This window comes from Betta splendens, chromosome 3 (genome assembly GCF_900634795.4).
Source record: "Betta splendens chromosome 3, fBetSpl5.4, whole genome shotgun sequence".
Classification (NCBI taxonomy): domain Eukaryota; kingdom Metazoa; phylum Chordata; class Actinopteri; order Anabantiformes; family Osphronemidae; genus Betta; species Betta splendens.
The window spans coordinates 17,924,105-17,996,193 of record NC_040883.2 but is presented as its reverse complement, the minus strand read 5'-3'; the positions used below and the strand labels follow the sequence as shown (position 1 = coordinate 17,996,193).

Genomic DNA, 72,089 nt, shown 5'->3' with positions numbered 1-72,089 from the left:
GAGTAATGATTAGACCAGAAACAGACAGGAAGTGATGTCACAGGGCCAACAAAGAACCCAAGGCACCTCCAGTCTGTCACAGCATCTTTTCTTGGTGCGTGTGCACCGCTTAATGCTGTAAGTAGGAGAAGCTCGACCTGCATGTGCTTTGATATGAGAATCAGTATTTTCTATAATGTGACAGCTCACTTCAACCAACATAAACATAAGTACAGACTTTAGCAGAAGTTGAGCCCAAAAATTAAACGCAGGCCTTTATGATGAATATGAGCATTCTTATTGCCATATCTTGTAAATCTGGCATCTAACAGTATCTATGATGTAAATTGTTTTTCTTTCATTGGTTTGAGAGAAGATTGTCTCCTTTATCTCCTCTTTATTACCACATTTTAATGCACTGATGCACTGCAGTGGTGCGTGTAGTGCTTTTAGTGGGGGAAGAGCAGCTGATTGAATTGGCTTTGGCTGATGACAGCCGCTACCACACCCAGCGATGTGAACTCAGGCGGGGCCGAATAGTGAGTAAAAGGCTGGTCCTGGAACCCCAGCACCTCCAGGTCCGTGTCTGTGTTACTTCCACAACCTCAGGTTGGGAGTAGACGCGCATAGTGTAATGAAGAGGTGTGGTGTGACCCGTGACCCTTGACCTCTTCATTTACCTGATCTCACTCTCAATAAAAGCAGGGCACTCGACAAAGTGGTTTCATTACAGATGCGTTTCCTCATCACATGCAGACGTGCCCTGAGTGGAGACACTGCATCTTAATTAATGCGCTGGCTGGGAGATCACACATTTGGCTTGTTTGTTTGTTTGTTTGGGCCAAGGTGAGAGCTTTCCCAGTGTACGAAACACATCAAGTGATTGTCCATATCGAAGGCATCATTCAAAATTCACAGCATAGGGTGGAATAAAAACGCGTGTAACTCCAGGCTAATTGCCTCAACTGAAGATAATTTATGCCAGGACTTAGTGGACCTGGGGTCCGATCAATGGATGTGTGGGGTGGCTGCACTTTGATTTAATAAAAACACTGGCGTTTTGTAAAAGCATCTGCTGATGTGATGCAGATCTAGAATTGTTGATTGGATTTTTTGGTTGGGTAGGATTACAAAGTGATCTAACTGACTCGTCAACCCTTCACATGTAGTGGACACGGATGTACAGAAAAACCCCAGAGGCTTCAGTTTTATTATGATGCTGGAAACTGCTGGTGTTTTCAGCTGTGACATTATTCATCATTGTACTTGGCAGAGACGGTTGTAAAAACCGCGTCTGACCTTGAAATTGTTTTCAGATAATACTATAAAAAAATATGATCTAATATAAACTAAATACACAATTTTTATTTAATACTGGGACATTTTAGGAACTTTTCCCAATAGACTTTAGTTTGATGCCAGTATGAGACAGCTTCTTTCTTCTTTATGTTATTGGTACTAATGTCAGAACAACACCATTTTCTTCCATTTTGGCGCTATTCTAAATCATTCTGGCACCTGAGAATTTGGAATTTCAACAAATACCTAAATACGGAGTCACACAACAAACCTGGTTGTTCGAGGCCTAATAAAATTAAAGGGAAAACCATAGTAAAAAAACACTCAAAAGATGTATTTTGAGTGTTTGTCACTTCTAAATCAATTAGTTATGTTCAATTTTAAATCATAGCAGGGATTTTCTTAAGCCATACTGTATCAGGCTTATTTTTGAAGTGATGATTCCTAACATATGGTTCTCCCAAAATACCCTGATACTCTGTACTGTAGGTAAACAATTTGCTAAGTGTTGTTTTAAAGGCTATTAAATTTGGGAGTGAAGTAGACGGCAACACAATAAAGTTCTGCCCAGCTGGCCCCAAAATGCAGTTTAAAGAGGAGAGCATTCGCAAGGACATTTAAAAAAACACAAAAAAAACCCTGAATGTTCCTCAGTAATGTTCAGTCTGAATTACAATAAGGCGGAATGATGGACATTAAAAAGCCAGTCAGCAAACCTCTGCATCTGTCTGTGAATATCTACAGGCGAAAAGAAGCTCTAAAATAAAATGTTAATTTAAAAACACAACACAGTATAAAGCATTCTTATCCGTCCCAGTGGGAGTGCCAGGGTTATGGGCAAGCGTACAGTCCTTCTCCTCCTCCTACCCACTCAAACTAATGAGAAGCTGTAAATGAAAAGGTTTGGATGGTGTTTATCTCTGTGGCTCTGAGGGGGCCAAGGTGCCCTCACACATCAGCAGCAGCGTGCAGAAAGGGTGACTGCTGGGCATAATGCTTCACACATCAGCTGCCTCTCACATATGGCGTGTCCTCGTCCGGCCCTGGCGCCGCCGTCCCACCTCGGCCCCAAAAGTTGGTTTCCGCCGGTCTATCGTTCCGTGCCCTGTTCTTCATTGTCACGGGCACATAGCAAATCAGCCTTTCCCCACTTAGAACGAGCCCAGTTACCCCCTCCCCCCTCCTGGACCACTGCCCTCCTCCTGCCAAGCTTGGCTTAGGGTCACATCTGGAATGGAGAGTTATTGCCGCCCCAGCCCGGCCCTCTCCTCCATCTATTCACAGATGGCCTGTTGATTTTAAGCCCTCTGCTGTACAGCCAACGCAGCCTGATGGTTAATGTGAGGGGATGCCTGTCAAGGGCAACAATGTTAAACTGCATTGGGGGGGGCGGGCGGTGGGGGATAAGGACACAAACATTATTAGTAAACATTTCACATTCATCATTCATACCCAAGCAACGTCGTGCTCAGGTGACCATGGAAATTGACCCGCTGCTTTGTAAAGCCTGACAGGACCAAACCAAATGTGAAGAACTGAGCTGGATCAGGTTAAAGGTCAGCTGGCTCCAATCAGGCTTATACTGGAAGAGGTTAAACATCACATATGTTCCCATCAGTACTTAGAGGGCAGTGGCAAATACTGCACATTCATCTACTGCCGTGCTGTTCAACCCTGGTCCTCGAGAGCTACGGACCTGCTGGTTTTCCAACTATTGCTGCCGATGGGTACTGATCACCGTGACCAGGTGAGTTCAGTCAATTAGCAGCTAACTGAGACACCTGATCAGGGTGATCAGCAGAGAGAGATGGAAAACCAGCAGGACATTAGCTCTCGAGAACCAGGGTTGAACACCTCTGATCTACTCTATCTAAGATGTGGGCTAAGTAGGAGGCAAATATAGTAGCTTACCATCCTGAATGAAACTTCATTCTTAATTTCCAATAACCTGAAGAAGATATACAACAATAAGGTTGAAAGGACGGGGGTGGTGTGAGCAGGGCTGCAGCCTTTGGAGACAGGCAGATAAACGGCAGATAACACTACAGTCATGCACGTGGCCCAATAAATGTCTGCCCTCTGATTTGACAGCACATGCAGAAGTTTACCTGTCTCACGGAATGACCTCCCTGTTAGCAGCGCCCTGAAGCCACGTTAGTCCACCCTGCTGCACATGCAAAGAAATGCTACACTAGTCTGCGAAATTGAAATTGTTCTTAAGTCAACACATTCAATCATCCACCTACCAGTCTATGGACCCAGAGCCTACATCACGATGCCGTCTGTCAGCTGTGCTGTGGTTTATATTCAGCCCTAATTGTGTATGAAGGTAGGGGCATAATGGTGGCCTGCAAGTGACAACACTATCTGTGCTGAAGCTTGAATTTCTTTTCCTTTTCATATTAAAAGAGCCTGGTGTTGGTGCTTCAAGCCAATTCTGGGCACGAGGGATGTGAAGGGCTGCCGCATGCTCTGAGGATGAATACAAACAGAAGCCAAGTGGTAGCCATGCACAGACGTCAAACTATTCATTCACTTTGAATCAAGGATTAAATCACAAATTAATGAAACCGTGTCTTCCAAGCGCATTGCATCCAGTGTTCCCCGCAACAGAGAAGAAGAAAAAATGAGCAGGGACCCTGTGATCAGGAATTGCCGATTTGCACAAATCTTTAAGGCATTAAGAAGTAATCTGCAGCAGTTTAGATATTCATCAGGCCACTGTTAGACACATTGTCCATTAGAGGAAACAAATTAGTCCTGGGCTGCTCTCCCTAGAGGTGGGCATCCAGCGACGATGACTCCAAGGCTCAGCGCTAAATGCTCAGCGAAGTATAAAAGCAGAAGAACGCTAAAGCTAAAGGCAGCTTTTTAACGCCTTTGTTTATGAGTCGACCATATGGAAACCACGGCGTACAGCAGCAGGGAGCGCGATGCTCCCTTACTGCACATCTAAGCCTGGTGCTGCTAAGTAATACTACTTCTCCTTGTAGACAGATTCAACTGAGGTTCGATTATACGCAGCAGTGTGTGCGGTGCCAAAAGGTCAGAGGAAATATAATGCAGATGAATTATGATGGTTTAGGGGCTATTTTACTGCCTCTGGGCCAGCACAGCTTGTCATCACCAAGGAGAAAATCACTTCCCAAGTTCAAGGGGTACCTTGCAGGATGATGTCACAGTGGCCGTCTGCCAGAGGAAGCTCAGTAGAAGCAGAACCATGAACCAGAACAAGTGGCCCAGAGATGAATGACCTCCAGAGAGCAGTTTCCATCAAACATCTGAAGGACGCGTCTGAGCTGAAGCAGTTCTGTCAGGAAGAACAGAACAAGGTCCTGTAGCCAACGGTGGTTTGGCAAGTTATTAAATCCAACGGTTCACATATGTTTTCATGCAATGCTGTGAATGTTAATGTGCTTTTAAAAATAGGATTACTTTGATTGGCAGTTCAATTCACCATTTGGTTTTGCTTGCGGACATGAGCATTACTATAAAAAAGAAAATGGTTTATTATGTTTATTAGATCATACTGCACCAATACTGTAGTATAACATACAGTATGTGACTTTATAAAATACGTTTCTTTGTTTTTGATGCCTGCTCTTCAGCGTTGCCCGTAAAATATGTCTGCAAATGGTAGAAATTCATTAAAAAACCAGGCAGCACCTGCAACATGTGCCCTGCATTTCCATCATCGCCCAGGAGTTTGGCAGATGCCTCCTGCCAACATCAACACAGCATCCAAAGCTGGAGAGGTGGTAGGTGATGACTTCCCAAAATTTGGCCGATCTCGCTATCACATGCTAATCTGCTTGGCCGGCAGAACGCGCTAAGATATCTCTATCTGAAAGGCCTGCAGCTCCTCATCAGCTGATGGACTCCAATTACACGTGCAACAGCATCGATGCAACACACAGGCCACTGCTACTACTGCCTTCTGGACGTGTACAGTGAATTTACATTGAAAATAATGTATATCCAGGTTACCTATTATTAATATAAATGGAATGAACATAAATGAAATCTATAGTCTATATAAATATTACTGCACTATGGTACTGGAGGACTGTAAATGTAATTTAAACATTTATTTATGTTGTAAAGAATCACATATTCAAAGATTTCCATGTTATCCCCAAACAACCTCTTTAATTATGTTGGACAACTTTACTGAACTGGCTTCAGCTACAAACTAATGAACTATAGTGGATCCTTGTGTTTGAGTATTGTGACACGTCCTGTGTGAGCTGAGGGGCTGTGGCACACGGGGGTACAGAACGCTACACTCCAAAACGCATGAAACACGTGGAACACAATATTGCAAAGAGGAGGAGGGCAATTCAGTGCTTCCACTAAGCCGCCACAATGTTGTTGTGTCTACAGCAGCTTTTTGTCACTTTAAACTAAAACATTTGGCCTGGGGAATTTGTGCCTGAAATCACATTTGGCAAGCTTCCCTTGAACACCTCCTTCCCCTGGTGGCTCCATGCTGCTGGATACTCAGCCCAGGTCTCTCTATATTAACGGGTGTGATATATTATTATATATATGTATAAGACCAAAATAACAGGATAATATTTTACCACTGGCCTGCACCTTGTTTTGACCTCAAACAGGCCTAGTGGGCTGCTGTGCAGCTAGAAACACAAGGAACAGTAGCTCAGAGGTTGACGACAACTGTTTCATTGTGACTCCCGTGCTCGACGTCATGCTACGTTGACTGTGTTTGATAAGAGAGGAAGTCCTCAGTCTCCATCCTGGAGGCAGCCTTCTGTCAGTGTCTGTCATAATTTATACACTGATCTGAGAACAAAATCACAATTTTCTTCTAATAACACTGTGGATTATTAGGATTTTGTTAAAATACCTTTTTATTGGGATGCAGTGACAGTAAAAGCGACACACTAAGATAATTCCTGACCAGCTGTAGTCTTGTCCTACGTGACAATATCGCTTTAATATATTAAAGTGAGACATGGATTTATTACTGCAGTGAACAAATGCATTAATCGCATGTAGCCACTTTATGAGTCAGGACTCACTGTTACTGTAGCTTGAGAACAACAGTCGAACTTTAGAAATCGCCACCCTTTGCTCCACAAACAGGAGCGAACAAAAACTATTTATTGAATGTTGAATAAAAGACACAAAACCTGTACACAAGTCAAGGATAAAACAGTTTGGCCTGAAGCACAATCAGCATCTCTTTTGCATTGTTCCTGATCTTTTTTACAATCTAAGATTAGAAGTAAATAGGAAGCTGCCCCTTTCCCATGAGGGGTCTGTTTCCCCCCAACCTGCTCTGGTTATTGTCCTTGTGTGGCAGGAAATGGCACAGATTCATGTGAAGGGTTCAGTAAGTAGAACCGAGGGTTGTGGACACATGCTGACAGAACTGAAGTTAATTAGTCAAAACAGAACATGTGATTTAGAGCTATGGTACAATTATCTATAGCACCTCACATGTACCGTCAATACAAGATAATGAGTGTTTGAAGACACTGCGGTGTCACAGTTGGAACGCCCGGTGCCACTGAAACGTTAGAAAGCTCAGTGGGACTGTTGTGTATGTGGTGGAGGCAGTAAGACTGATAAAATAACCCAAGGACAGCCTCTGGGCAGGATCTGCCAGCATACGCTCTCACCCTGTTTCTAGAATGGTGATGAGGAAACTGTTAGAAAAAAAAAACAGACAATGGGTGAAGCGCACTTACGCTCAAATTCAAGGATTTAAATAGACTGTCATAAACAAGACAGTCTGAGCGGATGTTGGACGAGGCCAATCGAGGACGAGGTGTCGTAAAAATACAACACAATGCAAAGCAGCGGGTCTGGATGTCAGCACGCTCCTTCCTGGAAGTGAAATCAAAAGTCAGCTTGAATGGGTTTTTTTCGGCTCCCGGGCACTTGACTCCAGTTGTAGCCTGGAGGTTAGAGAATCTGTAATCTTTTGTTTGCCAGGTCTGGACTGAGTGCAAAAATCGAAATGAAAACCATTCTTACCTTCAACCGGCTGCCGTCAAAGTGCAGTTGAGCAAAGCCCCGAACCATGGGTTGTTCCAGTGAAGCCGCCAACAGGGACAAAGCCATTACGGCAGTGGGCCCGTCTGAGTGGGAACAAAACAGTGGGAGTCAGATGCGCCGTCTTTCATGTGGATGTATTCTACATAAAGAAAAGAGGCGTCCAAGTCATCATCAAGTCAGCATTAGAAAATCCGCAGCCGTGTAATAAGTGCAACACACAACGCTGAGTTCTCCTTGGGAAAAATACTGTAACCATGAAGATTTTATTATTCATAACACCACCTTGCCTCGTTTTTGTATCACTGTGAGAACGGCGAAAGATGTGAGCCGACTACTGATTTACCTTCATTTTGCATTTGAAAGTCGCAGCGATTTGTGTTATTACAGCTCTGTCAGCCTGATGGAGTCAGGATTGATGGGCCGCCGAGCCGCTCTCCACTGCTCGTATGAGAATAGAGGTTAGAGTCTTTTTCTCATCAGCACCTATGACACCGTGATGAGTGGAGACGCGCAGGTTTGACTGACAACTAAGTGCGGAGGCACACCACACACTTATATTTGGATAAGAGGCGGCATGTGACGCTAATTTCGGAGAAAACACTGCACTCGGCGGCGGAGCGCGGTGCGGCGGCGGAGCGAGTCGAGTGAAGAGGGAAGGTAAATAAAGAGAGACAAGCGAAAAGTTGGTAAAAGAGAAGCAGCGGCAAAAAATCCAATCAAACAGGAAGCCAGAATAGACACAGCGGAACATAATACACGACGTACAGATGTCCAACAGCAGAGCGGAGACCGCACACGAGACCCCTGTTAGTGCCCAGCAGAGCCCGGCTCCCAATTGACCCGAGGACGAGAAGGTCCAAACAGAGCCAGGTGCAGGAAGAGGGTTTGTCTGTGGGAACGGAGGAGCGATAAGTGGCACAGCGGCCAGCGCCCGAGGGAAGATTGGACTTTATCAGCACAAAGGGAGGCTTGATTTCACCCACGTACGCGTTTACTTCTTGTTTTGCCTCTTTTTGTTGTCTTTCTTTAGAAAAAGCAGATAAATAAAAAAAGAAATGATTTTTTTTTTTTCTATTTTATTTCCCGCAAAGGCGAGAGGAGCTTGATCTTTGTCAGCCTCGCGTTCGTCTGTCGCAGCATCTGTTGCGACCGAAGCAGCGCGCGGACGTGCGGAGCCCGGATTGATCGCGTTCCCCGTTTCCCCCTCATTTGTTGTTTACACGGCGGAGTAATGATGACGTGACCTTTGACCCCGACACGTGGAGGAATAAGCCGGGCGGAGCTCGCAGACAGACGCTCGCCCCGATCCCTCCGTTCATTTCTCCTCCTTCATCTCAGGCGCTGCTTCTTCTCTCGGCCTATTCTTTCTCCGACACAAGTGCCACGAGTACACCCCCCCCCACAAAGCACACATCAGTTGGCAGTTTATCTAACTCCACAGCCCTCCTTCATCACAACAGACCTCCAGCTGTCAGAGTAGACATCCTTCCAGCCACCACACTGAGGGGAGAAGAGGTTCAGTCCAACGGAGCCGCTCGTGTTCCTTTCTGACACATCGAGCCCTCCTGCGAAGTAGGAAGCAGGGGCAAAGGGAGCTTTTCCACTCTCCCGTGGCTCACAGTGTGCAAAGCTAGTTATTATCGGTAGGAGGAGGTGAGGGAGCAGCTTATGAGGCAATGAGGTGCCGAATGAATGCATCTCCGTTTTTTCTCCCGCCCGACGGCGCCTCTCCCTCGCTGTGCCGCTCTCTCACCTTTCCTCCCACCAGACCTCGCTCCCTGCTCCCCCCCCCCCCCCCCCCCCACCAGCTGACACCAACACAGGTAATTCTGACTAATGTGACAAATAAACTCTTCTAATCTCAACAAAGCGGCTGTTGCTCTCCCCAGCACATTCATCTGAGTTAAATCAAAGGTTTTATGCAAATAAAGTTTTTTTTTTTTTTATAAATCCAAATGTGCGGCTCCAGCCTCTTGTAAGCCGGACAGCTTTGAACTTGCTATGTAAACAAGTGTCAGGCTTTGTGCTGAGACGCAGCCCCCTGAAACTCGCCTGTCAACCGCACGCGCTCTCCTTCCCAAATTACACCTTTTCTAAGGATGCAGCATCTCCTGCGGAGAGCTTTAGGTTTTTTTTTTAATCAGGTGCGTGTGGCGCGTGATTCACCTGCTCCGCTATTTGAAACGGCTGTGACCTTAAAGAGCTTAGCGGAACATCATCACTTTCCCCGCGGAGCCTTGCCATATATGCAAAGCTCTGCGCTGTCAGCTGTGCAAACTAGATAAATGGTGTCAGTTAATGCGACTCTTCACCAGTAGAGCTGTCAGAGCCTGTGCAGCCCGGTCACTCCTTCCCAGCGCACGGGTCCAAACGAGCTTCCAGCCCCCCCCCTTTTTCTGTTGTTGTTGTTTTTTCCCATTTCTCCGTCTCCTCCTCGAGGGGAAGTACATTACTGTGTTCTTTATTGGCACGGCAGTAAAAGCATTTAAACATTAACAACGATGCATCAGAATATATGGGGCCTGTCAGGCCGTGTGCCGCACGCGGCCGGGAAGCGTTGCCGGAGCACAGCTGTCTTGTAAGCGAGGGTGGGTTCAGAGACAAAGCGTCACCCTGCAGTATTTATGAACAATTTTTAGAGGGGTGGTGCTGAGTGCTCTCCTTTGTGCTCGCCGGTCTGCGCGTCCTGGCCTACATAACCTGTGTGCGACAACACGGGCGCTGTCTGCCATCCCCGAGGGGGAGCCTTGTTTTCCTGCCGTTGGCAGCGTCTCGCTTCAATGTGCCCAACAATTGATTAATTGCTATACAGGTGCACGGTGAAAGCTGCAACTCATGCTGGTTCTCCCAAATCACAAATAATCATATTTTCACACCTTACCCCCCCCTTCACCCACCCCAACCACCCAACTGTCATGTAGTCACGCAGCTAGTTCGGGGTTATTTGCCAGGATCCAGAGACTCACCACAGCGGAGCTGAGTCAAATTTGGCTTGAAGCTTTGAGACATTTACTGTAAGACATTTAAAAAGAATAAACCGATGCACGGCTTATACATATACATATATATATATTTTACATTATCACCAAGCAAAACCACGAAACCATGCAACCGTGAAACCGCGAAGCACGTGACTGGGATCTGCTGGGCCACAACAGAAGGCGCAATGATGTCACAAGCCTCTTGACCCAACAGATTGAATTTAGGTCATCACATTTGGATAAGTTCAGTACCAGAGAGACCCAATATGTCAACTTGTTTTTTTCCATCCTCAAAAATTACAATTTGGTTGCTACATGCTTTCTAACACTCTCACTTTTGCAAGAAATGTACTTCCTCCTGCTCCACAACAGCCAATTAGAAGATTCTACATACTGTATTTCTATAGGTCTGTGAATGTTGGCTAGACTTTGGCTGGTTATTCAAATGACCCCTGACAGCCATCAGTGGGCGTCGGTCTGTGCCCCTGCCATCCTGGAGGAGACCATCAGGAATGGATGTGGTCTAGATACCACACAGGCCTCTCAGTGCCATACCAGATGCAACTTTGCCACCCGTGGCACCATCTCAACCTTTTGAAATTTAACGGTTCACGGACGTCAGGGCGGAACCATCTGGCCCTCCGACGAGCTTCTGCACGGAAAACTGAGTTTTGGAGGTGACAACATAGACAAAGCCCTTTGCCTTTCGTTTGGTTACATGAGATTTCAGCACATTCTTGCATAAAATACATGAAATACTACAACATACGCCTCTTAATTATCTTTATTGATCCAGATCGACAACTTTGAGGATGTTTTCCATCGAGAAAGTAAAGTAAGTAAGCGAATACCAAAAAAGAGCTTATTACACAGCTCATGTAGGTAAAGTTTCTTTTTCTTCCGTCACTGCTTTTGAACGAGGGCACACTCAAATATGGATATTTCCATAGTGAGCGTGCACAAATGACTCCATCAATAGGTTTCATCTGTTCAGCAGCCAGTTCGTCGATAAATTGTTAAACGATTCGGAGAAACGCGATCGTTAAAATCAAGCCGCTGACTCTGTTCATTTCCCCTGATGTACAGTACATGACACCCATTGTAATGCGGTGTCAGGCGCGCATGCAGTGTCACATGGACGGCGGATCTGAGGCAGCACTGTCACCGTCCTTCTGCCACTCGCATGACACTTGAAAAGGGGGCGCTCAGATGTGCACCGGGCTGTGATCTGAGCTGTAACACTAGAGCCCAGATGCACGGCTACACTGCATCACTCACTGCGTCTGGGTGGTCTGTAAAGAGGAGGAGAGACAGAGAAGGAGCAGCATATCTGAAGGCGGAAACACGAGAAGGGCATCTCTTATGTTTTCCATTAAGGTAACTGAGATGCGATGGCGGCGATGGCGGATCCGATAAGTAAGAACAGAAAGAGACATAAATGGAAATGGAGGGCTGTTTTTTACTGGATCACCTGAGGCTGGCACCATTTCACAGCGACTCCAATGCTCATCTACTGCTTCAGGTTAGCTTTTTAGATTAAAAAAAAAAAAAAAAGTGACATTAGTGCCTCACGCACAGCACCGGCAGGAGGTGACGTGCAGTGCAGCAGCACCTCAGATGCAGCGAGTTGCTCTCACTGTTGAGCCAGATCGAGAATTCTTAAAGACTATTTCACTGCAGTTGGTAAGTAAATGTCAGATAGCATTCAAACAAATCAAACACCCAAACCAGGGAGTCTTTGTGTTATGTGGCACACATCTCTGGGGAGTGCCTGTTATTTACACCCTCTCATCCTGTCTAGGTTGGTGCTGTGTGGATGCATCACAGTCTCACTTTGTTGTAGATCAGCGTTCGACTGCTTTAACTGTCAGCTGCAGCCCTTTAAATCCCTCTAGGCCCATTCTATTTGCACTAGCCATTAGTGGAGGGAAAGGCCTCTGTCTGTTGCCCAGCTTATTTAGCAACTCTTTGTTTGTTTTCCCTCGCTGATTCCCATTTGATCGCTCCATTCCTCGCTCCTGATTGATGCGGTCGGCCTATTCATTTTTCACCAGCGTTTCAGTCTGCAACTTTGGGGAACAGTTATGGGCGGTTGTGGGGGCTCAAACCTCCAAAGGACAGCCTAATCATATGCGGGCATGCTGTCAGAGGCTTTAATGGCCCCGGTCAGCTGCACGTCTGGGTTCAGAGACGGGCCGACGCGCCTGCACGGCGAAGCCGCGCTCGTCTGCTGGAGAGACAAAACAAAGGCAGGAAGGCGGTGGCACCGGGTTTTATCTGACCAGAAATTGCTGGTTTCTGTTGTTGGCCGCGTCATGCAGCACACAAGTGTACAATCTGACCAAGAATGAGTGTTTGGAAACGCGTCAGCAGACAAATGCCTTATAGATTTTCACTGCGGCCAATTGACCCTCAGGGCCAGAATCTTGGGCCATCAGAGTGAAGTGTTTTCCTGGTAGAACCTCCTGGTGAGTCGCCCTGATATCGCTTCAAGTGACAACAATGGAGAAATGTCTGGACCGTCACTTGAAGCTGCACAAACGCCCTAAGAAAAACACGGTTGGAGCTAATGAATAAAGTGACGCTCAGGTAATTTTAACAAGCAGGAACCAACAATGTTAACTTTTCGTTTACATTTCTTGAGATCATTCTGCAAATTTTCCATCTGGACACATCCACATCCCAACTACTCCAGTAGTTTGCATTCAACACGACCGGTGTAGGAATGGCACAGGCGAAACTCCCGGCACTGAATCGCGTAATTGCTGCGACATGTCATTTATGTGCTTTTAACAAAGAGAGTCAACACTGCAGATAAAGAGCACAAGCAATTAAGGTAAATTGAATTATCTGGCCCACTCATTTATTTTTCTGTCATTAGACTCAGCTGCCTGTGCCTGCTTCATACTCCCCCATGCATATGACAGACGTTTGGTCACCACTGTGCAGGACTGGAGGTGACCGTGCTAATGGCTAATGGGAGGACCTGACACCTGAACACGATCCACCGGCTCCCGTTTGAAACCATGTTTAAATTTAGAGGCGATGCAGCCTCGTCTCCCAACTACACCGTTGAAATGACATTGTGCTAAAGATCAGTTAATGATTTCACAGCTAATAGATTACAACAGGGGATCAATGGTGTAGCTCTGTCAGAAGTTAGCTCCCAAGGTCATATTCTGTTACTGTAGTATTGACCTTCCTGTTCCCTTCTGGCGTATCCCTGTGAATCACATCCTGTTGTTACCATGCAGCTGTTTAGGCATCGCTCTTTATTTCCATCCCATGCATCCCCTCTGTGCCAACAAAGTCTAGCAATAAAATGCCTCAAGTGCTGACAATTACGACGACTGACCAGCACTAATTACACTTGAGAACGACTTTTCTCATAACGCCCGCAGGTTTGGAAAGCGCACAAGTAGGCGTTCGGCGTGTGGTTCGCTTTAAAATGTAATCAACATCTGCTACTGTAAGTTTGTTTCTATGAAACCAAAGAATGAAATAGTCAAGCATTTATCCAGCCATTCAGCTTGGTCCCATGAGGGGGCGAGGGGCTGCTGGAGCCTATCCCAGCTACAGTATCTATCGGCGAGAGGCGGGTGCAACCTGGACAGGTCACCAGTCCATCGCAAGGCAACACTCAGACACACACTCACACCTACATGTACGGTCAACAGGCTGGAGAACCCGGAGAAAACCCATTTGAACGCGGGAAGAACATGCAAACTCCACACGGAAAGGCACTCGGTCCAGCCCGGGAATCGAACACAGGACCATCTCGGTGTGAGGCGACAGTGCTACCGTCCTAGTCAAGCATTTAAAATTAAGAAATGAATTCAATACGGAGGCGTTTCAGTCAAATACAACATCTACAGCAAACTCTAAAGGAAGCAGCATAAGTAACTCATGAGTTAAAACATGAGGAGAAATGCCAAGGAAGCAGCATATGAACAAAAGTAGTAGTGGAAAAATAAATTCTGTTTTGAATTCAAGTTTACAAAGCACCTGCCTTGATAATTAATGTAATGTAATGTTTAATGAATGCATGTAAGTACTGAGTGAACTAAGCTTTATTTGAAAGGGATTTTAGAAATAGTGTGTAATGTAATATTTAAAAAGATCAAATAAGTGGAATATCACATAGAAGCAGTGCCTACTGTAAATAGATCAAAATTAAAATCACATTTAATGTTCAGAGAAAATGACTTCATGGCAGCTACTTAACAAATGTGTTTTTGCCATGTTCATGTGCACACAACCGTTTTCTCACCGAGCTTCGTGGCTGTTGCTTCATCCCAATTAAAACAGGTCCCTGTATAAGTCATTTATGACCCCACCTTTGTTTCATTTCTCTCTAAAAGTGTTTATGTGCCGAAGATGTTTAATCCCAGTCTTTAAGAAGCTTTTTTTTCTTTTTAAAGTCCAGGTGGCATTTAGAGAAAGGTCCTTTTAGCTCTTGAGTGTCTTACACACGAGACATTGGATATTTATGAATTGATTCAGCCGTGTCAGTCACTCCTGCACTTTGCCACGGGCACTAATCCATGTGATGGAATTCATATGTCTACTTCATATTAGGTTTCCTGTGTTGCTTATTGACCTTTTCATATAGCATTTTCCCCCACTGATGCGAGCCAGCCCCCTTCACAGACGCTGTCTGGGACCATTATTTCGCTGACTTCTGTTCTGCTTCGGGTGAGAAACACTTGAACATTTAGCACACTGCTAATGTTTGAGGTGACTGGGGAGTGTGTGTGTGTGTTGGGGGGTGGAGGGTAGTCACCGGATAAAAACTGATTGTAAGAAACATAAAATGATTTATGTTATTACATCTATATTTGTTCTTCATGCAAGATCAGTCTTTTGTGATAAATGCTATCATTTTTTAAACTAGATTTTTAATTCAAAACCATCCTGACCTTATTCTATTTATAAATATAGAATTAAACAATATATCAAAAAGGGAGGAGAGAGCAAGTAAACATCTTTTTTATATAGAATATATTTCATTGAATAAGAAAATACGTATAATACACACCTTCCACGTGGTGGAGGCTGAAGGACCTCTGGAAGCAGATGCCTGATTGTGGCTACGGTTTCTTCTTTGCGTGGTGAGGGCTGTTGCTTTGCCAGTGTGGCCGCAGACAGTGGCAGCGTTCTACCGCGGTCTCTGCTCAAATCAAAGCGATCGCACACAAATGTTCTTGTTGAGAGGTGCGCGCTCACATTTCCAGCCTCTCCCGTTTGTTTATTCGCAGTGCACTTGTTTCAATTTGCTGCACCTTCTCCAACTTTAGCACAAAGGAAGAAAAGGGCCCTTGTCCTTTAACAATGGACTATGATGAATACCTTCTCTTCTTCGCGTTGAAAAGGACCTCCTCTGTATTTGCCCTTTCACTGAGCTCAATACAGAGCAGTTCTTGATTAAATCCCATTAGCACAGTTATTTGGATCAAGGACCTTGATTAAAATGCAGAAATATGATTTTTTTTTTGTACTTTGTTTTACTCTGAAATCCCCAAATGAGCTGGGACCAAAACTAACTCCCCGTACGATTTACCACATGAACCCGTGTACTGTAGTTATCTCATGTTTCTGCTTGTGTAAGAATTTAAGTGTTCGGGTCGAACCGCGCCACCGGTATTTCAGCAACAAGCCATGTGATCTGAGAGGCTCTAATTGACGGTGATTGACACATACGGGACAGGCTGTTGTTTGCTTGAAGGTACGCTGTAGGTTGAAAGAAAGCCCATCCGCTGGGTGAAGCCAGGCAGCGCCGCGTGCAGCCGCGGCCGTCCTGGAAGCGCTGATTCAAAAAAGAGTGCCATCTTTTTAGTTAATATCTGCCTGGAGGCTACTCAGACACAAACAGAAAAGTCTTTGGCGCATACCAATGGTCTGCTACAGCCAGCACGGGTTAAAACATTCTCTCTGCGTTTAAAATGAAAATTCATTTGATCACTCTCAAATAAATAATTCCGCGAATGATTTATTTTGATGCATTTAAATGGATTCTTGTTGGCATTGGAGTTTTGTTCACATGAAGCATTGATGGTCCCATCCAAGTTAATTTTAAGAAATCCAAGTGTGTTAAATGGATCTTGAGACAACAAAAGTGATTTATGTAACAAATTGTATTAGTTTTATATTGGACTGAAACAGAAATCTAATATGGCAGGCTATGATAAGTCTGAGTGTCCCGAAAGAGCATTTAGAAACACTGCAGTAGGAGAAATTGCTAACTATAATGCTTTCCAGCGACTGATGAGTGGAGTCACAAAAGCGTGCAGCCATATGTACTTCCACAATTAACAGTGATGATGGACTAGTTTCCTGAGATGAATGTTTCATTAGCTTCGGTGCTGTATCATTTTGTATTGAGAAACACTGGAAAGGACATTAAAAAGCCATTTCAAAGCACTAATGCCTTAAGCACAAGTCAGCTTTCAAAACTTTGTTTACTATTCTTCTCTGGGAACTAAACACCACGGAGGAGGTCACATCTGCCTCCGTCAGCGCAGGCTCCACTCCGAGCATCTACCTCCTAATGGCCATAAATTAAGAGTTCGGGAATCTTGATTTATTCGAGCAAATGAGAAGCACACGCAGTGCACGCTGTGTACAGTACAGTGACCACGGGCAGCGTTGAAGAGACTTGAAATTGGCCATCTGAATGCAAATGTAGCTGAAGGGGAGAACGCAGCATCTTATCAGAGAGACATTAGCACACATAATTTCAGGCACCAGTTTATTTGCCTCTGAGCAATTAAAAACACACACACGCACGCACGCACACACACACGCACGCACGCACGCACGCACGCACGCACACACACACACACACACACACACACACACACACACACACACACACACACACACACACACACACACACACACACAGAATGAGCAGTAATCATGTGTGTGGCGAAAATCTGAGCTAATGCGATGAATGGCGACTCATTCGCCCAGAGCAAATGTGTGTGTGTGTTTGTGTGTGTGTGTGTGTGTGTGTTTGGATATGTTCCGCCTGCATCCACTATGTGCATTTACCACTAACAAAGGCGATTGCCCGCTTTAGTCTTTTTCCAAAGGAAGCTGGAACTGTGAAAGTATACAATGCCGTCCCATTTGACACGGCCGAATTGGTCACATACACATAGATGCTCGAGAGAAGAAGAATGGAGGGTAAGCGCGGGAGGTTAACTCTTGAGAGATGAGAAATTAAATCAAAGCCACGACTAGCCGATCTTCAAGCAACTCATACAAGGACAAGTGCAAACATTATTAGTAATTGCTTTTTTATTTGATCTTTTCATCTTTTTTCCAGATAGATCACAATGAACACAGCCTTTAGACAATAGCGGTTGAAATAATCCATACAAATGAATGTCTCTGGTCTTTTCACCAGTTGCCCGTTGTAGCGTGGAGCCCTGTGTTATCAGTGTGGGCTTGGGGTGAGGGGACGACACTGACGAACATCGGGTGCTTGCTGTAACTAACCAAAATGCTGTGTGTGTGTGTGTGTGTGTGTGTGTGTGTGTGTGTGTGTGTGTGTGTGTGTGTGTGTGTGTGTGAGAGAGAGAGAGAGAAGAAGCGCCGGTCTGAGTCTGTGAGCACCTGCATCAGTGTAAGTCCAGACCAGAGGCCGTTAGCCACATTCAATAAGGCCCTGTCCTAATCGCTCGGTGCAACCAACAGTCTCAAGTGGGTAAAAATAACCCACTCTAGATTTGAGTAATGCACTGCCAACAGTGTATGATGCCAACAGTGTGTAATTAGACAATAATGAGAGGCCTTACATTATGCTCACCCTCCAACTATGTGTTGACCTCAGCAGCATCTTTCTGCTCTATTAGACAGCAAATAGCCTGAGAGAGGGGCCATGGCTTTAAAGACTACCTTCCTTCCACTGGACCCGGTTTGTGAGAGTACGGACAGTGGCCCGGGTCGGAGGAAACCCATTAGAGAGGACAGAACTTAACATGTGTCTGAACAGTGACTGTGACTGTGGCAAGCCAGACTTTGAGAAGGAGACGAGGTCCTGGTGTGACCTGGCTTTGGTTTTAATTGAAGAAAAAATAAAAGCCAGAGCGGAGCAACAGCGTTTTAATGCGAGTTGGGATTAAATTTAGAGCACACGAGTAGCAAGAAATTAAAAGGGAGGAAAATATATTTGTTTGGTCCAATGGTGAGGCCATGAAAGTGAATCACACACACGCACGCACGCACGCACGCGCGCGCGCACACACACACACACACACACACACACACACACACACACACACACACACACACACACACAGTGTGGAGAATGCTTGATCCAGCATGGAGACTGAGCACAATGAGATAAAAAGGAAATAAAGCATGAAGACAAGTGTGGAAATGTCACATTTGCCTGGGTTGTGTTTTTGCCCTCTCCTTCGCTCCTTACTTTAAGAGGCTATGCGTCTAAATAAAAGGCAGTGTGTAGCTGGGTGCCTGCGCACACGTGCACGCGCATCCGCACTAGTGTCGGGATCACAGTCGCAGCGCACATTTTAACTGTTTGCATGATGCGAATGTCAGGCTCACTTGATTCATCCTCGTATTTCAGCGCGATAACAAAAAACTGAAAAATCTAATTTAAAAATAACCATAAATATTTCCCGACTCCACCGAGTCCTCCAAGCCCTTCTCTAAAAAAAGCCTCTGCCATCTCCGAGGAAAAGAGCAAGGGTAAAGCGAAACCAAATACTTTACAGACGAAAGGCAACAGTTGCTTGGCTCCTGCGAGGCGCGAAAGCAAACAGATGAAGAGCAGGAAAGTAAGCGAGTGAATAGGGAAGTTTAAAAAAAATACATGGCAAGGAGGCGAAAGACACAGCGGAATGGCAGGATGACAGGAGGACGTCCAAACATGCATCTCGCTTAAGAAAATGAGGCAGGAACAGAAATGACAAATACTCAGCTGTGGCACGTCTGAGGGACAGAAGGTGTCATATCTGCTGTCAGGAGTCCAACTCTGCTTAGATGCATTTTACACAGTAAACACAGTCACTGTTCCCTCTAATGGCTGCGTCTTACATAGATTTGGTGATTGTGGTCACATTTTCCAAAACATATCTAGTCTAGTAGCCTACTGTTCTGCGTATTACTGTCAGAGAATAATAGAAAAAGCACCTCTCATTATTATTTCAGAGAGTGGCCGAAATGTGCCAAAATTTTCAAAAATAAATGTCTGTATCTTTTTTTTTTCTTTAAGAAAGCCTGAATGTGAAGACACTTGGTTATATAAACCATCTACCTAAACAACGTAAGACATCAAATCCAAAGCAACTTCAGATAGAATTTCAGATGTCAAGTTTCTCTGCAAAGTATGAGAATCTAACATGTATCGAGAAGGAGTACATACATAAACAACATAGACTGCTGAAAAAGAACCTTTTTTGGTCCTTAATAGAAAATGCACATTCTGGTGGACCAGGGTTTTATATGCAGTCACAAGCTCCACATATACAACAAGCTCTCCGCAGAGACAGTAAGGCAGTTTTATGATCACCAAGGAAACCACTCCACCTTCCATATGGCAGGTTTCTTTTTTGGAAAAGAAAGTAAAAACAGAATGAACACAAAATACGCATACTAGATATTGTTAAAGAAAATAGCTGCCCTGTAAAAATCTGCTCAGTAAAAATATTCAAACTGCTTGAATCCTGTGGTTGTTGCTTTTTGTTGGTGGTTTGAGTTGTATTCCAGATCAGCTGGCTCATTAAGCTTTCAACAGTTATTGTATTTGATCCAGCTGGATCTCAGGGTAAAAAGAGGCGACATCTTAAAAGCACTGAAGCCAGCCTGCAAAGATGCAGAGTAGCAGGAAAGAAAAAACACCAACGAAAACCCAAACTAAAGCAAACTCACAGAGTTCGACAGCTACTAAGGCAACTTTGCCAAATACAATATAAGCCCATGTATATTGCAACACAACTATATATTAATTTAATAAAATACACAATATAGCTTTTGTACACATAACAATTTGGCTCAAATGCACAGAAATTGCAGTTAAAATCAATAAAAATATGTCAATTTTTTGATGTAAACACATCTAAATTGGATACATTTACACATATAATGAGATTATGTATAGTGATAATGTGAAGGGACATTTTCTTGGATATTTATATTTTTGGATATTGTCTTCGAAACAATGGCAGTGTCCTTTGCAGTTCTTTAAGTTAATATCCTGCCTTGGCCGCGACTCCAGGACACTTTTTGCTGAAATTCCTTTTTTTTTCTTTTTTTACAAAATGTATAAATATTTTGCTAATATTTGGACACTATACATAGATTCATACATATAGTCATCTATATATATCATATAGATATGTTTTCACAGTTGAGGAAAAATGTCCCTTTTTATACAACTTGTGATTGCCTTAAGGCTTGGTCACACACATGAGAATTCACTGTACACAAGGGACTGAAAGCTGATGATGTACATGTATTAGACAATTACACAGATGGCCAGTTGTCTGTAAGCATTTGTATGTGTGTGTGTGTGTGTGTGTGTGTGTGTGTGTGTGTGTGTGTGTGTGTGTGTGTGTGTGTGTGTGTGTGTGTGCGTGCATGAAAGGGCATCCGTGCACGTGTCAGTCAGCACGCGTATGCGCAAAGTGTGGTGCACGTGTGTCGAACGTCATGAATGTTTAAATAGAGGCGTGAGAGAGACACAGCTTACACATGTGGCTACAAACGACAGGTGAACATGGTTACACTGTTAATTATTATCCTCCGGTGGCGCGTTTAAGCCCCGCGGCCGCTCGGTCCATGATCAGCCCCCCGCGAACGCACTCCTGATTATCCGCTCTCTTCATGTTCAGACACAGGATCCATTATACATTAAACACCTATATTAAAGTCAGAAAAGATAAAGTTGTGTCTTTTTACTGTCCCAAATTGAATTTGTTTCTGGTTCCACATCGATTGTCATGTCTGACCATAAATAGTCCTTTTTCAACAAGTTTCTGTGGCCATCACACATAACAGAAAACTGCCTACACACACTTAGATATGTAGGATTTTACGAGAGACCATGAACAACACACTTATGAGCTGGTGGGCACTTAGATAATAGCTTGCGAGGTGCCAAAGACTTAAACCTCTGCAATTTGCTTAAGAATCACAAAAAAAGAGTTTATAAATTCAGCAGAATTCAGATGTTCCTCTTTGTTGGTAGGGATCTTGGCGCCAAAACTGGTGCCAAATGACTGATACAATAAATGTTCCCGTAGCGTGTCCAATGTCAGTACTTATCCACAACAAATACAGTGAAAAGGGCTCCTGTCGGAGGAGCCGCTTGACCTTCATGGTTTGTTTTGGTAAGAGTTAGGCAGGAGAGTTTCTGGAATAGGATCCTAGACCTCGCTCTACATCCGGACTTGTTGGTTGCAGTCATGTGTGTCACTTCCTGAGTGTGCCCGTGGCCTCACTTCCTCTGCAGTCCTGCAATAGTTTGTCGATATCCCTCACCACCTGGTCCGTGTCCATTCCGTCGCGGTTCGAGTTGGGCTCCACGTGGTCCAGGACGCGCTCCATTTCGCTGGCCGACTCCTGGCTAATCCTGGAGCGGGCCTCAGCGAGCACCTTGGCCACCGGGTCTGAGGGAGGCAACGGTGGGTAGATGCCCTGGTCTCTGCTTTGTTTGGTGGGTGACAGGTACTGACCGTCGGGGGGGCCGTAATGGCCGGAGCAGGTGGCGGGAGGAGGTTTGCCTTCAGCCCCGTCGGCGGGGCTTTTGACAGAGGAGCAGGAAGTCATGGTGGAGCAGCCCTTGGTTGGACTGTTAGACGCTGAAGGTACCTCTTGGAGCAGTGGGCTGAGGGCGCGTTTGGCCTTTAAGTAGGGCTTGACGTTGGCGACTAGAATGGTGTGGTCACGTCTCTCTTTTCCAAAGGTACAGAACGTCTTTTTGCCGTTGGGGTTCACGGTCTCGTAAGTCTCGGTCTCGGGCACAGTCTCCATCCCTGCCGGCACAAACATATTGTTGCGGTAGTCCACGCCCTCCGCCTGGTTTCCTCCGGCAGGGAACTGGGGCATCCAGCAGCGGTCGGAGTGACCCAGCACTCGGCACTCTTCAGTACAATTCACACAGTCCTCATCTGCAGAGCGAAAAAGGGGAGGGGGTGGATGGAGAACACAGCCATGTTTATGTCAGTAGTGTGCATAGAAAAGACTAAAACCACAGCGTATAACAGAGAAAAGCAGAATCATTGTACTGTTATGAAACTGAACTGTCCAAAGTGTTGGCGCTCAAAGTTAGAGCGGCGGAGCCAAATGAAATGAATTGTTTTTTTTTTTATTTAAAAAAAGGAAGCAGCAGCTAAGGATGTCCGATTTCAAACACACACGCATACGTACACACACACACACACACACACACACACACACACACACACACACACACACACACACACACACACAGACACACACACACACACACACACACACACACACACACACACACACCTATCCCAGGGACTGGGGGACACCTGCTAGCATTTTCCAAAGCTCTGATCAAGGGGATGGCAGAGCATACAGAAGGAATGGAGAGGGAGTGAGAGAAAAACAACAACAGTTGAGGTTTGGCAAAGGCATAGTGCTGTTATCATAAATTCATGTCAGTGGGCTTTGAAGCCCTCCCTAGACAGAGAGGCAATGCCAAATGGCTTGTGCTTCTTCCCTGTGTGTTTGTGCCTGTTTATTTGTGGACTCCTTGTTGTTGTTGTTGTTGTTGTGTGTGCACACTTTTGTATGAGTGCATACGTGTGTATGAGTGCATACGTGTGTGTGTGTGTGTGTGTGTGTGTGTGTGTGTGTGTAGCAGAGAACAGCCCATTTGATTCCCACAAATGTGTGTGTGTGTGCGTGCGTGTGTGTTCTCGTCTTTCATCTCTATTCAGAAGGATGCACAGTCTGGCTGATTATGGAAGTGATTGCGGCTGTGTCAAACCGATCCAGAACTAAATAATAATAAAATAAAACGAGGGGCGTGAGGAGACGTGAGGATCTGCTGCCCTACAAATGGAGTCTTTCCATTGGTGGATGTACAGTATGGGAGACATACTGGGAATTCAATGTCCTGATTCTTTAGCATGTCTATATTTATTGTAAGAATTATTCGACCTAAACTGGCAATTTGTCTGCACTTAGTGCGACGCCCCATACAGACCACTACCACTGCATGTACTGTACTATGAATGCTAACCTTCGTGAGGTCCAGCTAAACAAACGCCATAATACACCTGCCTTTCACACTGCTCTCCAGCGAAATCCAAAGGTTGCTTGCACAGGCTTCTAAACAAATGCGGCAGCTCAGACTCATTTGCATATTGGTTTGGAGATATGCGGCGCGTCCCCGCCTGTTTGTGGAGCCAAATGCTGCAGACAAACACACAACTTCTAGCTTCTTATAGCAACGCAAGACTTTTGTTTGCTCAAAGACAACAGCACAAACTGCAACAGAACGGAGGCAGCTGTTGTTTGTTAAGAGGAATTAGGTGAGTTTATTTATAGGAGCTGTAGTTTACAGTATATAGCACGGAGCGAAGAGTCAGAGGAACAAGTGGTAGATGGTAATATTTAAGCTAAAACACAGCCATGAACACGTTTTTCTAATGAGCTGACAAAAAAGAAAAAGTTTTCCTGGCTTCTGCCTCAGCTTTTGGACATTTTCTCATTGTGAGCAGTGGAGCTCATGTCCAGCACGTGTAAAGTCTGGGACCATATTTAACGAGCCCCTTTCTGTGTGAAGTGTCCAACTAAAGTTCTAACGGCGACTAGATCTTTAGGGCAACTTATAAAAGTAGTTCAAACGAGGCCACACAGCATTAGCACTCTTATTATCAAGTAAATGTGAGAGGAGAACAGCATCACCACTAGCAGCTCTGAAGCCACCCCATTAATTCCATTATGCGATGCACAGACCTTTACAGCTGGCCGAGAGTGCTGCTTTAAAGACCACAAACTTGGGACTAATACAATCTTTGGTTGATGCGAGCGAGTGCGCGGGCAGAGTGGATGCGCTTGAGTGCACTTGGCTCGGCTATCTTTGCCGGGTTGCGGGTCAGCAGCCTAGATTCCTGAGAGACTGCCCTCCTAAGCTGTGGAGATGAGCTTAACACTTCACGAATGTTTGAAGAAGCCAAACAGCGCCGGGCGAAGAGAGGCTGACATTTCCCCGCGTCTGAAGACGGAAGAAGGTGAGTCGCGAAGCGAGAGGCCGGGGCGGCGGCGCACGGACGGCGCTCCAGGACGCGCGCTGGGAAGCATTAGCGATGTGTGTGTGTGTGTGTGTGTGTGTGTGTGTGTGTGTGTGTGTGTGTGTGTGTGTGTGTGTGTGTGTGTGTGTGTGTGTGTGTGCGCTTTTATTCGTGCAGGAGTGATTTGAGAGTTGAGTATGGAAACTTCAAGCAAGATCGATGACTTGGTCCAAAGCGTGCACATAAATAATACAAACCCAAATACAGTTTCTAACCCAAACACGCTACGACTAATCCATCACCAAACCACAAAACAGAGAGAAGCCCGTAGCCCCGTTTACTGATGGACAACCACTGCCTTTCACACCGCGCCGGGTTACAAGCGTTACACAATGAACTCGGCCCTCGTGATGTCTTCAAGCTCTTAGAGGTGTCCGTCCGTTCACGGCGTGCATATTAAAGCATAAATAATCCATGCAGACATATTTCCTCCTATTTAGTGGAAGGAAAGCCTCTGATAGATTATTCATGTCTCAGTTGCACGTTCAACCTTGAGGCGCTCTCCTCATATCTATGGCTAACAATATGACATACGAGAGCAAGGGTGACATTCATCTCTCTCCTCCCACTCCCTCGCCTTCTCCAGCAGCTCTCTGGGACGGGCAACAGAAGCCTCCATCAAAGGCGCGTGTGCCTGTGATGATTTGGCTACCAGAGCCGCTCAGTCCTCTCCTCTCCAGTCTCTCCTTTAGCTCTGTGCACGGTCCAAGATAGCCGACACAGAGAGAGCGGGCGAAGCAGGCAATCATATGTCTCCTTGTGACTCACGGCTCAGTGAGTAATTCCTTAATGTACGATCACTCCACACACACACACACAACACAAACTGGATACTTCATTATTATTTAACATATAAAATACCATTTCACTATTAAGCAAAATGAATGTTCCTGTTTTTACTGAATAGCTTTTGTCCTATTTTGAAACAGAGTATTTATTGCGCAATCAGAGCTTTGAGATGCTAAAAAGCCAAAGATGTCAGTCTGCGTTTACACCAGGGACACACCATTTTCATCTTTTCACTCTTTCACCAAGTTTGCAATCTGGCGCGCCGCTATGGAATCGCTAAATAAAAACTGTCCTTAAATCTCATCTTACACGCGGAGCCTCAGAACGGACGGTGCATCTCTACTTTACGACCGCGCTGGCCCTGAACCAAATGGGCACAAATGAAAACGGCAGGAGGTGATGCAATGATATGCAGCAGTTTAGATTACTCGCTGCCAAACCCGCTCAGACACCAGGAAGGAACGGGGAGGCGAGATTCAGCCTCATTTACAAGTGTCACTGAAAGTCTGATGGAATTGCGGGCTCACGAGGCAGGCGCAGCTGATGTCTGTACCTCTGCAGGCCTGTTGAGCACACTCGACCCCGAGTCTCTGAATAAAATCAGATATTTATTACACCTCCTTTGCCAACAAAAAGTTTAATTAACTCTACACACTCTTTTGTACTTGTGGATTCTGTTTTAACATCAAGCAGCCAGAGCTATCTTACCACCACTGGCAGGGTTAATTGCCTTGCTTTAGGGCAGAATAGCAAGACTGGGTAACAATGAGCTGGATAGAACAGCTGTGTAGCTGCCAGTTATCTTTACGGCTAAGAGCACATGAAACAGATACAGAAGTCGCAAAGCTGCTCAAAGGAACGTCTGAGCAATATTAGCAAAAGGACACGTGGTGTCAAATAAGACTTCACTAATTCAGGAGGAGCCTTCATTCAGCCAAACGGCAGAAGAGGCATGAAAAAGGAAATGATACTAGTTCACTTGTAGCTGTCAGAATCAGATAAGGCCGTCCATCGTGACATTACTGTATTCAGCGCGAGAAAGGCCGGTGAACGTGGAGAAAGTATGAAGGATTCAATGATTGGCCAGTGAGTCGTCTTATCTCCAATGCTAAATGCTAGTCTGTTCCGGGGCTTGTTCAGACCCATTTTCTCAATAACTATCACATTGAAAAAGGATAAAACATTCTACGGTATAATGTGTAGAGCCCAGTTTCAAATGACGGAGATCTACTAAAGCCTTGAAACCAACACTGTCTAAACATGTGTCTGTTTGATTTATTGATGCAATGTGCTGGTCTACCGACACACGAGGTGAAGCACTGATGGAAGCAACTGTATACCGCTGGTGCATAATGCATATTTCAACTGAATTTAACATCAGGAGAAAGTGGATCCCACCCAGCGACCAAATTGTTTAATTAATAGTGAGGACTCCTTGCAGTAGCAATAGTTGTACTTTTGTGTATCAGGTGTCATTTTTCTTTTGATTCCGAGTCTGATTTATGATGTTCTTTTGTCCCTGACAGCCAGAATGAGGCTCTGAGCACTGAGCCTCTGCTTTATGTAGATAAGGTGGCTTTACAATATCTCGATACACAACCTTTACTAATAATCTCTGATGCACATGGGGAAACAACAGAAAAATGTGCATCAACCATTTAAGCTTAGCATTGCCCATAAGAACATATAATAACACACTCAGTTCCCACAACTCTGCTTGATATGATTCGCAGCCCAGCGTCCGCCGTAAAATGTCAAGGTGGAACGAGGTTGATATTAAAAAACTTCAACAACCCCTGTAGGGTCGGGAATAAATGTTAGAGGAAAAATTAAATTCTGAATGAACTGGGCCAACTTGTGCATTCTGCCGTTGTTTAGCCAGTAACTGTGTGAGGTACAAACAAGCACAATGTAACAGCATCTCGCGTCAGAACGCCTCTCATCTCATCAAGTCATACAAGAAATGCTCCTCTGCTTCCCTTCCTTGACGCAGTAAGTAGAAAATTAAAACGACGCCACAAGCCATTTAAAACCACACACAGGTAGACACGGGTGACAGAAAGAAGCTGTCCACCATCCAGAGTTGTTTTTCCCCCTTTCCTCAATTTGATTTTGCAACCTTTCAGGGTGGAAGCTTTCAGCACGGTGCGTGAAGGATGTGTGCCTAAACCTGTTAGTGTAAAAGTGTGCTTGTGTATCAGTGTGTGTCATAAAGCACGCTGTGATTTCCCTAAACACTCTTTTTTCCCTCCAGACGCCTGCCCCCCTGGCCCTACATGCCCATCCCTCCTCGCTTTATTACCCAGCCCTGTGATTAATGTCCCTCTGTCACACACGGTGCTTCCTTAGGAGGGAGGGAGGGACCAGAAGAGAGCTGTACACACACACACACACAGGCCGTGGAGGCAAAGCAGCAGCAAACTGAGCGCAGGATTAACTCACGGGGCGACGGAGTCTTCGGGAGCTACGAGAAGGCAAAAAAAAAAGCAATAAATGGCACAAACGCGCAACAGTGTCGCCGAATCTGTCGGGCCGCCGGACGACCTCCGCGGGCCCCGCGGCGGCCGGCGCGCTCGGAGGACGAGCCGAGGCGATTTGTGCGTCTGTGCGCGAGCTGAGGTGGTGTTCTGGAGTGGAGCCCCATCCTCCCAAGGTGGACGGCAGGAAAGGCAGCTGACAAATTGTGCGGAGCATCTGTGACGGACCATGACTGCACCTGTTCACCTGAGGGAGCGTGCAGTGTGCGCTTGTGTGTGCATGTGTGCGTGTTATTGTGTTTTTAATCTGCTCGCCGACTGCTATCGAGAGCAGCTGATCCATGCACAGCCCTCCCTCCCATACTTAACCAATCAGGGCGACTAAATATTTGAACTGCACAGATGAGAGAGTCTTCAGTCTGCCTGAGCCTAATGTTTAGTAAATTTCTTATTACTTCTCAGGTCACTGATCCAGCAAACAGCAGCAGATAAAGAGTTAAACCCGGGCTCCTGGTGAAGTGTACTTCAGTAATTTCAGAAAGGAAATCTGTCAACAAGGTTGACTGGAGAGCTGATTTGTCCTTGGGCTATGTATAAGAACTACAAATTAATAGGGTATTTATTACTGGGGTGGTTGTTTTGCTTGGTACTGTTGGAAAGTGTGAAAATGACTTAATCATTGTGGAAATAAATTATGTTTCACAAAAGAATCAATCTCTACGAATGACCTCTGTTATTTACTATGATGTAAATTCGGCTTTACCGGCTCACATTACTCACGTATTCGCATTCTGTACAGAGGAGCCACATATTCTCCTTACACAGCAGTGTTATGGTGAAAAGTGAGATCATTACTCAAGCATTTTACTGCATTTGATAGTGTTATGACTCTCAAACAGAGAGGTGCTGAGGAAGCAGGTTGACCAGCCTTGTTTTGCCAACATTGTTTGGAAAAAAAAAAAGTTGCAATGGAAAAGTCTTTCCATAAAACAAATGCTGTTTTGGTTTAGTCACCAGAATTCGCTGTGGGACCTGCAACAATAAACGAGGCCTGTGATGTGATTTAAAGCGGTAATTTGCAGATTTGAATGCAATTATTGTCTATTTCTGGGGGAAATTCTCGTTATTTGACAGATGGATAATGCGAACTAGAAATGTAGCAGCATCCACGAGGAGACAAATTGAAATCATTACATGATAAACTGTTGGTCCGCACACAGTCATTAAGTCAAAGTTGTGTGTTAGGGAATGGATCTGCTTGTTTTTTGTAGTGGGTGGCACAATGAGACAGATACTTCTCTCCTCTGTAAGGGCTTTTATCACAGTGGGAGGCTTTGAGAACACCAGTGCCGAGCAGGAAAGGCTTGGCAGCAGTGGTGGGGGGACCCAGTGTCTGGCAATGCCAAGACTAAATCAAGGACATATATCTCTGGATCAAACGCGGCGTCTCTTTAGGCCCCTCCGTGGAAGATGCAGGCTTCGTTCATCAGCTAATGCTAGGATAAGTTGCTCAAAGCCCCGAGGACTCCGTATTCATGCATAGGATAGAGAGGGATAAAACCCAGGAGGAGGAGGAGGAAGAGGATGAGCTCATATTTAAACAAAAACAAACACACAAAGGCCTAATCAATGGTGAGCAAGCCGGGCCTGTGGGCTGTGGGTGGCGAGAAAAGGTCTGTGGGTTGTAGAGATGAGGGACATCTGGACAGGCGGGCTGATGCTTTTAAACAGCTCTTTGGAATAAGGGCCATAAAAATGCTCAATGTGGTCCATAGAAATACAGCTTTGTACAAATGACCTGCCTGGTTATATAAGTCTGTGTGTGTGTGTGTGTGTGTGTGTGTGTGTGTGTGTGTGTGTGTGTGTGTGTGTGTGTGTGTGTGTGTGTGTGTGTGTGTGTGTGTGTGTGTGTGTGCCTGTGTGCATTTGTCTGACTGTCTGAATAGAGCAGAATGTATTGTGCACTCAGACTGTGCCAGCATCAGTGTATCTGCAACCTCGAATGCGTATCGATTGTTTTTTAATGAACCTCATTTTAAGACACTCCATTAAAATATGAATCACCTCTCCTTGCGTTTCGCGTGTTTTCGCTTGATGCTCCAGACTTTTTTTAGGCTTCACAGGCCAGACGTACTGCACGCTCCCCGATATAATCCCTGAGCTTCCTACTGGCTTTGATTGTTAAAAGTCAATCGCGTGGAAGTGTGGGAATAAAAAAATCTTCCTTTTTGCGTTATCTTCGGGCAATCAGACCTCAGAGTAGAGAAAACAAGGGCCTAGACAAACAGGCTGAACAATAATCAACGGCCATAGGAATCTACCTGATGTCAAAAAGTGCTGAGAACAGGCAGAGTGATGTTTATCCGTAATCACATGGGTGATGTGTGACAACACTCCTCAGAAGATTCCCACTGCTGTTGAGCCACACTTTCAGCCAAGGTCCACGTGTCATTGAATTCATGTCATTTCAATAGACCATTTGCATCCTTTGTGTGTGTGTGTGTGTGTGTGTGTGTGTGTGTGTGTGTGTGTGTGTGTGTGTGTGTGTGTAGCAGCTTTGCACGTTCACTGCCAGTCAGAGGCGCTCAATAAATATTGCAAGGTCAGTCAAAGTAGATCCTTGCTTTAGCCAATCAAAGTCCCTCAGCCTCTTTTCCAACCTGTGACTTAGGACCTTGTATAATTCACATTTCCTCTGGCTATACTGTAGCTCGCTCTTCAGCTCCTCTCTCTCTCTCTCTCTCTCTCGCTTTCTCTCTCTTTCCGTCCTTAAGTGTTCTAATGGTGGGAGAATTGCAGCAGAGCAGCCACAGGCGAGCTATTAGACATAGACGTCTGAAAGGAACCACCCTTACATCATCCCTCCTGTCATTAAGCTATTTATATCTTCAATCAGCATCAAAAAAACGCCACAACATGGAAGAAAACAAATACCAATAGTTAAACTGTGTGTATGTAAAGTCATGTAAAGCGTCTTGATTTCATGCATTTTGTAGCTATAAAACCTGCAGATGTTGCAAATCAGGTTCAGGGTTATAAAAAGTCTTACTTTACTATTTATAAGCACGATTACAGACGGAAGCTGAGCGCTGAAATGACTTTCAAATTCCTCAGAATGAAATGGCACTGAAGAAAATGTAAAACCTTCAGCGATGGCCTCGTATCGTATGAAAGGCCTGCATCAGCACTGTAAACTGTTTTCTCCCCGACGTGTCACTACATGATACATAAATAAAGATGTTTTGCTATAAATAAAACACAGTGACTGCACCGTATTCGCCGGCGACTGGACGGACACCAGAAAGTACCTTCGGTCAAAAGCGAAAAGCAAAGAGAAGAACTCTCACACGTAACAGATGCGTCACTGTTGGAAGACTTTGCCCACGTGCTGAATATAATCTGCTTTAAAAATAATTCGATGGGAGACAAAAAAAAAGAAAGTCAAAGGTCAAGAGTATCTGGCTGCCTTCACCTGGAGGGAGACGTGCCGGGTGGCACAAAGGGTGACAAAGAGACAAGGAGGGAACTTATTAGAAGATGAGGCGAGGAGCGTGGTGAATCACTGGCTAATCCTCCGTTTCCTCTAAGCCGGTGTAATTAGGACTTGGGGGATTGCACCGTGACAGGGGACGCTTCTGGACCTCCTTGCTTTTCTTCTCCTCCCATCTCTGCCGCTCCTGTTTACGTCGTCCTCCTTTTAGCCTGGCTTTATGGCAGTTTGTCATCTAAATATAGCACGCTGGTGTGTGTCTCTCAGCAGGTTCACTCATAAGCAACATAAACAGACCCAGCATGCGTCGCGCCGTGTTTTAGTTCTGCTCACCACTACTTACTATCGGTGCACATGAGTGAGAGCGCACTTTTCTGTTTTTTTTGCTGTGGTCGCTGCGTGACACCCTTAGATTGTATTTGGGCAAATTTGTGGGAATCAAATGGGCTGTTTTAGCAGAACTACAGGTTCTCTGCTACACACACACACACACACACACACACACACACACACACACACACACACACACACACACACACACACACACACACACACACACACACACACACACACACACACACACACACACACACACAAACTATCAAACACGCCATGTTCGTAAATGCAGGCCTCAGAATAGAGAGCTCACTATGGACCAGGCATAAGACCTGATCAGCATCCTTTCTGCCTGTTAATAGCCCTAATCTACTTCCTTCCTGGACCAAGGTTGCCCCGGTCCATTTAGAAGTAGAGAGTGCGAGAAATAAAGTGAGAACGACAAGGAGGCAGAGAGAGAGAGAGAGTGAAGAGAAAAATGAGCGAGAGGGAGAAAAGGAAGTGGGCAGGGAACTAAAAAAATTAAGCTGAGCGAACGTATGACTCACCAGCTCATTACAAAAATCCTGCTTCTATCCGAGGAGAAAACAGGTTTAAAGCAGCCCATTAAAGACAGAATGAAGGGAAACCTTTTGTTGCTAATTCACAAAGGGCCGTCATTTGAAGTGGTACGCGCCACCAAATTTCTACATTTTAATCATTGCTAACTTTAATGATGCCATTTCCAATGCTCCGCGTTTGAGGGATCGCTTCCCAAAAGCTGTTTGGACTGAGAGCGCGAGGCTCCCTCTTGATAAGTAGCCTAAAACAACAAGGAGAGGAACATTTGGGTTTGTGGAGGCGTCATTCAGACAGTCTATACAATAACACGATCCCACAGACGTCAGGCAATCCTGTCACATTTGCTGAATTAAATCACTTTGCTTTATTGTCTGTCTCGCTCGCGCGCTCTGTTTGTCGCTCTCTTTTCAACAAAAGGATTTGAACAACTTGGGGTGTCATGGCTTTGTGCGAGTAATCATTCCCATGTGTACTGCTTTAGCAGGATTAGGGAAAGTGCTTCTGACTGTGTCTCCACAGCACCATCACTGTTAGACAGCAGCCCACAGTCAACTCCTCTGCACCGCAGCGCTGTCCCTAATACCCGTTCTGTTCCGTGGTGTCAAATGACCTTGATCGTTGCAAGAGTTCAACTCTTGGAAGAAGCGCGAATGAAGCCACGCTGTCAGACAGATTTCACTATGACAAATGTATCAAAATGATGTAAAAAAAAAGAAAAAGGGAAAGCTGTCAGGCTCATGGCGCAGTAGCATCCTCCTCTCACTGTGGGTGAGAGACTCAATAAAGACAGAGTAGTTAGGTGAAACGCGGCGAGGCTTCGGGGCAGTGGGAGCTGAAAGGTGGCCAGAGCCCAGAGAAATCCATTGATCGCGGCTGGCGCTAACTTGGGGCTATGAGAAATGTTTCAGACAACGAAAAAGCTGAATTTTATCATACTAAAAAATTGAAACAATGCTGAAAAACTAAAACACATATATAAAGGATTTCAAAACTCCTGTTTATGTTATAAAGCTACTGTAGATCAACTATTAGTGCTTGATCAAACAGAAATGTCAGTGACAGTAGGTCTGCACAAATTAACCACAGACTGTTTTTCTAGAGTGTGGAAAATATTTAATTTAATATGTTTCCTCCAGTGCAGCACAGAAGTACAGTGCTTTGTACACATGGGGATATGAAGTGAAATGTATTGTAGAGCACTTGGGAAAACCAAGTTATTTGTTTAATTATTAAGCTAAATGGGAATTAAACTTAAAGCGTGGGCAGTAAAAAGAGTCAAACTAGCAAACGTACTGTAACGACATCATCTCTATGTAAGAATGTACTGTAACGCTAACGCTAACGCTAATCCAGCAGGCTCAAGCACGGAGGCCCAACACCAGGTAAAAGCACCTCCCACATCAACAAACAGCTCGAAACTCATATCCCATCTCATGCACCCATGAGACTAATATGTGCAATAAGAAAACTGCACACTTTAGCATGTAGACATTTGATCAATTGTGCCAATGAGCGGCAGCGGAGCTCCCCTAAGGATATTGGCGGGTGTTGAACAGAGGCTAAGTGGAAAGGTGGAGAGAGGTAGGTTGAGTCGATGGTGTTGGCTTTCTCAGCCCTGGGGCCTAACACATTTAGAGAGCTAACTGACACACTTTGGATGTATTAGCCACAGTGCGCTCTGCCAACCTCTCCTCTATTTCTGCTTCACCTCTTCCTCCTCCTCCTCCTCCTCCTCCCAGCATCGCCGTCTGTCTGTCACTACTATCTCCTCTCCATGCAAAGCTTAGGAACATGCCTCGTGTTTCAATAGCATTGCTTTAGCATTGATGTTCCTCCACGCCTCAGCCAAATTGGTGTTTGCCGTCTAGACACTGGTTGCTTGTGTCTCTTTATGGATAAACATATGCACACGCTAACACTCTCAGTCGTCTGTTTATAAGTATGATTAGATTAAGAGAAACTGACGGAAATGCAATAACGGTCTATTAGTCTACCCATCAGGGGGGATAATCATTTCAAATAGAAATGTGTTTTCCATCTCACTATCTAATTTATACTTTCTTTGCCTCTCCATCTGTTTCCCTCCCGGGACTGGTGGGTTATCAGCACGAGGCTTTAAAATAGCCCGGGTTCAAGTCCAGGCCGCTGAAATAAAAGACAAATAAACAGAAGTGCACGGCAATAAACCAGGCATCACGCCCAAACGGCGGGAGACCTCAGCTCTCTCTGGCAAATATATGCATCGAATTTGAAGGTGAGATAAACAACTCATGGAGACCCATTCTATGCGGTGGTTTAAGATTAGGGTCAAAGATTAGAAGGCTTACACCAGATAAGAATGGGATTAAAAGAGCTCAGAGATGTAAAATTACAGAACACAGAAGTGGTGAAAATGCACCTGACTTGTCAACAAACTCATGGCAGGGCGGCCACCTGTGCCGTTCGGACCGTCGCTGCATCGCTGGGGGAAAATAACAAAGCGATGTTATTCCTGACAATGGGACGGGAAGTGAATATTATGGAAGCAGCATCCAATATTCCAGAGAGGGATTCAGCACACATCAAAGGCTGCCTCTGCAGTAAGTCTGTTAGATTTGGGATTAATGGACTCCAGAGGGGCCTGGACACACACATGCAGGCACACACCCTCGCAGAAAACATACACACAAACACACGCACACAAAATCCACTACCACAATTCCGCCTGATAAGATTCACAACCCGGGCTAGCAGAGCACTGCAGTGCAGTATATCTCCTCTAGTAACTCTCCACAGTAGACTCTCGACTGCAGCGCGATACTGTGTTACAACGCGTTGTAAGTCAGTGAAGGCAGTTAATGTAATTTCTTAACAATCCTGTAAATTCCGGACGACAAACACTAAAACCATCCTGGGTGGTTCAAGCGCCACACTTCCACGGGTGCGTGAGCCTTTCCAGCCAAGTCTGTTGGATTGTTTGGACAAGTTCTTTATTTTGCTTGTCAAATCACGATGCACATGGTCAGAAACACACACACACACACACACACACACACACACACACACACACACACACACACACACACACACACACACACACACACACACGCACACACGCACACACGCACACACGCACACATGCACACATGCACGCATGCATGCACACACACCCGTAAGTTGCCTCCGAGCTCCAATGAGTTCATGCAAATTACAAAAATGCAAATTTGGGCGGTAGGGCTCAGCTGTCCTCTGATGCGTTGTGAGGAAAACACGACAAAATGGGAAAAAACGCGCAATGAATCTATTTCCTTTAATCTCGACAGACGGAAAGACAGTCTAATCCCAGCCCTGACTGCCTTTCCACCCCAATGCCCAGCCTCTCCCCACTCCGCCGCCCTCCCCCCGCCGCATCCCCTGCCCTCTGGGCTGAAACCACAGGTGCAGGCAAATGCAAACCACTGGGTGGAAAATGCTCGTTGACAGCATTCTGGTGTGTTTGCGATTGGTCAGTGAACAATAAGGGAGTTTCCTGAAACACTTGTCGAGCTGATGGAACAGCTGGACACCAACACCAGACATGGATCAGGGTGGGGAGAGACCAAGCGGAACAACGGGGGGAACTTAAAACTAAAATGAGATTCAGCGGAGCTTAAGCTTACTGTCATCGGACAAACTGTGAGTCCCAAAGACAAGAAAAAAATATAGCACTAAGAACATTAACAGAGATAAGCCACCCTCATTCGCAGTAAAGTCAGCATTCAAATGTTTTGAATTCACTTCATAGCGCAGACATATTTTCGACTAAGTGCTGTTTCTGTACAGAAGAGCTTTTGTCTAGCGTTGCTGTCACTTGATATTGTGGCACATGTGAGTAGAAGTGGTCATAATTTCGCAGCTCAAAGCTGAAAAAGGAAGATGGAGGCAATCACCTGTTGTTCGATACGTCTTGAATTCTGATGCGGTTGCCTGGATACAGCAACACGGTGTGTACTTTCTGCCGGCCTATGTGTATTAATCCACTGGCTGCGTCTGGCCATTGTCTGCCTCTTCTCTTTAGAGCACCGACGCACACGCACATCAGGACACGCGAGCGCGAAGCGGCCGCCGCGAGGACGCCGAGCCCGTCCTCATCCACGCACTCGTCCTGAGCAGCATTATCACAATCTGGGGAACTAGATTATCCCCAGGCTCAAAACTTCATCCTCTTTGATCACCACTTCGGAGCGGGATGAGAGGCGGCGCAGCCGACCAGCGCCCAGATCTCCCACTTGTTAATCAAGGCCGATTTGTCTTTTGTTCGTCACCTTCGGGGACAGATGGACGACTGTTTTTAGGACGTCGGCGCAGAGGAGGCATTATGCTGTCGAGGATGCGTCCTCCAGCAACAACAATCCCACAATGTTTCCAAGATATCAGAATAATCTTTGTGGGACTTTGTCAAACACAGCTCGACACATTTGTTTATACACTATACACCCCATATAAAATGTAAACACTTTACATAAAGTCTTAAACTCGCTTCAACTCGTCAGTCGTTATACAGTTATGGAGTCTGTCTAAACCTGGGCGCTCAGTACTGTACAGAGGTTGATCAACGGAATGCTGCTGAAGACCCGTTCCAGACAATGCTGCCCCCCCCGTGGCCTGAATTCCAATGAAGCGTGTGCGTAAACCTGGGGGAAAGGTGTAAACGCTGCGTGAGGATCCGTCACACTCGCTTGTTTACACTGCAAGTCTTCTAAATCTCCATAATAGATCTGGCGGTTTGAGGTGGGACGCTGAGGTCAGCTGTTAATTGGCTGCCGGTAATTACAGATGTATCTTAAGCTTGCTGACATTGTCCTTTGGGCTTTGGAGACCTGCCTTGCAACTAATTTGTCAAGGAGAATGCTGCAATGTATAGAAAATGAAACAGCTCTCATTCAGGCAGCAATTAAAGCTCTCAGTCCGGCCGGGCCGTCGCTGAGTCGAGGGGCTCTTTAGGCGTTGCGTTAAGTAGGAAATGCCTTTAACGCTTCAGTTATATGACATCACCCGGCTTCGCCCCGCCTCCACACGCATTAGCTCGTCATCCCTTCAACTCTTCCATCCTCTGCCAGTCGCCGTGAGGGGGCTTTTATTTTTTCACCTCCGTGGAACTGCCTCCTGGAGAAGAGAGGCAGTGCGGGGACAATAGCAGCCACCCAATTAAAGCTGTGTTGGCCTCGCAATTCCTCAAGGTATTGCCATGTGACAGTTTAATTAACCAAGCCCCTTATCTTAATTTAGCAGGATCAAAAAGTAACAAACTGAGGTTATCGGAGGAAAACACTCCCAGTCACCGCGCTCGCGTGCAGCCTCGCTCGCCCGCTCTCTCTCTCTCTCTCTCTTCGCCGGTTGGAGCGGCGTGCCACGTGTGCAGCAGTCGTACAGTAACGCCGCGTGTTGATGCGGCGCTGTCCTTGCAGCAGCGGCACCACCAGGCACCCGCTACGGGGCAAACGCCTTAACCTATATTTATCACAGCTGTGAGGGTCGGCCTCTCTCTCCCACCGCCGAGCGGGCGTGCGAGCCCGTTCCCGTGACTCGGCCCCGGCGCGTCCCAGGAAGCTGCAGCATGTGTTTATGTCGACAGCATTTCATTTTTTATTTTTTTGAACTGGTGATTTGGTGACTGCAGGGAATCCAACACCATGCTACTTAGCTCAGTGCGGTCCTACCCCGCTTCCGACACCCACCCACCCCCGAGCTCCTGTGCCGATCACTTATCAGTTGCTGTGATTTCATCTTTATCTCGGTCGTGTTTCTGCTAATTGTTTTTTACTTGAAGTTCCCATTGCTGTATTTGCTGCATACATCTACACCCCACCACTACACGCGTCTGAACATCTTCCTTTTTGACATGTCTGCTCAGCCCATCCCATCCCGTGTCATCACATAACCCACATCCCATCTCTTTTTGTCTTAGCGTTCCTGCCTCTTCAAACACTCTATTATCTATATCACTGGAGGCAGTGGATGAAAGGACATCACTAGTTATGGTTGAGCAGAGAAGAAGTCTCGATGCCTTGGACAGGCCAGGCCCATTTATTTCTCTGGCTCCTGATGCAGTGTAACATGGGGAAACAATGCCCTGGGGTGCCACAAATATTCATGCTCATACACAAGCTTCATTTGTATCTTTGTATCTTCCAGATTTGGAAGAAATTGTGCTAAATTGTCTAGGGGATTTTTTTTTACCAACCGTTTCGTTTTTGCATAATCAAAGCTCGAAAATTTCCCCAGTTCAGAGCAGCCAGTACAGAATTGATGAAACAATCTGTCAGTTCCTGTATTTGGTGTGGTAAAGACACATTCAGCTCGGAAGAAAGTCCAAATACTGCATATGAGGTTGGTAAATGGATAAGCTACCTGTGAATGTCCCCTCATATCCATACAAAATTACAGTAATGTGGTTGCACTCTTACAGATTTCACTTTTCTGATCAAGAAAATCTTTCTAATAGCTAGAATACCAAGTATCTGTGGCAGCCAGCATAAAATAGTGCATTGTTACCAGCTGACTGCGAATCATCTCCTCTAATTGTGAGTCTACAGGTGTGAATTTGTCATCAGTAATGCATCACTGAGGCAAAAGTAGGAGTCGCGTCTTTCCATCTGTTGCTTTATGCTGAACTCCAGTGTTGTCACTGCTTGATTTCATATCACACGTGGGTAAAGGTAAAAGAAAGTAGGCTGCAGGTAATGCAAACAAATACACCACATTTTATTCGTCTTCATTAATTCAATGATGTGGACCCAGGGCACATTAGTCTTGTGGCCTGAAAGAGATCCAAAAGCTGTTTATCAATTGATTTCTACCACCATTAATCAACTGATCCACTTAAGATCTCAGATCTATAATATTGATAATAATGACAAATTAACCTACTAAAATATGCATATTTCAATGTATAACACTCTGCAGTGAAGTAAAGCAGGTTGCGTGTTCCTTTTTGTTTCTTTTCGTGCGACACCTTCGCTGATAAATGGTTTAAACAATCGAATCAGAGAGTTCCTCCGGATGCTTTAAAGGCATTTAAATCATTACTGAAGAAGAAGAAGAATACAGCTGGAAAAGGTACAGAGGAAGTAAAAAGGCAAACATATGTAAGAGTGTGTGCTTAATGTCTAAAGTGATGCCCCGCACGCACGCACGCACACACGCGCACACACACACACACACACACACACACACACACACACACACACACACACACACACCCGGCTGTCCGTGGACAGAGGACAGATGGCTGCACCGTGGCTCGGGTCCAGGAAGTGACGATGTTCTGTATCATTATAATCTGCTCTGTAGTATCCTCCCTACTGCTGTGCCGGACAACATGTTTCACCCACTGAGAGCAGATTCTGGAACAGCTCTTGTGCTGCTCTGTCACACATACTCCAAGAGGTGCCGTGACAACAAACTAACTTGAATTGGGAGCGCTTTTCTTTAAACCCTTCAAAAAATTGGGGGGAGTCATTCCACAGCTCGCAACTCAGAGTTTCTATGGGAAAAAAATGTTTTTAATGCATCAAAGAAACACAAGGGCAGTGCAAATGTGTATGAGGCACCGGCTTGTTCTAAAACACTCCAATCCACTCAGTCTTTTACGAATCAGCCTTGGATTGCTCGCAGGAGTTATTTCTGTCAGTCAGTCTGTGTATATCTCACCAACACACAGACACAGGCACAAGGCTGCAAAGCACTGATTCAGATTCAGCCTGTTTGTTGTTTTCAGCGAAAAACACACCACGAGTCCCACCCATGAGCTGTAAAACCTGCACCAACGCTCCCGCGCTCCAAATCCGGCACCTGGGCTGCATCCAGTGCAGCGTATCAGCATCCAGAGCCGCGATAACGTCCCGTCTCGTTTGTGCCGCAATCGCAAATTTGACTCGCCTTTTCAATGGGACGTTAATGCCTAGAGAGAGAAAAAGCAGCGGCGCTGAGGAGGGCTCAGACGCACAATGTTAATTAATTTCAGTTATAGCTGGAGCGCCATAGACGACAACGAGGTTGTTGTTGGTGTGATTAGTGGAGGAACAACGGGGAGCAGAGCCACGCAATGATCAGGCTGATAAACACTGCATGCATGTGTGATTGAGCACATGCTCCACGACCAGGTTCAGCCACACGCGTGCCACGACAAAGTAGGTTAGTGGTGTGTTTACAGCAAGCACGTTTGTGTACGTGTGGAAAGTGTAAACACGGAATATGCAAACTAATCAAACCACCTCGCCTCCCTTTCTGAGTTCAATTACACACAAATGAGGCTTCACAGCAAACACATTCAAATTCATTTGCAGGTGAGGCTTCTGCCAAAAGCCGCGGCGGAGGCACAAGCCTACGTTTAAGCATGCGGCAGTGTTTTATATCGTGACTGTGACAAACCCATTAAAAAAAGAATAATAAAGAGGCATAAAATATAATATCGCTGAGGTTTTTGCTTGGCCTGACCGTGGATGAAGTTCAGCAATATGCTTGAACAGCGATTAACTTTAAACCTCCACGACTGAGGACTAATCCTTATACTCAGTGCACCTACATTTTTTAATGGGCCTTGAATAACGTTTCCACAGCGTTTAATGGCTTTGTGTGTTTTTCAGTGTCTAATATGAGTGAGCACACACTTGGATTAATACCCTGTAATGTTCTCATTACAGAGAGGTGTGAAGAGAGAGGACTGAGCAGCTGTAAGCGTTTAGGGGGAACCGGGGTCTTACTGGAAGGTGCTGGGGAAATGCGCTAGGCTGATTTGGATGAGAAGCCCAATCACGCTTTGATGAGAGGTTCAAACGGCGCTCGGAGCAGAAAAAGACATATTTTTACTCATCGCTTCCATAAACATGTCATAATTATTCACCGCCGTTTCCAGGGTGAAGGGATAGAGCCATCGATTTATCGCCCAATTGGTGGGAGTTGGAGGTATTCATCAGTGGCCCACCGGTGCGGGGGGGGGTTCTGCGTGCGGATCAGGGGGTGAAGCGCTGGGCAGGCGTTTGGGCCGAGAACTCAGCTCAGGACGGCACACGGAAGGACACAAGAATGGCCATTACCCCTCATGAACCACAATCATAACAATGGAATTTAATAAAACTTCATGTATTAAAGAAAATAGACTAATCCCTTTAAATCTTCCATAATGAGAGAGGAGAAATCCTAAGACTGTGATATTTCCCCTCCCTTCACCCCACAAGATTTTAGGCTTTCCGCAGGATTCCACTAGCTTAGCCGCAAATCGCCTCACTGCTGTGCGATACCGCCCTATCCTCTAAGAACGGGGCGAGCACACGATCTGGCACATGTGTGCTCTCACACACACACGTACACACACGTGCACGCACGCACACACACACACACACACACACACACACAGAATTCTTATTTGACTTTGAGTGATGCATCCTGGAGAAGTCCAGATTGCTGATTGTTCTCATTTTCCCCACCAGGAAAAAAGTAGCTGGTGATGTTGCAATGAATCAGGCTTTCAGCGCAGCGAGGGACAGGCAGGGAAGAGCGGAGAAAATGCAGAGCCGGAGAAGATGAAAAAGCTCAGAGACAAATCCTCTTTGACCAATAGTTCACGCAAAGAGTGAGAAGAAGCGCGAGCATCTGGCTGCTGTGTTCAGATGTTGTTTGTTTTCCTAATCTACTCCTTAAGGCCGTGTTTTTCTGTTTCCTCGATAGAATCTTTAAGGGCTGTTTGAATATGAAACATAGCAGACACTTCATAAAAAGACAAAAAGAAAACAAATATTTGAAATAAAGTATTACTCGCAAAGCAGCTAGGAGGCAGTGAAGGAAACGGGAGGTGAGAGAAGACTAATTCCACTCATGCTGGTATGAGAGGGTTCACGGGATGACGCTCAAACGCGTCTCCACTGGGTGAACACAATCCCTGATGGCCTCAATTAATCAGGTTTAAACAGACAGATGTGAAAGCGTCACACGAAACCATGGCTCTTCCATATGCTACCTGTTTAGAGCAATATTTATAAAGAGACTAATTACAATGCAGCGAGATAAAGCTCCCCTCTCTCAGCAGATGTTTGTCTATTAACCTGCAGCACAATTACTTTAACATCAAGCGAGGAACCACACATTAACAGCGGCCCCTCTGCACCGGAGAGAGCAGCCCTTCGGAGGCTTTGAAAGAGTTTATTGCTCAAACTTGCTAATGAGAGGCACATGGAAACTATTATTATTACTCATCTGATAATCCAATTCCTGTCCACAAGATATGGTTGAGTCACATTCTCCACTTTGAACAGCGCAGGCCTATTGGTTCATTTGCTCATTCGTCCTCAGTCTGACGTGTGTGCATTTGTTCTATCTCTGGCTCTGACTAAAATGTTATAAATGCATTCATTAGGCAGTTTAGCCCTGTAAAGGTATAATTAGTCAGACATACCACTAGCACGTGGCTTTTAAGGGAATTATGAATATAAATATCTCTAAATTATGTGTACATGCATTAATAACGTCATTGTTGTGATGTACCTGATATTATCTGCAACTGTAAGTGCACTATTTGTGGCAAAAATAACATGCGGGTCAATAACGAAGCCAGCGGGCTGCATTTTGAATGGGAGTTCAAACGCATTCAAATTATAGATGTACTGCGCATCAAGCCACCGTATGAAAAACGTGACTGCATTTATCTGTCCATGTCCATGAAATATGAATGATGTTGATTGGTATGCCCTTTTCCAACCGTCAGATAAAGGTTTATTGAAGGCCAGAATGAACAGGATAGAGGTTGCCATGGCTACAAGTGTGAAAAGGGCATCTGATCTGACTTATGACCAGTCAATTAATTTTGGAATTGCATTTTCTTTTCTTTTTTTTACGTTTATTCATGATTCAAACTTAATTGCTCCCAATAAGGGGAGAGAAGTAAAGACTAAGACCGTGTGGAGGTGAAAAGTACATTAATGGTAGAGTTTTTAGATTAAGACAAGGGGCCACAGGGGGAGTTACAGAATATTACCATGGATTTAGTTGAATAGTGTTATTCATCAAAATAACATAAGATTTCATTTCCTCACAGCTTTACAGACTCATAACAAGGACTCAAAAATACGGACAGTTTTGAATGCCCCATTTAATTGAAAACGCTAACGATAATAACAATAGTGTTGAGATTCAGTCCCATGTGTGATGAACGGCCTCCCATGGTTCCCTGAGGCCCATATCACGTAAAACTCTGGTAGTAAAATACTATCATAACTAGTAGTTATGGACTATGACACAAAGGATATGAATATTTTAATATTGCATTTTAGTATTCTTAATAACTAAAACAACGTGCATGTGAAAAACGTGCACCTTAAAGGCTTTGGTACAAGAAGCACAAGAGCTGTGATGTGGCAAATATTGTTTTTCCTTTTATTGAAGAGGGAACGCAGGCATAATTGTCATCATGGTTTAAACTTGGCAAAGACGCTAGTTTCCTTCTTAGATTTGAACAGACAGACTGATTCTTGGAAAAAGCATAAATTATTTAATTTACAGACTAGAAATTATTATAACGCCTTTGTTTAAAAGGTCACATAAATCTAGGGTTTCCTTAGTAACAAACACTGCTGACATTATTCATATCTCCTTGACACATGTGTGTGTTTACGTTATTGTTTAGGTGCATATGTGTGCGCAGCTGACAAAGACTGACATCCCCCTTATTTGAGCTATCCACAAGCTGAGGGATAATGTGGGGGTGGGGGTTTCTATCAGCCTGCCACAAATAACAGGGAAAAGTCAATTTTATCATCCTCTACTGCGCTGTCATAGGAACATGTCTCCGTGTGCTGCAGCATCACGTCCTCCTCCCTCCCTCCCTCCCTCCATCCCACTCTCGCTTTGCTTTTAAAAACAAGCAGGGGGTGGTTGGATTATTAGACTGGAATCACGGCTAATTGGGAGAAGTCGCATGGCCCAGTCCAACAGCTTCCGTCCTTCCATGATCTCATTCCTCCTCCTCCATCATCCCTCTTTCTCCATTTCCTCGGACGGCCCCTATCAGTGGGAACATCTCCCTACACCGCTGCCGCCTGTCTGTTCGTGATAGGGACTGTGGCAGTCGTCTCCACGGAGGCAAGCGATGTGCTGCCAGCCGCTCTGCCGGAGCCAGAGGAGTTCGTATCAACGTCTGCTGCAGGCGCGCTGGAGCATCAATTAATCACCATTTAAAACTGGCAAAAAAAATGCATTTGATATACTTAAGCTTAATTAATACGTCGCTACCAAATTTTCAGGGCTAATTAATCAATTTGTTACTGGTCCCTGGTGTGAAGATGCCCAGATTATGTTGTCTGGAAAGAAACCGTACAGAACATAAGAAAGAAAAGATGAATTACAAGCGCGAGGAGAGGGAATATGTTTGTACCATCGATGTTTGTTACCAGAGACGAGCATGAGTGGAAACTGACGGTGTGACGAGAGGAGGAACATGGGACTACACTGTAGGCTACAACCTAGTGACTATAAGGGCTAAGAACTGAAACAGTGTTGGGGATTGATTGGGACTTTGTGCACTTGTAGTTTACTGTTGTACTGTTTATACTGAGCCAGTGAACGAGGCCATAGTGTCCTGGCAGGCAGGCAGAGAGAGCTCAAGAGTAATTGGGAGAGCTGTACTTGGAGAGGAACACAGGATTTAGGGTGGGATGAAGAAATTTAGGAAGCGAGGAGGGAAGGAAGGAGGGACGGTGGTTCGCAGATAGGCACAGACATAGACGACCTAGAAGCTGAGCGCATGAACAAACGTACAGTATGAAGGACAGTGATCCCAGCAGGTTGCTTCTCTGTTTAACTAAGCCTAATTAATTAGCCATACACTTGCTATATATCACCTGTGCAGAGTGAGTCTGCTTCAGGCCAAGCAGCAGATGGGACCACTGTAAGTGACCATCTTGCAATACATCCCAACCAGCCGGGCAACTCAGCAAAGAGCAGGCCTTGTAGCAGTAGAGGCCCAACGATACATTGTCCTCTCATGTCAATATTAAGTCAGAGTGAGGCATAATTCGCTGCTTTGGAGCACTCACTGCTATCTTTGCAACTTAATAAAGATGCTCTGGAGCCCTGCCAGCGCGCGGCCCCCGCCCCTCGCTCGGCGCCGCCGCTCTCGCATCCCACCGCGGCCTCCCGCCCCCGCCCTCCTCCACAGCTCAGCTAGGCCCGCGTGTTATTGGCTAAACACGGCCAGCTGCGGCCGGTTAACTGTCCGATCGCGCATCCATCGATCTCCCCGAGCGCGGCGAGGTGGAGAAGTGAGACAAAAGTCGCGGCGGAGCGCGGCGAGGACGGACGGGAGGGCAGGAAGCCGCTCGCTTCTGCAGCGCGGCCGCTGACGTGCGTCTGTCTGTCTGCACGCGACTGAGAGCGCCAAAGCAGCGGGAGGCGGGCGGACGGAGGGGCTGCGGCCGCGGCGCCGCATCGATCGGGGGCAGGTTTTACATCCTGACAGAAGCTCTCTCTGTCATGTGTGCTATGGGTGCGTTGTTCTCAGCCCCTCATGGACAATTAAATGGGAACATTTTCAAATGGGAAACATATGGAGCTCTTTAATTGGCCAATTTCTCTTGCCAACATGTGTGGCGTTTTTTTTTTTTTTTTTTTATTCTAAGAATCAATGAAATGGGAAAAAATGCTGCCTAGTCAGACGTGCATATTGCACCACAGAGTGTTGCACAAATTGTCATTGTCCTTCCACAAGGAGTAAAACAGCCCTTCTGTTCCCTGGATTAATAGGATCATTACAAAGAAACCATGTTCTATATACAGCACTGTGCTGGATCCACTCGGCGAGATACATATTTCTTGGTGCGGAGACTTTAGTGAATTTGTAATTCTGGGGGAATATCAGTTTTGCCAAGCAGGTAATGGCCCACACCGAGGTACATGACTGGCTGAAGCCGCAGTGAGGAATCGCCCGGCCTCCCTCCCATTATTTCTCTCCATCGCCATGTAGGAGCTCTGCTTCCTTGCCTCCCCTGACCCTGCGCTGTTCACGCGAGGTGGCTGGGCTAAGGAGGGCTGCAACCACGCACATCTGGGGAGTTATTGTTCTACACATGTCATGTGTAATCTGCCCGACCCACAGTGCTTAGAATAATTATTCATATTTAATCACCGCGCCACGAAGCTACATCGCCCGCCGCTCACTAAGTCATTTTCCATGTTCCATTATCAAAGTTTCAGAGACGGGTGCTCAGGGATGGGGGACTAAATGGAGAGGCTGAAGTAGTTGGGCTTATAAAAACATAATGGGCTTGTCTGCTTTGATAAACTGAGGACGTGTGTAGAATGCACAAACGCTCACACCTTCAGACACACACACACACACACACACACACACACACACACACACACACACACACACACACGCAAAAGTGCATAGAACAAAGTAAGTGAGGATGAAGTAGCCCAGTGTAAATTCAGACTGGGAGCATTCAGGCAAATCAAGAGAGAGGAACAAGTGCAGCAGAGTGAGTGGATGGACGGTGGCTTGGTTCATGCGCGTTTGGCTCACGGCGCCGTTCGGGCCTCACGCAGTGGAATCTATGAACGCGCGCTCACCTTGCTCCAGCGGCGGCGGCTTCACGCCCGTGGCCTTCAGCTTGAGGGCTTCCTTGGCAGACATGTCGCAGCAGGAGCCCTTGTTGGTGTCCTGGTCGCTGTCGGCCTGGTCGCTGTCGCCGTGACCACTGTCTCTGAGACTCGCTCGCTCTGGGTCCTTAAATGTCGAGCTGCTGCGAAAATACACAAAGGAACATGAGGTACGACTGACACTATGGGTTTTTGGACTGTTTCCACCTTCGGTGGATGATACAAATACATATATAATTTGACCACTTTTAACCTAATTAAAGGCGCATGCCCTTCGTCTGCTGCTATGCTTCTGTATCATTAATCAGTTCGCTGGCTGCGGGCGCTGTTTTTGGGGGCTGCCGACATAACAAAATAAAGATCTGAGACGTAGTGAGGAATATAGATCCCGGCTCTTACCTTTGAACAAACTGTTGTCTGCTTCCCATATAATTAGGCTCAGTGGGGAAATTGTCCGTCTGTGGAGAGAAGAGAGGAAAAAAAAAAACGATGTACAGTTGTGAGCTCTACAGCAATGAGTCCTGGTGTGAAACAAGATCCAGTGACACATGATTAATTATGAATTTAAAAACCAAGGTGGGGAGGACGGCGTACGGGGGAAGCCAGATCTATGTTGTTTAACTCGGAGCATGTCGTCAAAACGAGCCAATTATCTGCACGAGAGTAAACAGCAGAGTGAACAAAAATCAAAGGTAGCAGGCGTCTCACAATCGACAGCAGAAACGCTGCGAAACAACGCGATTCGCGATTTTCCACGTATTTTAACAATGTCGCGTTGAGAAATCACTGACTTTCGGAGCCTCCGCTTTCTTTAACGAAACGTTCACAAGCAAAGAATAGGTTGTTTTTAATTTTTTATGGTGACACAACAAAGTGGAAAGGAGCAATCGGGCTTCGTGGGTCTTCATCGCACGCGACATATACAGTCGAGTCACGCGTCGCAAAGGAGAGCAGCGTAATGAAAGGCTGGAGAGCCCACACTGCGTGAAATGCACAAACGCTCCTCGCTCGTCAGCAGCGGCGCTTCACACACCGGATCAATCATAATGGCACATTTTCCCAGTCTGTCTCCTTTCTATTAATTGTATCAGCGAAAAGGTTTTAATGACATCAACTGAGATAAAAGGTCACAGACGAATGAAAGCCATGATGGGAATTCAGTTTATGTTGCCATTTAATAGATATTAAATACATTTTACATACGTCCCGTCGCACAGAGGCTGGAAGGAAACCACACCGTGAGGAACTCAAATTACCAGCCTTTGTAGTGCCCAACTCCCTGTCTTGAATTGATAGCAATAAAATGTCATGTTTAGTGAGTAATGTCTCCTTGCGCCGGGCTTTTTCACATGCACAGCTTGACTCACAGTCGATAGAGTATTTCAATGTCATCCGTGCTCTGCGGCAGCTCTGTATGAAAAAGCATGTCTGAAGGTCAGACAGGCCACCTCAGTACTTTGACCTTCCATGCTTTTGCCAACACCTTTATCTCTACCTAAACACTCTATTCCACCTCAGCCTTCGCCGAGATTAAAAGAAAACACCCACACAATATGTCAAAAGACGGAATCTGACCACGGAGTAGCGGAAGAATGAATGTTGGAAAAAGCGTTTGGCATTGAAATTACAACAGGCTGAGTTTTTCGTGGATGAAAACCTTTATATTCACGGGCCTCTTCTGTACTTCTGTGACCAGGGACTCATCCTTGGGCATACTTTCCAATCAACTCAGCTCTGCAAAGCCCTGAGTCTGATCAAGATGAAAGGACATTAACAGAAAATGAATTTCTTTGACTGTTGTACATTTTCATTTACCATCCGCACCTGTGCACAGGGAACAACTATCTAAATGGTGTGCACAACATTTCTCTGGGTTTTTTTCCCTCATACGACTAAAAAGGTTCATCTACTGCATTGTAATAGGAAATGTGAAATTTGTGGCTGTGGAGTTGAGTTTTACCAAAAAGGAGAAGTTACCTTGCACTTAAAGCAGCATACATTACACCCCCTCCTTCCTCCCACCCAGCAGCCAATAAAAAGCACATTACACCACTTCATAGAAACCTCTTTCCTGCCAATTAGGGCGCAGGCTGATCTTAAGCGTCCATCTCTTCCAGTCCGTCTATACTGTCCAGCCCTTTCACTACAATGGGCCACTTTCCAATTAATGGATCGATAACAGCCAGTATGTGCTGCTTTGTACTTAGCCAGTCAGAGCCCACAATGAATACAGGGTAGTTTGAGGTTCAGATGGTAAATACTGGTTGATGTCCAGAGGTTTTGTGATTATTATTTTAACACACAGTATGCTGTATGTGAATCCATTTATCAATATTTCATGTCATATGTTGTTGAATTGTTGGGCTTTTTTGCCACTTCCTCTCGTGGGACCTGAACTGAACTTAGTCCAACTACTGTGGAGCCACCAACATTTGAACTCATCCAAACTGCAGCGACTGTACATTTGACCTTTAAAGTTTCAAAGTCCAACTTCCGTATTGACCTAAAACATGAGGAGTCTTTGACCTTAACGATTCAGGGGAGCTCTGAAACAACTCAAAACCAGTCCAGAGGTTGGGTGGAAATATCATCCGAGGTTAGTTTGCCGAGTTCCGCGGATGAAAATAGCAAAAGCTTGTAAGTGCATTGTATTGAATGATGTGTCATGTGTTGTCTATGCAGAAAGACCGCAAAGGTCAAAGAGATACTGACTACAGCAAGTCTGAGTAAGTGTAAAAAGCTCCATTGTATTGGGTATTCCCTTTGAGGCCCTGAGACTGAGCGAGCAGACAGGAGGCCGATTGAGACAAATGGGACGAGCGCACACTGGAGCGCTGTTCTGCTCTCAGGCCTCGCCGGTGCAGTTTGGCCCACTGTTTGTCTCCATGTTGGTGTGTACATGTGTGCGAGGTTGATATTTTAAGCCGAGGTGCTGAACGAGGACAAATTGTAGCTTCTCTTTCACACCTCGTTGGACAGGTCTCTTTTATTCAAAGGAACGGGTTTCCACCGCGTGGCCCCGCCCACCCCGCTAGCTATGATACACGCGTTTGTCCTTTACTGTCTTTCTGCCTCTGTGTGTATTCCTGCGAGTGCATATGTTTGGTGTCACGGAGTGCAAAGCTGTTCTAAATCTGCTGTAACCTTGCGAATATGCCAAACAGATTCAGACCGTGAGATATTATTTTTTGGCTTGTTTTTTTAAATGTCTTTAAATGTTGTCTGCATGCGCTTGTGTGACGGCAACTCCCCAGGAACTCGTTTACGCCCGGTCAGAGTAGCTAAGCAACAGACAAATTAGAGTGGGTTACGGATAAATCAGACAATAGCTGAGGGTAAGGAGTGGAAAAAATGCAACCGTGAAGGGGAGTGTAATGAAAACCGGACATAGAGATGAAAACCGAAAAAAAGGGATCGAAACGGCAAAGTGAGAGGATGATTAAGGAAGTAAGGAAGAAGGGGTGGGGAAACGAGACAATAATTAGACCGCATTGATTACCTAGTGGCTGAGGAGCTATTGTAAGTGATCAAATCTAATTACCTGGTTCTATACATCTTCCTGGAGATAAGAGAACAATCAATCAATAGGCTTAAGTGAACTTAAAGCCATCTGCCTGCTAAATATCTTCCATTATCTTCTAAACAACACACCAGAAGTCTGGTCCAGAGGAATTCCAGACGAGTAAGGAGTGACACTGATGTGGGTAAATGGAGCCTAGACAGACTCCAGCCAGTGTCATATCAGAGCAGATGGACACTGAGATGATTATTCTTGACGGGATTTAGTCATAAACGGGGGTTTTTGAGGATATGTTAAACATCTGACAGAGCGTGTTGGATGTTGTATAGATCCATGTCATTCTTCAGAACTTCAGAATGAGTTCCACTGTACATACTATGGTACAGTATGTAGTTTCTTTTTATTGCCTATTGTAATGCAGAATTCATCGCCCTGTTGCTTTGTACTGTATCTATGACATTAAAGTCTGACAGACCTCTCACCCTTTTTCTCTTTTCCACCTTTCTGGTGCAGCACATTTTTTTGTGCTGGATGATTTGTGACAGCGACTCACCTGCATAAACTGTGTTGATTTTCCCCCTGTTCCACAATGTTTGTCACAGGCTGGCAGGTCACTGTGACTGTTGTGTGAATGAGTGGCCTGACATTCCACTTGAGCTATGTTCAAAGCTGGGGCTGTGTTTGGTATAAGGCCGGGCTCCACCTAAATGTACCCGATGCAAGAACTGTACTAGAAAGAAACATTTTCTGACATGAGAAACATGAGCAGTTGGCCATATGAGAAATGTCTGCAGCAAAGGAGTGAAATCTATTTCAAAAAATCAACACGTCGTGAATTAGTTGCAGTGTAATGGTCACATATCACTGGAGACTCATGAAGGGATTGATTATTTGTTCAAATCCCAGCCACCAGTCAATTAAACTATCTATAGTCGCAGAGTCCCATCTCCTCTCGATCTGTAAGTCTGATGAACTCGGGTTTTATTACCACTCAGGCTGAGTAGAGCTGCCCACATGTGTCAGCTGACCAGACATATGGCCAACGCTTCTTATGGAACCACTCTGGAGCTAACTCAAAGACCTCATCAATTAATCATGATTTTCCACAATTCATAACTCATGACAGGAATTACGTTTGTGTGTGTTTATGTTGTACTGGTGGAGAACAGGGCATTTTCCTTCATTAAATAGGGTTAAGTAGTACTCTGGAGGCGTTTAGGTGCAGTTGCATGTATGACCTATTCTTTACATATCAAGCAAATAGTCAATATTCATAATTAGCATGCAACCACTCACATTGATTGCCTGTTATTTAGACCAGACACTCGTTCTGAGCCAAGTTTAAACATGTCTCGCTGCAACTTTCCAGCCTCAGTCTCAGACTCAACAGAACCAACAAACTGGTGTGCAAATAAAAAAAGAATTACTTAAAAGGCGAAAACAAATGAGACTGAGGAGATGGCGCGATGGTGGACCGAGGTGGTCGTGCTCACATCTCTTCATTAAGACAGGCAAAAACACTACATCAAAGCTGATTCCATTCAACCTGTACAGTTCCCACTCCTTTATTATTCCATTTGAAGCAGAGCCGGAGCACGGATAGATACAATATTCTCTTCTGTCTACAAATGACTACTTTGGTGTCACATTTTGAAGATAGTTTCCTTATGGATAAGGAGGATACAGGAACTACATATGCTTTTATAGAGCACATTTACCCCTTGTACTAATCTTTGTCATTGAGAGAGCATGAGAGTACTGTATATAAACCTGAGGCATTGTTGTTTATGCAGTATTTAGTTTGACCCATTAGATTTCACACACACACACACACACACACACACACACACACACACACACACACACACACACACACACACACACACACACACACACACACACACACACACACACGCTACACATATTCATGAGATTGATTCATTAATAGACTGATTAGGCAATTATTAAATGAATTATCATCATCAAGTGAAAAGTACAACGTTACCCACCAGCAGTTGTGTGTGTGTTTACCAACATGCCCTCGGGTGAAGATTACAATAAGCTGCCATTAAAAACGCATAACTGAGGATTTAGGAAAAAAAAACGTCAACATTTATTTTCCTAAATGTATGTAAACAAGATCCAGCTGACTGTGGCCCCTTTAAAAGTGTCAAATGACCTGTAGCCTGAATTCAAGATGAGGGAGAATGTTAAACATGATGACTATAATATTTTAAGAGCAAATAACAATATCCCAAAAGAAAAACGCAAAAATGACTTGTGATGCGCAAACTAACAATAATAGACTTTCTTTAAGTTTGTCAGTAAACAATTTAATATTGCTGTTGTTGATGTTTTGTTTATCATCCATTAAATAAAAATGTGTGTATAAATACAATTTTTAAACTTAAAAAACAACAACAAACAAACAAAAGCTGAAATAATGAGCAGCGAGAATACATCATTGTAAATTGCTCACCAGCTGCTGTTACATTTGTCTTTAGGCGAGCTGGATGCGAGGATCAGTAAAATGCCAAGTGAGTGGGATATTCAAGCAGCGAAATTAATTCTAGTTTTATAAGGGTGGCATTGGCACAATTCCTTTTACAAGCCGCGAGCTAAATTCAAATTGAGCGAATTCATATGACTGACCCTGGGGTTTTGAAACTGAGCGAGAAGCCGGCCATAATCCTTCGCCACCAGACCGGGGAATTGGTGTGTGCATTGGGTGGGGTCCCACTGAAGTGGTGTGCTGGCTACCTGGCGCCTTCGTTACTTGAAACAACTCGAGAGCCTTTCATGTCTTTTCATGTCTGATGATGCTCCAGAACAGCCTGAATGTTGCCAGCGCCAACGTTTCGCCAGCAGAACATCAGCGCGCGCGAGCGCCGAGACGATCACATGACGCAGGCGCTCGGGGATCGCGTGTGCGTGGTGTAAATCCCAAACCATTAGCATGAGACGCAATCACACCTGCGCACGGTGCCACATAATGACGCCGTCTGTTCTGCGACATCAACATCACAGACCGCAAACAAAAAAAGTCTGGTCCGTGTCTATTCGTACAAACTTTTTTTCATCACTGGCTGGAATCAGAATAAGCAGCTCTCATTCAAGGTTAGAAGAACAGACCTCGCATTACGTCAACTGCTACCTTGTGTTGAATGTACTGTATTTCTGCAGCTCCTACCAGCATTATCTTCTAAAAAAGCCCAACAGCACTGACAGCAGCTCAGCAGCCAACTCAGCCTCAGCCGCCGCCTCTGAAGCCGGCTCACAGGAAACTTCGCAGCTCTGAAGAGGAGGGGCGACACCAGACAGCGCGTTTGTACTGCTATCAACACAATCCACATCTGTGGCAGTTTCGCCCCGGGAGTAAATGATAAATGTAGCTTTTGGCATAGATATTTATTCCAGCACACAAAACTCCCTAACGCAGCAGTTTGCCAGCGCTCCAAAAATAGCTGCGTTGTTCTCCAACGCTGCTTGATTTGTTTAGTGTAGACACATTTAACCAGCTGGTCTGGGTAACGGAAACGGGGACCAGTCGTATGACTGTTGACTGTTGGAAAAATACATGAATGAGGATCCTGATTTCACACCCACGTGCATCTGAAATGAGAGCGCAGCAGGCCTCTTTCCATGAGTGATGACCGGAGCTGAGGTGTGCGGCCGCGTGGTGGTTTACTACGATAACTAGTCTGGTTAATAGGAATAAGAACAGCAGAGAGAAACACATGACCCAGACAGAGTCACAGTCGTAGCCCCTGAGGTTCTACACACAACACTTGGTAAATATGCTGTTTTCATTTTTCTTGCCAATAGTTAAATGAGAAGCTCAGTTTTCAATTATTGGCTTTATAAACCCAATGGGACGTTCATGGTTCATTGCTGCATAAACCATTTCACTTATTGTGGTTAAACAAATGAGATGTAAGCAATTAGTGGTGCTGGTAGGTGGGTTTGGTCACTGTGGGAGAACATCAGCTGAATCCACAATTTACTCTGAGTCACTCTAAGCAGCTGCACATCTATAGATGCTGCTGTATAGATTAGACAAGACTGGCATCAATCTTCTCCATTTTTAACCTGCCACAGCTACAATTTACACAAATAATTACAAATGACAACATGCTGGAACAATGTGATGAAACAAAGTGTAATTCAAACATGCACTTGTAAAAAAGCAGGTCAAACGCCGGTACCCTGCAGTGTTTGAAGCAATATCTCAACTGTCGTTTACAGTAAGCCTGCGTTCCGCCGCCAGACGACAGATATCTGCAGCCTCGCAATGGAAACGAAGCGATCTCCAGCTGCTACACGCACAAATGTTTAAAAGAGGCCTGAGCTGCTGTGGTTAAAACCTATGATCCAGCACATACAAAGGAAGTAGTTTATAGAGTTGCGGCAAAACACACCCTGAACAAAAGCATTAAAAGAACCAAAAGTAAATATTCTCTTTAAATTAATGAATCAAGAGCTGTTCTGAGGATGGAAGCAAAAAATTTCCCCAAACCACAGACCAGAGGCCGGAGGCAGATCCAGTACATCAACAAAGACACACATGTTGCACACACACACACACACACACACACACACACACACACACACACACACACACACACACACACACACACACACACACACACACACACACACACACACACACACACACACACACGCACACAGCAGATGGACTGTGTCTAGTTGCAATTCAAGGTGACCTATCTACTGTATATGTATCAGGTCAGTGGAGATGAGCAGAGGAGGGGCTGGAGAGGAGAGGAGGCCTCGCAGGCAGAAAGGAAACTGTCCATACACCTGGGGATAAACTGACAGAAGGGCTTTAGAATAATGCTCCTTTGTCAGAGCGCTGAACGGAGCTTCCTCTCCGTCTCTTTTAAGTGTGTCTATGTGCATTAAGAAATCTGTCAGGCCAGCTTAGACATTAATCAGCTGGCCTACGGAAGAAACAATCAGACATAATCTCAGGCTCTAAACCCGCTGACCTTCTCTTCAAATGCATAGATAAACTCCCCTTCAAACCCAGTCCTTTAAAAGACACACGCACGCCTCCTTTCTTTCCTCCCGGACTCCCTGCCTCTTCTCTACTTTTCCCCTTGTATGATTGGTTTCTCCACTTGGGAGTACATTGGCTCAGCGTGTCAACATGACCTCAAAGAGGACGCGTTTTAGACAATGCGTGCGGGGAGAGGAGCCGCTTTTGCCCATCAATCTGGGGGGAGGCGAGGAGGAAGAGGAAAAGGGAGAAGGGCAGAATGCGCGACTGCCATTCATCATCTTAGCAGAGTCGCGGGTGTATAAATAGCGAGATATGTTCAGAGTCATCACTGAGACAACGCTTCCATCGCGCTACTTCATTTATTAAGACTGTGCACAGATCAATACAGCAGACATATACCCTCTGTACTGTTGACAACATAATCTCATCATTATGAATTTGGCCCGGGTCGTCAGTAACATGAGCAATTGCAACGCTTATCTGAGACGACAAGAGCACGGAGAAAGAGAGGGAATCTGAAAAAGGAGCAGACAGAACAGGAGAAATGAAGCGAGAGAGAGACAGAGAGAGAGAGAACTAGTTGTTCATACTGTAGATAATGAAATACACTATTTTAGTAACAAACTGAGGGAAAATCTATAAGAAATGGAGCAAACCAGCAACTAATCTGATTGCTAAAGGCCCCAAAGGCTTCTCTGTAAGATCCAGGGCCCAAGTGAGTGCGCTTGTGTTGTACAATAGAAAGAAAATAAAGATGAAAATGGTCAAACATAGCATTTTCAATACACCATTAGCCCAGGGCAGCGCTACAGCAACTCCAAAAGAGCAGACACAGTCGAACGTCTGACGACAAATCTAGTGTGGCCGCCACTTAGTGGGCTTTTTGTTTAGGCAATAACACCCGAGAGCGCCAACTTTTTCGCCTCCGTCGCCACAAACGCCTAACAGCCGATGCAAAACACAGTGGCTGTCAATTCCCCTCAGACACACACAGGGCTTTAGACATGGGAGTCAGATTGCAAACTGTGCCACAGATATAAGCTGGAGCGGAGGAGACAGTGGGATCCCTCCTATTAGAGTGTCAGACTCACACACACACACACACACACACACACACACACACACACACACACACACACACACACACACACACACACACACACACACACACACGCAAACATACACCGAGTGGAAAACGCTGTTTAGAAAAATACTCCTCCGATTGCAGAGCAAGCTGCTGCTTCCGGATGGGGGGCGGCTGTGATGCGGTCCAGTGGCTGCGCAGTGGAGGGGGGACTGTTTCAAAGCAGATTGTTTTGACACGTACTTAGATGAAATTAGAGCAAATTAGATATTCGTGCTATATCCCTCCAATCAATTAATCACATTACTGACGAAGCTGAGGAAGTGCTGAACTGTACACGGCAAGGACAAAGGAGGGAGAGAGAGAGATTCAGGGACGGAGGGATAAATCATTTCTCATATACTAATGAGATAGAAGGTGAGAGCAGATTCACATAACTCATTCTCTGAGCCGCCCGCGTGTTGTTTCTACAGCACATGCCTGGGGGGCACGGTGAAGGAAGATGTGGCAGGAATAAAAGCTCCCCGCGGTTGGACCGATGCCAAGGCACAGCAGAGCGACTTCCACTTTGTTTGACTTTGAAAGTGTTTGATTTACAGCAAGGAGACCCAGCTGCTGGCGGTTCAAAGAATACATGGCCGTGTCACGCGCGCTGGCGTAGCCTTGTGTGTCGCTGTGCATTTGGGCGCACTTTGCAGGGAGGTCACTGCTATCCGCGCGCCCCCCCCGCAGCCCCGGAGCCCCCGCTGCTTAAAGCGTTAAAGCCCGGAGACCCCCGGAGGGATCTAACGGGCCTCGGGGGGCCGGCGGCTCCTACAGAGAAGCCCATTTCAATCTGAGAGAACCAGCAAGACCGGTGCTTCAGAGCACAGCTGGTGGCGGCGCAGGTGCACGAGCGCACGTGCACGCGCGCAGACACACGGCGGCTGCATTCTAGATTTCTCTCCGGTGAAGGTTATGTTTTGCGCTGTTGTTTTTGTGACCTCTGTTGATGCCAGCCTGCCTCATTGTGTCTGTGGTGTTTGAGCACAATTCCAGCAGCACCAAGGTAAACGCTTTAAATTCTACTGGGGGCACGCTCGCATTTCTTTGTCACAGCCTCTTTTTTTTTTAGTTCTATAAAATATCAAGTACTGAAGGATTTGATGTTCGAAAGAAAACACTTTACAATAAAAGCACAGGCACATACAGTACAAAACACTTCACCAGGTGCAGGTGTGCGGCCGGGAAACAAGAGGCGGTGTGACACGCGCACACAGCCGCCATAAATAAAAGTATCTGGCCTTAAAACGGAGAAGCAGTCACGCTCCCGGTGGCTTCGCAATAACAGGATTAAAAAGTAATTACTAAGTCTGATGGGACTTGATGGGAAAGCGTTGTGAAATGCCAGCGCGCCTTTGGACGGTGAGCCCAGCTAAAAAGAAGGGACACTTGTTACTCAGCACAATGAGATGATAAAACAACATGACATTTTGAAGCGCCAGTGTCAGTCAATTAGGAGGAGGACTCCTAATCATCCACTTCCCCTTTATCAGCCTCCACGCACGCACGCGTGCCCACGCACAACCCCCCGACGGCCCCGTCCACTCACGCTCCCCGCTCCTATTATCCACCATGTCATCTCCAGTGGGCTACTTCCGATCCAGCCAAACAAATTGTTTAATGTGTCCGGCCCCATCTGTCCATCACGCCGCTAAACCGCGCGCTCATATCCTGTCTCGCGTTCCCCGCGCACGGATGGAGGCTGCGCTCCTGTGTCGCGCGGCGTTTCTGCACCGGCTCTGTTCAAATAAGTCACTGAGCAGAGAAAGTTGGACGTTTTGTTTAGAGGGGATGCAAAACAGCTGGCGGAGGGGTTTCCGTTGGTGTCAGTGCTCTGTTTTATATTTACTTGCGTCTCATTCTGTCCGGGTTAAAGGGGGAGGCCGTGTTTTGTGGTGGGCACAGTCCGCGGGCCGCGGTCCTATCAATTATTTAACGGACTTACTTGAGTTGTTGAGAAGTTGCAATTAATAAAACATCCACTTCCACAGCAGCCCCCAGTCTCAAACAAATTTTCTGGCTACTTATAACTTGTATCTGCTAAGGAAATATAAATTGCGTAAACGTCTGTAGAATTGCACACAGACGAGCGTTTGGAATGCAAATATCGTCCAAACGGGAGGAAAATCACGAGACCAGATCCAGCCAGCGGTTGTTTTCGTTGCTCCGAACGCGTCGAGATACGAGAAGAATAAGATTAATGCATGCTTCTATTGCATGCTTCTCCTGACAGACGACCCCGTGTTCTGCCCTCCTCTCCCCAAAACGTGCAAACAAACATGCAGCCGGAGACCTCGCGCGTTTTTGATGACATTGTGCGCTTTTCTCTGATCTGTTAAACATGATGATTAATTAATGAAAGCGGTTGCAAACATAGCTGCTGCTCTGCGCTGTGCAGCGTATCTACAGCTTCAACACATACTGTGGCACGTCCACACGTCGGCAAACTGTAAAATACTGTACCAGTGATGGCATCTAATGAATGAATCACTCAATGCTAAAAAAAAGAAATTCTATGTATTCATTTCATAAAGATAACATAATTCACTGTTGTTCCCCAGAGAAACCCGCTGCGGTCTGATTGCGCTTCCCCTCAGTTGTATCTATCACATGAGCTTGTGGTAGAGGCCTATTAATAATTCACATTTTCACTGTGTAGCGCCACAGTACGTACAGCGGCAGCAGGTTTACTTGAGGAAATATGAAGCTACCTTACCTTAAGGTAAGCTGATAATTTCCTCTTTTCTATATGGGCGATGCTCAAGTAAAACTAATCCATCCTAGTGGCCCAGAAGATGTCGACTGGGGGACAAAAAGTACACAATTTTCACAAATGACCTCTTGAAATGTCTCAAATCCCTTTAATGACTGTTTCCCCACGGAGCTGCTGAGCTGCTCAAACCTGTCTGCCAGCGGACTTCGGCACACGCGCGTTTACCAAACTCATTCCAAAGCTCTGGAGGAATGCGGTTATCTAAAGATGAAGGGAGAGGGGAAGGAATGAAATAAAGACTGCTTTGCTATTCATTGCCTGAGTAGCCACTGAAGTGTGGGAGCAATTTCAATACAATATACAGTGGGGGCTTTGATAAGACTTTTCAGTAGAATCCTCGGAAACAGCCCAAGCCTGTTTACATGTGCATCTGTGTGTGTGTGTGTGTGTGTGTGTGTGTGTGTGTGTGTGTGTGTGTGTGTGTGTGTGTGTGTGTGTGTGTGTGTGTGTGTGTACGTTTCTCGGAGGAAGGGTGTTTCAAGGTTCGGACAAACGCAAGATTGTCACGCTCATAAAAGACAGGGGCTCTGTCACCGAGGCTGCCAGCTAAACGCTCAACTCACATGCCTGGAATACACAATGACGCTACGCCCACGCACACACACGGGCACGCAACAAACACACACGTAAACGCGGGCTCCCTAAATTATGCAGAGTAAAGACCATTCCTGGAAGCATCCATTTTCAACATCTGCTCAAGCTTCACTGTTGGCATGCATATGTTAAACCTAAACAGATCAAAGCAGTGATTTCTCCCTCCTCTATACTGTCTGTAGCTGCCTAAATGATCACAGTCGTACCTCTTAAGTGCTTTTTTTCCCCCACTCAATAGATTTGTGGCTGCCAGTTATTTTTTAAGAACTATATCAGAGCTTGGTGTATCGCAAATTTGTCACTGTTCCTCAAATTTAGATGCTGTAAAGCAGCATAGAAATATCATTCAGCGTGCAGCCGCTGCATTTGTTATGGATTCATGTTTCATCGCAGGATCACCTCTGCCAAGTGACGGCATCGAGTCAGCAGAGACCGGAGCCCGTTTTCTCCTTGACACCCTCGTCTCAATGCCACCCTCCAAGAGGCAGAATGGCGCCACCTTCAGGTGGCTTCCGCAGCCTCTCAGACGCCCCCTTTGCCTCTGCACCACCTGCACCTTATTAACATGGATGCGCTCCCACTGAGACAGAATTCTGCTTAATTAGAGTTTCATGGTGAATCGAATTACAACACTCCAAACTTATCAAAACAAATCAATATGATAAATTATGGGCCATTTAAAAGGAATGACACAGGAGTCTTTGGATGTCTGGTAACGACGAGGGCCGGTTCTTGAAAGCGGCAGCGAGACCGGCCACAGCCTGGTGCAGCTGCTGATGATACACATCATACGGGACAGACATCCCAAAATGTATTCCAGCCAGAGTGGGCACTGGCTCACTCTTTGGAGCGTATTACTGAAATCCCTTCTTCCTGAGGACTGAGGAATTTTTCAGCAGATTGGTTTTAACCTTGATTCCTCGCTAAGTAATTCCCTTCAACGCCTTAAGCAGAATTAGGCATCGTTACGTATCATCCATCTCCTTATCCCAGGAATTCTCCTCACAAATGAAATGAAGCTCTCCACCGGGCCTGGCGCTGGAGCAGCGCTGACAATGATAAGGCCAGCAGAGCTGTGTTGATATGTTCGTATTATTCCCCTCTCCCCAGCCAGAGACCGGGCCCAGCCTGTCTGCCAGTGCACCACTATAAAACATCATTAGGGGCCAGCAGCAGCTGGGAGAGACTGGGAGTCGCAGGCAGCTACTGCACTTGCAGATGAAGACAGCAGCACTAAGGTGCCCTTGTGAAACTGACTGAGCAGTTGATATGCTCTAACACTTTATCCATCTCTTTATTTATTTTTCTTATTTAGCCTCTCCTCCTGTGGAAACTGTAGTGACAGATGGGCTGAGAGACCTTGAGATCGATGGAGGGGGAATTCTGTCTTTGTTTCCTGACATTTTTCCCATAGCCACTCTTCTCTGACTCAGGTTACTTACTGTCCACACTGAGGAGAGACGAGGCAGAAGCAGAGGCAGAGAGGGGGGAGGCAAGTGATACGCTTCTGTACGGCTTCTGAAGAAACTTAATGCCTCAGGCCATCTCCCTATACACAGGTTTCTGTTGAATAATACAATAGAGCACCCTGTACGCTTGATGCGTCAAGGGGCCCTTCTGTAAACAAGACACTAAGGAATGTGTTGTTGCTGCTCTGGCTTGTTTCGCCTTGAACAGTCTGAAGAGGCGGAGAAGTGCACGAAATGGGCAGCCTCACGTCGCCACATTCATCATCCCTACATTAGCAGAGAGACATCCCACAGAATGGACCAGCAATTATTGTGTCCCTCTGATTAGGAGGCCTTAACGGTCTTTGCGCTGACCCTTGGCCTGTGCAGCTGGCTCATAATAGAAGCAGGGCTGAGGCTGAGAGCGGGGACAACAGGCAGCGGCCTTCATCCCTGGTGGGAACGCGTCGCGTCTGATCAGAGTCACTGTCACGAGCATGTCCGGCACGAATAGTGGGATAGAAAACACTGATGAGTCTAATCAAGAGACTCTCAGAGTCCATTAGGACCAGCGCAAAAATATCATACTCCAATTTTGCCAACTATAACACCCAGAACATGGAGTAATACAATAATAGAACAGCCTCCTTGCTATTTATACTCTTATTATATCACGAAAAAAACATACTTTACATGTGCTAATAATGAGTAAACATCACAAAAGGCTTTAGCTTGCTGCAACTGCCCATTATCCCCAGTGTTACATACCAGCGTCTCCAGCAGGTTTTAATCCTTGTCTGACACGACAGACTTTTAATGGGCTTAAGGCCAAAGACTCTGAGAAGTTATCACGTTAGAGGCTTATACACTGAAGCACTCCACACAAAGACGTATAAAGTGCCGTGAAAATAAGTACAATCTGCTAATCTCTAGGAATTAAAATCACCGGAATTAACCTCTCAAGGAGCGCCACGAATTTAATGACTCAAAGTGAAACAAATACATACATCTAGGACTTCCTTTGGAGTGACATAGCACTCCGAATATTTTACCATGACCCTAATAAGATATGAGATTTTGTAGAGATAAGTATATTTCGCAGAATCATTCAGTTACTGGATAAAGCAGGTTTTAAAACAACAAATTCCTGCTTATAGCTCAGCCAAAGGCTAAACTTTATTCCACAGCAATGAAACAAGCGTGATTGAGTGATTAATAGAAAATGCTGGGGAAAAATCTGATTTCAAAAGCCTGCCGTGACATATTTCATGCACAGCTGATTTGTGTTGTTGTCACTGGCTCTGTTCTATGAGCGCACCAGAATGACTGTTTAATCCTTCTAATGCTCACCGCTCCCTCCCTTCTGCACTCCTGGGCCTCTCTGCCACTGACTGTCCTTGTCTTCCTCTTCTTTGATATTACAAACCGAGAGGCCAAGCGTTACACGAAAGGAAAGCTTTCGGAGGGTTTGTGACGTGAAATGGCGGCACAACTGTGAAAGAGCAAAGTGCAGTTTGGCTTACCTGTATGATGGACATGCGGTTAGTAGGTGTGTCTGTAGTGCTGGTGACTGGGCCTGTGAAGCTGGTGTGGCATCCCACGTGGCCTTGGGGCACGCTGAGGTTATTGGCAGTGGGCTTGAGGTACATGACCTCTGACCTTGGTGAGCTGAGTGGCAGGCGTGTCTGGTAGTCAAAGTACATGGGAGAGGTGGCCAAGGAAGGGCTGCTTACCACATTCATCACATTCATGGCATCCCGCTCCTCCACCTCGCTCTGCACCAGCATGATGTCGTTCTTGTTAATCTTCTTCTTCTTTCCCTTTCCCAGCTGCGGATGCGAGTACTCTGCAATGCGACAGTTATAAGTACGGATCTCCTTGTTTTCCCGCTTGCACTTGATGGCTATAGTCACCATGGCAGCCAGAAGCATGATGGATATGATGCTCAGAGTTACAATAAGAGGCAGGGACATATCCCAGTTGTGATTCTCGTTCAAGCGTGGCAGCCCATCGGGAGGACGTCCGTTGGAGGCCTTGATGATGAGCCTGGCGGCAGCAGTGAGCGTTGGCTTGCCGTGGTCCGATACCCGGATGATCAGTTCCACGATGGGGCTAACGTCATCCCAGAAGGGGTGGGCGGTTCTGACCTCCCCGGTTATTGGATCAATCTCAAAGAGGTGCTCCTCGTTGCCGTCTGAGATCTCGTAGGTGAGCCTCCCGCTCTCACCGTAGTCGTTATCCACCGCCCTCACTGTGGTGACGATGTAGCCAACACCGACGTTCCGCGGGACGTGGATTTCTGCCGTGTCGTTCAGGAGCAGGGGAAGAACTATGACAGGGATGTTGTCGTTGACATCCAGAACGCTAATGCGCACCGTAGCGTTGCTCTCCAGGTGTGGGGATCCTCCATCTTTAGCCAGAATCTTGAAGTCAAAATACTTGATTTGTTCATAGTTGAAAGATCTGACAGCGTAGATGGCTCCATTGGCCGCATTTACATTCACGTAGGTGTTGACATCACCACCACTGACGTTGGAGTTGATTATGCTGTAGTACACGGTGCCATTCTGGCCGAGGTCTGGGTCGTGCGCCAGAACTGAGCCCAGGAACTCCCCGGGGATGTTGTTCTCAGGTATCTGAAGGAGGTAAACTGACTTGGTGAATCGAGGGATGTTGTCATTTTCATCCAGAATCTTGACGGTGAACGATTTGGTGGAGTTCAGAGGAGGGGTGCCGTTGTCCTTGGCCACGATGGTGACGTTGTACTCGTCCTGCATCTCTCTGTCCAGCGGCCTGTCTGTCACCACAGTGTAGAAGTTATCGTAGTTCTCCTCAAGTTTGAAAGGGACGTTGCCCAACACTCTGCACTGAAGCTGCCCGTTTCTGCCCGAGTCCTTGTCTGTGACACGGACTAGAGCAATAACGGTGCCTGGAGGTGCTGCCTCGCTGATGGCCCCCTGTCTCACCGACACAAAGCCTATGGACGGCCAGTTATCATTCCTGTCAAGCACTTTAACAGTGACTTTACAATGGCCGGGGATTGGATTAGGACCCAGATCCTTCGCCTGGACATCTATCTCAATGACTGGGCTCTCTTCATAGTCTATTTCCCCCTGAATCTTTATGACCCCCGTTCTGGAATCTATGGAGAACAGCTCTCTGATTCTCTCTGGGGCATAGCCACTAAAAGAATAAACTACTTGTCCGTTGTTGCCCTCATCAGGATCAGTGGCATTTAAATCTATCAGGACTTTACCAGGAGGTGAGTTTTCAGGAATTTCCACCACATATGAAGACTGATCAAACACAGGGCTGTTATCATTAGAATCAATGACTTTGACGTTTATCTGCATGGTGCCCGACCTAGGATATTCCCCCCCATCAGTGGCTGACAATATAAGGGTGTGATGGCTCCGTTCTTCTCGATCCAGTGGCCGCTGAATAACTAATTCTGGAAATTTAGTACCATCCCCACGGGATTTAACCTCCAAAGAAAAGAGATTGTAGTCGTCTCGTGTTATCTGATAGGTTTTCAGGCCATTTTCCCCCGCGTCTGGATCATGTGCGCTGGTCAGGGGAAAGCGCGTCCCTGGCACCGCGTTCTCAGAAATGTCAATATCAATCTGATCTGAAGGGAAAGTCGGGGAGTTGTCGTTAATGTCCTGAATATCTATTTTGATCATGCAGATCTCCTTGTCGTTAGCGAACACCTCCATGGAAAGCTGGCACTTGGGGCTTCTCTTGCACAACGTTTCCCTGTCGATGCGCTGCTTCGTGTACAGCAGTCCGCTTTGGGGGTCCACATCGATGAGGTGAGGGGCTGAGTTCTCCAGCACCCTGAAGTTGGCTTTCTTGCCCTGTCCTCCCTGCCCGCTCTGTTCAAGCCCAAGCCTGGCATCTTTGGCAATGTTCCCGATCACTGTCCCCGGACCTTGTTCCTCTGGAACCGAGTAGTTCAAGTTTTTCAATGTCAGGGCTTGAGCCCATAACAGGAGGAAAAAGAAAATAGAAAGATGCATCCCCACTCCTTAAGATCTGCTATTATCTGCGGTGCGTTTACACGTTCTTCGACCTGTTGATATTCTGCTCAAATGTGATATTTCTATTATTTGCGATTAAATAAAGAGTCCTGTTCATCATGCGAGGCCTTGGCATTTGTCGCTGTAGATTGTCTTTGCTCTGTGTCTCTCTTCCTCTGCCTCTTCCAGCGAACTGTGGTGCCGAACACCTAATTTATATTCAGCTGAGCGCCCAGACTCATCTGAGCAATAATCGCAATCCAGTGTCCAAACAGAATAGTCACTGTAACTGTTCACTCACACCACCTAAGAAGAAAAGCAGAAACAAAAAATATATGTGTGTAAAAATGTTTGTATCAGTTGGGTATCTTTAAAACACCAGCCTCGGCTACAGGAGCCATTCTGCCTGGAATGAAATCACATCCACCGCTGAGCCAAACATAAAACAGGGCTCATGTGTAATTCATATGCACAATTATGGGGGGAGCTTGTCAATTAGTTAACCTTGAGAAGAGAACTGGCGCAACACTGACACGCAGGGAAATGGTGATTCGTCCTGTAGCTCATTGACTACATACATTATTACAGGAACAAGTTCCAAAACGCAGCTTTTCTGGTGCGCAACGCGTGACCTGACCCTGGCACGACGACGCTCCGTCCTCACAGTAAGAGGCGGTGGAAACCGCAACAGGGCAACTTTAATAACACGCTCGACGCCGCGGGCGAACAGCTGGAGACGGCCTATTGTGGCGGCTATTTAAATAAGTGTGTATGAAATGAGGCTCTTACGCGCATTAACAAATCCGCATAATCCGGATATTTAAAATGAGCTTTATAAAAATTCAGAACGGCGCCGCCAACATCTCGGCACAGTCGTGTAATTCTCGCCACCGATGCTCCCCGTCTCCCCCTCACTCTCCCCCCTTCTCTCCTCCTCGCTGCCAGAATCAACGAACCTCGGGAGAAGCTGTTGCATCCGCATGCACAGCGGAGGTTTGGAAATAATAATCGCAAAATCATCAACGACTGACGCACCGCACGTATAAACAGGCGCAAAGCATGCGCAAGAAATACGCGTCAAACTTACCGAAAAGCCGCTGTGGTAAATAGTCCAAAAAAGCATAAAAACAGCCTAAGAGTACAAATGAAAACAGTCACTTCCAGCGGGGTTCAGGCGGAGTTTCATCCACTAACCGCTCCGTGGGTATCACCCGTATCCTCCTTCCCCTTCTCCGCGCAGGGGGAAAAGCCACAAGCCGCCGATGCACACGCAGGCTACAGTGCAGCGCAGTGGAAATAAAAAAAAGTGCTCCAGAAAAGTATGACTGTAATGTCAATGAGCTGAAGTCCTCTCCGCTGTCTGATTAGGATGCAGCGGCTCGCCTCCTGCCTGCAGTGAGTCACCGTTGTTCAGAAAGGAAAACTGTTCGGAGACACACTCTGACGGGAGACGGGGCGAAATCCAGATGTGGAGGAAGGTAGATCCAGAGCGCACATTTTAAAACGCGATCATTGTCCCGAGCAGCGCTCGCGGAGCGGCATTTTGTCCTTGTCCGCTGTCCCCTGTCCAAGTCCACACACACTGACACTCACACGGGGAAAGACACACACAGCTGCTGAGGATGTGGCCAGCAACAACGCCGCGTTCTGCCCCAACTCTCCGCAGCTGTCACGAGAGCGGCGATTTCCTTCAGTTTAGACGCAATCGGCACTTAGTATTTTGCGCACGTAAAACAGCCCTAAGCACATACAGCGCTTCCTCTCACTGACTGAACTCCGGACACCGCATGGTGCATTAAACATTGTCGCTGCTCCTCCGGCAGCCAATGAATTTGAAGAGGTGGGAAGAGAAGGAGGGATTCAAAAGCCGCTTGGGCTCCAGACTACAAATGATTGGTGGCTCCGCGTTCGCCGGTGGCGCATCTGTTTTTTTCAAATTTCACACTTCATTGTTGTTTACCATACAGGAAAGCGTGCGTTGAGCAGGACGGCAGGAGAGGCGAGCAGGGGTCAGGATGAAGGGTCTGAATGTTCAGTTAAGTCATCAATCACACAAAGGCGGGTTTCAGTTCAACCGAAAGTGGGTTGTTGTTTTTTTTTTCAGGCCAACGAAATTTGAAATGTGGCTTCTCCACCTTTTATTTTGAAATGTACAGTATTTGTTCCCTAAACACACAAACGACTCAGTGTAGTTTAAGAGAAGCAAACATACCTCACACATCGGATTTTCTTTTACTTTTACTGTTTTGTTCCAAACTATCTTCTGACATGAAAAGCTTTATGGTAAGAAAACATTGTATATACATGTCCTTTATTCGTATATACGATGGCATTAAATAGCCAAATGTATAATTTTGAGACAGACGATTGTCGCTGTTGATAGAGATGCGAAGAGAAAAATATAAAGTGTAAAAGCCTCATTTTATACAATCTCTGGTTTTTATTATAGTTCCAGTTCCAAGGAGACTAAACTGATAGAACTGTAATTTAAAAAGTTCTTTCTTAACACGGACAGGACGGCTGAAATGATTGGTCAATCACCAGGACATCAGAAATCATCCGAATCAGAAATTTTGCCATTTTTGCAATACAGTGATGATAATCTTAAGGCAGAAAATCAAATTGTGACCCATTCCCAGTTGACAGTGGCCAGACGTTATTGCTATGGCCTTCTCCATTTCATGTACAGTACTGAAAGTTGCCTATCTTGGTCTTTTGACCCCTGATTTGTTGGACAAAACAGACTTCATTAGCCAATCATTAGTCAATCATCAAATTTATCTAAGCACCAAATGTCTCATTAATTTCAGTACGTGGAAACTGGCCTCCTCCAGGTCACAGGTGGTATGGGGAACTTATAGAGCTGGTCTCCTTTGAGTTTTGGTGATGAGCTTTGGACTTGGGGAATGTGTTACTGGCGAGGGTCAAACTAGACTGAAAGGTTAAAACGAGGGTCGAACTGAACTGAAAGGTATTCTAAACCACGCTCCTAGAGCGGGGAGACAGACTACAATGACCTACAAACTGGAGGTAGGACCCAAATGCACGACCCATAGACAGGACTGACAAATAATGATTTAATATATTAAACATGCAGACAGAGGACAACACGAACTAAGGACGCTGCGTATGCAGGATAAGCCAGAAAACAAAACATGCAAACTAACACATAAAACTCACAGGTAAACTAAAGATCGCTGCAGAGCAGGAAACTAAATAACTATCCTAAAACACAAAACATGTAAACAACAGTACCTAACATAATCAGCAAACAAAGACACAAACCTGGACAGAGCACGATGGCACGGTAACAGGTAACACATAATGTGACAAGTAACGAGTAATGCACCAACAAAGACTGTGCACCAACTGAGACCTTAAATACCAGACAAGACAGGCGAACCCAATCAAACTAATACAGGAAACACAAGACAGGAAACAAGGACACAAAACCAAAAGGGTGAAACCAGGCTGCCCCTGGTGGCATGGAAGCCGAGTCACAACAGAATGACTATAAGCCTAGGTTGCATTTAGGTCTACAGGGTGGAATCATCAACATTACAGAGATGAACAGAAGACTTCAGTTCAGTTGTAAAGTTCTATAATTTTCCTTTCAATCTCAACTGCAGAAAAACAAAGCCACAGTGGTTTTATAACAGTGATAATATATATTACATATATTATTATTATGTATCAGTGTGGGTGAATGAGAAGGTTTTTGGTTGTATTGTTATATTTGTCCCTGACCTTTCTCAGTAAAATATCCTCATATATGTTAGATTAGTTCTGGAGGCAAATGTTTTCTGCTGGGCTGAAAGCAGCTGAGCAGTTGATTGTAGCCGTTTGCTCAACTGTGTTTATTTACCTCATAAATATATGATTTTAAATTGATCCTACGGTGGACAGTCAAGACCCAAACAGCTTTGTAGATACGGTTACGTGTCCGTGTAATAGTCTCTGACTACTTCTTGGATGTGAGCCACAGTCAAAGCCCATCTTTGTGGAACAAGCCTCAGGGTCAAAGCTGAAGAATTACAGAACACAGTGACAATAGAGACGTTCGCATCGTCTTCCTGTGAGAAACCAGCTCATGGACATGACCTGTGTGAACGAATGATATCACGGCCTGTATTTGGACATTGTCACAGAGCTGCAGGTTGCCAGGTCGGGCCACGCCCTTCGTTCGGTGTCGCTGTTTCAACGCGTCAGCTTTGTTGGTTTAATCTGGCAGTCCATCCATGTATAAACACGGGCGTCACCTCCCTGACTTTCCCGCTGACCTTTCTCTGCGAGGGGAAAAAAACGATGAGCGCGTCGCAGCCGCCCGTTATGTGGACGGCGGCTGAGGCTCATTATTAAACAGCGGGTTTGATGTACTAATGTCAAGATGTTGATAGCTGATGAAGGTTAATGTCACATCACTGTCGCCGCCTGCATACAGGGCCTGTGTGTGTGTGTGTATGTGTGTGTATGTGTGTGTGTGTGTGTGTGTGTGTGTGTGTGTGTGTGTGTGTGTGTGTGTGTGTGTGTGTGTGTGTGTGTGTGTTCCATTCCTCAACATTCCTCTGAAGCCTTTAGGTTGCGTGGGCATTCCCACCTCACAGCCCGACACATAGCATGAATCAAAGGCTATTTTACCAACGCGACTGCAGCATGTGTGCGACATCAGTGTCCTGTCTTAAGTTTCTGTTTTCCCCAAATACCGCCGAATTCTTGTCTGCAGCTGTGAAACGCTGCGCACGGTGCTTAGCTTAAACAAAGCCCGCGAAATCACCTGCCTTGATAAAATGTCACCGGCGCCGCCAGAGATAAACCGAGCCATTAGCAGTTTTCTTCATTAGCCCAATTAAATGGCCCTCAGGAAACGCGGTGACAGAAAGCGTATTTGGAATGGGCTGGTGGTGAACAGCAGCATTAAAACACGATTTCGTAAATTAAATTTCAATCTAATGGCAATGGCCTTTCTTCAGGTGGTAATAAGAGAGCGAGGGCCTCTTCCTGCCTGCCTGTTTAACACATTTTTAATTTTCCTTCGCTGCCTTTTCTTACAGTGTCTGGCTTCAGTTCTGTCTTTCCTTTGAGTAATAAAGATGTGCTGCAGTTTTCTGTCATGGAGAAATTGAAGCTGTAAAGACAGACCATGTGGAGCCCGAGTGTGATATTATTTTTAGTAGTTCTAGCGGAAAGGAAAAAAAACAGTCCCGACTTTTAGATACTGAGTTTGTTCCAGCAGGAAACTGTCACTTTTTTACTTTTAATTTCCTGGATTGTGTCCCACATAAAATTTTCACGTCGCTTACTCAACCTGTGTCTTTCTTGTTTTGGCTGTCACTTGGAGAGCAGGTGCGGCACCTTGTTGTTCGCCGGGTTTGAATTTGAGTAAGTCTTTGTCCTTGTCTATGATTGCACGTTGTATAAAAGCTGAGACAGCAGCGCTGATGTTTCAAAAATGTGTCACTTTCATTTTTCATGGACATCTGTGCTGTAAGCAGCACAACATGCAATTTAACTGCACTAAGCATTAAATACTATGAGTGTTCCCCACAGGTGATGCACTGTATGCTCATATTGAAGCAATATTTTCTTAAAAGAATTAGAGCCCAAAAAATCAAGAAATTATATCTGTGACTTTAATGGCTTTTGATTGATCTTATTTAACTCTTGCTGGGTCTCTCTTAATGACACTTGTTCCATAATAAGGGTTTCAGCGTGCTTCAATTTAATTAGTTTGTGATCTTCAAACACATCTGAAGGCGTGTTCATGGCTTTTCAAAATGCTCACTCTCAAAAAAAAAGACGAGCCGAAGAGCCATGCACCCCCCCTCCCCACCTCTAAGCTGTTGATGGTGTTATACTTTATTATGAACATGAAAAGCCAAACAAGTGGTGAAGACTGAGATACAAGCGCTTTGTTGGAGATTAAAGATTAACATGTAAACATGAAATCCAGCATACGAGTGGAATACCTGCCTTTAAAACCCAAGTCAGTTCAGCGGGTCATGTTAGCTGTCAGTCGAGGTTTAACCTGCGCCTTTGCACGGGTGCAGCTTTAATCCCCAACATGGCTGCCAGCCTCCCAGCAGCTAATTCAAGCAGGTGGAGAGACAGAGCTGTGCTACATATGTGTGTGTGTGTGTGTGTGTGTGTGTGTGTGTGTGTGTGTGTGTGTTCATGCCACCACCCGGTTTCTAAATTATTATTGTGAAAGCGTTCAGTGGTGAAGTTGAAGCTGCAGCTGTTTGTGTGTCCGTCTGTGTTGATAGCATCCACATGTTTACAGTGCTCTTCTGACCGGTGTGACTGATTGTGCCTCGCAGCCCTCGCGGATGCTCTGTGAGCATTATGGGCGATTACAGATGGAGAACCTACATGTACATAGCCATTACGTGGATAACACGTCTGTCACAGATTTAATGTGACAGACGTGGTTCATTTGGCCGCTGGACACTTGGCACAAGGAGGAACTACAGGAACCAGCTGCACCTGTAGAACCATGGTGGGTCAAAGAGATGAGACCAGCAGCTTGGTTTGCTGGAATGGGAACATTAGCCTAACACCAAATCGTATGATAACACACAGTAGCATTCGATTACAATGTCCATGCACCATCTGTTCACACAGGCTCATGTCTCACCTCCTGTTTCCTGCATCCACCATCTCCTGCCACCGCCTGTCATTCTTCATCCAGCCACCAGATGCCCTCAGTCTTTTCCTAGATTCCTCCTCCTTTCTGCCCTTGG

The 72,089-nt window shown here is 45.7% G+C and overlaps 1 protein-coding gene across 4 annotated transcripts; it reads right to left on the bottom strand.

The window, feature by feature from the left end:
• Positions 1-17,567: 17,567 nt before the first annotated feature.
• On the bottom strand, positions 17,568-67,132 carry pcdh17 (protocadherin 17). 4 transcript variants are annotated; one of them, XM_029143411.3, is made up of 5 exons: positions 66,437-67,132; positions 63,064-65,655; positions 47,246-47,304; positions 46,817-46,986; positions 17,568-22,423 (listed from the first exon to the last, which is right to left on the bottom strand). In XM_029143411.3, exons 2-5 carry the CDS (start codon positions 65,347-65,349, stop codon positions 21,726-21,728), a joined length of 3,213 nt encoding a protein of 1,070 aa, XP_028999244.1. In that variant the 5' UTR covers positions 65,350-65,655; positions 66,437-67,132; the 3' UTR covers positions 17,568-21,725. The 4 variants fall into 4 exon arrangements, with proteins under 4 accessions (XP_028999244.1, XP_028999241.1, XP_028999242.1 ...); XM_029143408.3 differs by having other exon boundaries at positions 46,817-46,989; positions 62,854-65,655; positions 66,437-67,131; XM_029143409.3 differs by having other exon boundaries at positions 62,854-65,655; positions 66,437-67,131.
• Positions 67,133-72,089: the final 4,957 nt, after the last annotated feature.

Coding starts and splice junctions, on each gene's coding strand:
- pcdh17 (XM_029143408.3), bottom strand. CDS start 65,349: ATGCATCTTTCTATTTTCTTTTTCCTCCTGTTATGGGCTCAAGCCCTG. Junction 47,305..62,853: donor ACCGCATGTCCATCATACAG/GTAAGCCAAACT, acceptor TTCTCTCCACAG/ACGGACAATTTCCCCACTGA. Junction 22,424..46,816: donor GCCGCCGCCGCTGGAGCAAG/GTGAGCGCGCGT, acceptor TTCGCTCTGCAG/ATGAGGACTGTGTGAATTGT.